Source organism: Strigops habroptila, chromosome 1, assembly GCF_004027225.2.
Source record: "Strigops habroptila isolate Jane chromosome 1, bStrHab1.2.pri, whole genome shotgun sequence".
Taxonomy (NCBI): Eukaryota; Metazoa; Chordata; class Aves; order Psittaciformes; family Psittacidae; genus Strigops; species Strigops habroptila.
The window spans coordinates 32,643,600-32,704,547 of NC_044277.2; the positions used below are offsets into that span (position 1 = coordinate 32,643,600).

The 60,948-nt window shown below is 40.6% G+C and overlaps 2 protein-coding genes across 6 annotated transcripts; one reads left to right on the forward strand and one right to left on the reverse strand.

The window, feature by feature from the left end:
- The first annotated feature begins 28,994 nt into the window (after positions 1-28,994).
- On the forward strand, positions 28,995-36,215 carry SBSPON (somatomedin B and thrombospondin type 1 domain containing). Its single transcript, XM_030491784.1, has 5 exons — positions 28,995-29,211; positions 33,341-33,535; positions 34,289-34,376; positions 35,209-35,385; positions 36,079-36,215. The coding sequence occupies exons 1-5, from the start codon at positions 28,995-28,997 to the stop codon at positions 36,194-36,196; spliced, it is 795 nt and encodes a 264-aa protein (XP_030347644.1). The 3' UTR covers positions 36,197-36,215.
- On the reverse strand, positions 35,814-59,795 carry TERF1 (telomeric repeat binding factor 1). Of its 5 annotated transcripts, XM_030491735.1 has the most exons (10): positions 59,556-59,795; positions 55,915-56,010; positions 53,548-53,678; positions 52,793-52,879; positions 51,323-51,472; positions 47,995-48,101; positions 46,775-46,840; positions 46,647-46,690; positions 45,518-45,582; positions 35,814-38,872 (listed from the first exon to the last, which is right to left on the reverse strand). In XM_030491735.1, the coding sequence occupies exons 1-10, from the start codon at positions 59,767-59,769 to the stop codon at positions 38,714-38,716; spliced, it is 1,119 nt and encodes a 372-aa protein (XP_030347595.1). In that variant the 5' UTR covers positions 59,770-59,795; the 3' UTR covers positions 35,814-38,713. The 5 variants fall into 5 exon arrangements, with proteins under 5 accessions (XP_030347595.1, XP_030347612.1, XP_030347604.1 ...); XM_030491752.1 differs by lacking the exon at positions 51,323-51,472; XM_030491744.1 differs by lacking the exon at positions 46,775-46,840.
- Between the last annotated feature and the right edge of the window lie 1,153 nt (positions 59,796-60,948).

Sequence of the window (60,948 nt, forward strand, 5' to 3'; positions counted from 1 at the left end):
AAAATTACAGATCTCAGTCCAAACCCTACTTGACTTAAATGATTTCTGTAACCACACGGAACACAAAAAATAAGAGTTTCATTGCTAGTATTTACATTTGATTCAGATCAACCCTCTAGAATTCTTAGGAAAATCTGGTAGTCTGATAATGTGCCCATCTTTCAACATGCTGGCAGAAAATTACAATAATAATAAAAAAAGGTTATTCTGCTCCTTTCTTGGGGAAAGAAAACAAGGCAAAAAAAAAAAAAAAAAGTTACTCATTCCCTTCTAATCAACTTCTTCTTAGGGCAAACTGAGTAAATAGGACCATACAAAGATGCCATATATCCAAGGACTGAGCAGTTTAAATGTGCAGAAAACAAGCACACAGGTTGGTCATTGGCGCACCCATGGCTATCTGTGATCTGCTGAACTCAGTTATTGCCATTAAGCGGTGGTGACAATAGTTTTTGCACAAGCCTGAGATTTCTTTAGGTATCCCATTTGTTGCAGTTCCTGCAGGGATTATCTCTGAATCTTACTTATGCTGTGATACTTTCTCACAGTGGCTGGGCATAGTCTCCTACTTTCGTGCTGTGAGGTCCATTTAACTCGAAGTTTATTCATTGCACAGATTATGTGATACTGTTGCAGCTCCCTCACATTTTTGGCAATTGGCTGGACTGATGCAGTGAATTCAGCTGCATTTTAAGGGTGAAATCACACTTCATCAATACCCATTTTTATGTTTGCTCATTTTATATACCATATGCAAAATCAGTGTGGTCCAACTGCCAGCACACAAGTCAGATCTGCAGAACTAGACACTTCCTGGTCCACTGCCTCTTCTGAAGAGCAAGCAGAGAAAAGCTTTTCAATTGTCTGTCTCAAGCTGCTGCTTGTTGTGCCTGTGAGCAGTGTGAATACGCCAAGCCACTTGTGCTGCATGGATGAAGAAGGGGATGGGCTTTGAAATGCACGTCCTGCTGCACGTGAAAGTGGGTCTGGTTTCAGATCCAGGAGCTACTAATGCTGCACCAGAGTGACTCACAAAGGTGCTTTCGCACCCAGGAGGACATGCAGTACTTGATGAGAGGAACCATTCTGAGTTTAGGTCTTTTCAATCTAGAAATGCTCTGGTAACTCAGGCATTGACTCAGGAAAGTGTGTTTTCTTTTTCTGAAATGGTAATGCTCCCCAGTCAGTGATACAGTCAGTCCTCTAATATTTGACAAGTATCAGGTGATACTTGCTGGCATAATGGCAGCTGTCTGGCAAAGAAGCATTTAACAAACTTGAATCTCCATTTCAATCAATCAATCAGTTATTTTCTATTAACTGTGCTATTAACAGTTATGTATTGTACTGATATCACAATAGAGATGGCTTAATCTTTTACTGTTCATGTCACAAATTCTACCTAATTACTAGAGAGACAGATATTTTAACCCTTAGTTTATCAAAAGAAACCTTTTATCCAGTCCTAGATGCTAAAATTGTCTTGTTTTGTTCTGTTTTGTTTCTAAATATCATTTCCAATTGGCCTGTTTAATAGATTTGTAAGTTGGTATGTTCTTAATTTCCCAATTTTGATAGATTCTTTGTGGGTTTATTTGCTTGTATTTCCTAAAGCAAACACATATGTTATGGTGAATGTGATTTTAGTAGTAAAGGTAGGTAAGCTTCTTATCTTCTCCCCTTTGGGACAATTTGTTCTTTAGTTTGTTTTAGTAATTGACATTTCTTTCTCTCTTCATAATTTCCTTCCAAGGGGTCCTTCCTGCTAGTTTTCTGATTAAATGTGGACTTTCCAAGTCCAAGCTCCATAGTGGATTTCAGTGTTTATGGCCATTTTCAGCAATTTGCCTGCCACCTTTAATTCTTCCTCTTACTCAAAATCTCATCGCCATCTATCATCTTTCACTTTACAATCGTGGCTGTTCTCACTTGTTATCTGCTAGTGACTTTCCCTATTGCCTTCCTCAGAAGCACACAGGTAAATGCATTTCCTTTACTGGGTAGGAGTAGATCCAGTGCAACTTAACCAGAGATCCTATACTTCCCATTAAATGAGCTGACCTGCACTCCTGCCCACCCTGTCCATCCTAAGACAGAAGAACCAGGGGTCTCTCCCCTCCTTGCTTACAACCCTTTATCATCAGGACCATTTTTCTTTTTTCCCTCTTTGTCTTCACCAAAGACTGCCAGTGAAGTCTGCCTCTTCCTTCTCCTTGAGATTAAGCATAAGGAAATTTCAGAAAGCCAGTATGTACATTCTGTCCATACAATAGGAAGCTTACCACCTTTTTTCATCCTTTTCTTCCTGATCCTGCTATATCCTTCCATACCAGTTTCCTAGCCATGTGTCTGATGCTGGTCTTTGTCAGAAACAGCAGGGCAGACTAGATTAATCACGGCTGACCCCTAGCTGAGGCAATTCCGTGTTTCTTTTAAATATTTTTTTTTTTTTAATTCATGGGAGCCTACATTTTTTTTCAGTGAAGCTGCTCCTGTGCAGTGAATTTGGATTTATTGTTAATAGTTTTGCTATTCGTAGCTATAGATGGCTTAGGAGCAGCTCCAGAATGAAACAAGTTTGCAGAAAAGTTGAAAACCAAAGGCACAGAAAATATATTTGTGTTTGGGCCTAATCTGAGAGAAAACTCCCATTAAGCTCACCTGCACAAAGCATGGAAGATTATCCCAAATCAAGTTTTATAGGAAGTCTAACCCCACCCAGAAAAAGAAAGTGTTTCCAGCCTTTGTTTCATATAATTATTTCTATCTGTCTCTAGAACATGTGTGTTTTTATGACTACAGTATATTCGGTCTTAGTTTAAACAGTGATAAGTATATTTATAGATCTGTGTAAAACAAAATATTACTAGCATGTCAACATTTGGTTGATCTGCACATTCTTGGCTTCAGAATGGTTTAAAATAAAACGTACACACAAAGCAGGGTTGTTTTTTTGGCTCTGGTTTCCTCATTTTTGCCCACAACAGACCTGGCAGATGTGGGATAGCTGGAATGTGCATATCTAACAATTCTCTTCTGTGCCATCATTTGAAGCTGCAGGAGTGCAGCTATTTGGCTGTAGCATGGAACAGAGTGATGAATGTGATGAAATACAGATTTCGTTTATGACCAGGGGATAAATGCTGTTCAGGTCACGAAAACAGATTAGTGCATGGGGACAAAAAGTTCATGAAGAATGCCTTTTTGGAGGTGGAGGGAAGGGTACTACAGAACTGCAGCGATTAAACTGAAATGACTAGGTAGTTACCAAGAGTATATAAAAATAAATACAAAACAGGAACCACAAAAGGATGCAGTTTCTTAATTGCTCTGGCCTTGGGATGGCCTTGCTGGAGAATCACAATCTGATTAATCAAGATTACAGAGAAACTGGATTGCTTCACAAAAGATTTTACATTCATAGTTTTGTGGAGAAGTTTAACATTGTTTCAGGGGCCTCATACCCAAGATAAACCCAAAACAAATGAAAAGAAATCAGATAGTTGTAAAAATGAGTTATGAACCAAGACTTTCTCAGATGACTATTAGGCCTTGATCAGTTTATAGCAGATCAAAGAAAGTCCTTCTCAGTGTAGGCAGGACTGTTATAGCAGAAATTGTGCTCTTATCAGAACCAAACCCTTATCCTAAATTCAGATGTAGATGGAAGCTTGATAAATGAAACTGTTTTTAAAGTTGGCTGCTCACAAACATAAATGTGAACAAAGGTGTTTTAAAGATGGATTCATGATATATAATGCCCTGCATCTGTGTGCTGGATGAACTTAAAAAATAACGCTAAAAAGAAACAGGTTTATATAAGGTCCAGAAAACCAGAAAAAACTTCCTACTATTTTCGGAATAATGGGGTAGTCTGCATTTTTCATGAAAGTGAGTTCATGAGAGTTTTTCTGTGATAAGAATATCAGTACTGACTAGAGACATATCTGATAGATCAGATAGAAACACCCATTACCACTGAAGTCTTTATTTAAGAATAAACCTGTTTTCTGGTCCATGTCTTGTTTGTCTTTTTTTTAACAGCTAGATTATTTCTTCCAGCAGGCTATCTCCATACAGCATTTTCCATAGAACAGGGCTCAGTGGCTGGCAAGTCAATGAAATTACAACTATCCAAGTCAGAAGCAGGGAAAAGGAAATACTTTCTGAACAACCTTTACTGTATCCCACGTAGTTCAAAAAGGGTGTGTCTGGCTGGAAAATCTCTCATATGAGAGACCAACCTGATGGTGTGAGGTCCTTCTCACAGATGTCCAGGTGGGGAATAAGCTTGGCAGTTAATACAGGAAGGATATGACCCAGCTAAGCTGGGAGATAGAGATTTTCCTTCCATGCTGGAAAGTTTAAATATTGTTTTGCCTCTAGTCAAAAATGTAGTTGATCTGGGAGGGAAAGAGAGCAAGATGTGGGAGTGGAGCAGAGAGCAGAGGACAAAGAGAATTGGACTTTCAGCCTGTACGAAACTTTCTTGCAGCTTTGGGCTGTCTGGGAGTATTGTCTATTCCTATCCCAATCAGAGCAGTCTAACAGCTTTGTTAGGCTCACTCGTCCTCCTCTTTGAGGCAGCTCTTGTATTAGGGACACTAGCCAAGGCCACTATTCTGAAAGCTGTGCCCTTTGCACAGGGAATATTCTTTGTGATAGTGGACAGGTTCCACTATCATTATGGCCCATTTCCACACTTCCAGAGACCATGGTGTGCAGAAACGACCCAAATTATAAAAAAAGTTTTCCAAAGCATCATTGAGACATGGTGTCTTGCCTTTTTAATGTAACACAAAGCACAAGAAGGACATGACTCAGGGCTGAAGGAACTCTGTTAGTTCCTAATTTCTTCACTGATTTTGATGGAGTTAGTCCAGGTTTTAACTGAGCAGCGTTCAGCCTCTGGCAGGGTTCACAGGACTTGTCTGATCAGGTCCATTCGGGTTTGCTGTTTTCAGCAGCTGGGACCTTAAACCATTTCACTGCAGTCACCAGCTCCAGAATTCATAGGTAGGGAGTGAAGACATCACCAATTCTATAATGTCACACATTCCCATGGGGAAATATGTCTTTCTGGTTTTTTTTCCTCAATTCCTTAAGCTATCCTATGACCTACATTCTATACTTGAATAGTTTGACATGCATTTGTTGCACCACTTCTGAGCCTAAGATATTTTAATCATCTAATGATGATGGCTGTCCTCCTCCAAAAACACTTAAATACGATCTGATCCAATTGGTCAGTTTCATTGGAGTGCTGAGCCAGCATGTTGTTTGAGTGCCAAGAATCAATGAAGCCAAAAATCAGGGTCAAAAGTTGCTATTAGTTGGCACATACCTCTGGCAGGCTTTATAGAATATCCTGATTAAAGCACTTGTTAAGCCTTGACTGAATTCTTTTTCCTCTTATAAATACAGTTTTGTCAGATTTCATTTTTTACTCTCCACATGCTTTTGTGAAGAGGCCTGTGATCAGGATAATGGAGTAGCAACCTGAAGCAAAAAGCAGGATTTCTGCCATACCAGGGGGATTTGTGTCATTCTAGATTATTAACTACTCTGGTGACAGGTGCCATCTCCTGCATTATCCCCAGATCATTTGCAAGCTAGGCTGTGAGCCGCTCCGACCTTCGCTGCAAAGCTGAGTGAGGCAATTTTGGGAACTGCTGTTGCACTTAGTCTACAAAACCACCAGATGGTGCAAAGAAATAAATCACGATCAGACGAAAACAGCAGCCCACCCCTTCCAGCCTGGGCCGGGGCTCGGCCAGCTCTCAGTGGAGCTTCGTCTTAATTTCAGTAGAGATAGACGTGAGCTCCTACCGAGAGAAATCAGTGTGGTTTTGTGGGTTTTTACATCAGCCCAGGCACATTAGTAGCTAAGCTTTCGTTTTCACGGGTTTAGATGCAAAATTCAGATACATAAAGAAAAGCAACTGGCTCAGATTTTTGCAGATTGAAATGGAGTTCATTGCATGTTGCAGTGTGGAAGGCAAGGAAATGAACACACAATTCAATTGTGTTTGGTTATCTTTCAAAGTTCAAATCCATGGTGAATCCAGGATTAATTGATGGATGAACTTTCTGTATCCAAATAGTGTAAATCCTGCTGGTTATTCAGGTCTTGTGCAGTTTCTATTTCCTTGGGCTGGATCTGGAAAAAATGTGATAAATTTATTTTTTTCTAGGTTGTACTTGGCCCAGACTCAAAAGTTTGAAGAGAGGTTTCGATCCTTAGGTGTGAGTCTAACTTCTCATCTAGGCATTTGGTTTTTAGGTGCTATTTGGACCCATAGCTGAGCCAAAGATGATACAGTAAAGCTGAGCATGTGCCATTCTGTCACAAAAGGAGGTAATCCAATGGTATGCACCTAAAGAGCCTTCCCAGTAAAACAGAACACCATTAAAAGTATCACTGATATTGCCTGTCTCTTCAGAACAAGTCTTAAATACCTTATTATTTTCCTCATGTGTTTTACATTTGGGTTTTTTACCTGTGTGACAAACTAGGACTGCAGTTCATTATGCATTCTTGGCTTAGGAATGTTTTCCTTGCACACAGGGACTCTGAAGTACAGTATTATGAATGCTTATTATCACAGGAGAGGGCTGTAACTGGAATCCACTCACAGCCTGTGATCAAATTTAAACTATATAAACTTGTTGACCATCATTTTAATTCTCACACTTTTTGGAATTTTTAAGGTCCTACCGCAGTGCACAACTCTGTAAGTATGTAAGGAAGACATATCCCTGTACAAATTATGGTCATTATCTTATATCATTTGTCTAACATTTGGCCTGTTTTAGTGGATTCTGGCATAGTTACAGCTAATGCAATGGCAGCAGCATTAGTAGTAATCATATGTTTCTGCTTCACAGAATGCAGAAACTAGAGGTGCAGCCTGGCAAACCTGCCCAGCATCACATTTGTCTACCCCACCAAAACAGATATTTCTGGAATGGAACAGCAACACAAACTGCAGTGAGGATTAGGCTAGCTATGGAAATCTTGTGTTATAATAATACAGGCTTTTATGGACTAAGGTCCAATTCAGAAGAAAGACCATCACTCTGGAATGAACATTGGCTGCAGTAGTCTTAGAAACTCACAAGTTGAGAAGTCTGAAAAGTACTTGGGTGTTTATCTGATTAGTGATATCTAAAGGACACAATTCAAATGTCATAATTCTATAGCAAATTACAGATACAAAAGTGCTTGTGTAACTATAAGAGTAAGAAAATAAATCAGCTGCTTGTGCAGACTCCACATTTAGAAAAAAGAGATTAAATTTGTGGAATAAATTATTCCACTCAAAATAATCCCTTTAGCTCTAGACTTTAGGAAGTTTCTGTTGATTTAGATCTTTGAATAGGTTCAGCCCTGGGTAGAAATTTCAACAACCCTGGATGTAAAAATTTGTCTTTGCATTATTTTCTGGAAAGAATTAATTAATTTTAAATGCCAAGAAGAAATCAGAAAATATTTTTATCTATCAACATTTCAGTTCTCTCAATACATTTATTAAATATGTTTTATTGTAGCACGGAAAAAGAATAAGTAAGTGATTTGAAGCAAGAACCAGCTTTGAATGTTATTGAATCTGATTCTGAAAACTGGAACTATACTAACGCTTACAAATGAGAGTATGAAACATGTCTGATGGTAGATGAAGTCAATTTTGGCATAACTGCATGATACAAAATACAAATAGGTGATGTTCTCTGAAATATGACCCAACGAATGACAGGAGAGGAAGAGCAGATAACCAAATTGCATATGATTCTACTGTGGAGCAGTTAGTCTCACAAATAGTGAGACTGAGTTTCTGTCATGATGTGAGGAAAGTTCATTTCTGAGCAGAAGACAATTATGAGTTGACACTGAATTCAAACTAGTACTTAGACTTCCTGTCTAAGTATTACCTGTGCATGCAAGCAGTATCAGTCAGTGAAAAGATGTCAGGAATATATTATTTGTCAAAGGAAAATGAAGAAAGGATGGACTCAAGTTTTGCTACTATGTTTCAGAAAAATTTTCCCAAGGGCTCTACATTCTGCCATGGACCAGTCAGTTAAAGACTTGAAGGCCTAGTGTCTGGCTTATGTCCCACCTGACAGAAATCTCAGAAAGGAATACACAGGTTTTGCACCAGAACTATGTTCAAAGGGGTGAGATGAAAGGCATTTGAAAAAATAGTTTTAAATGTGTTATTTACTGGAGTCTGTAAGAAGAATCAGAAAGAATCATACTAGGCTGTGATCCAAAGGTCCTTACTAAATTAACAACAAGCAGGTGTTTTATCATGAACATCCTTGTTTCTACTTCTCTGAAAGTCAAGTTTCCCAAGGAGTGTCTTGGATCAAGATCAGTTTAATAAAAAAATCAAGTCACTGCAGCGATATAGCCACACTGGATTTTAGATTTGGCTCAAGCTCAGCAAATTCTCAAACCTTAAAGTGCTTGGGGGGGCTAACATTTCATACTGTCTGTCTCTGATTTTTATGGAAGCAGAAGAGCTTAGTCACACAATAGAGTTCCTTTGCTGATGTTCCAGTGAGGACCTGCCTAAATTTCTCTCAGTCCTACTTGCCAGGTGACTCCAAAGTGTGATGGATGAGTTATATTCATTGGTGCCTGCCACAAAACTCTAGCTGTCAGAAGTATCACATTTTTTCCTAAACACAGACTGTATGTCTGAACAGAGGGAGCGCTCCGATAGACTGGAATTAGGCTCTTGAATGGTATCTTGAATGGATATTATGCTCACTGTACGAAACGCTGAGTCCAAGCAAAGGATTAACCACTCTGAATTGCCAATGCCATTATTTATTTTTCACCATCAAAGTGCAAAATACTCCCCCTGTAAAAGAAAGGTTGAGGGAGCTCCATTATCTTACAGTAATCACTCAGGGACCAGAGCCCTTTGGCTGAAATTCATGCTTCCAGTGCTCAAGGGCTGTTGATGATCTCATGGCATCTGTACTTTTTATGTTTATTGCTTTCTTCTGCATTGTTTAATAAGTGGCAGAGATACATTCCAAGACTTTTCTATACCCCACGAGCAGCACTTACATACTACAGGTCAGGTTCTCAGCTGGTATATTACCTTACAGTCTTCTATAGTACCATGTTGATTCATATTTGTCCTGAGGATACAGCCTGCTTACCAGAAATACTTTGCAGAAGAGGCTTGTTTCCCTAAGATTTTCAGTTTTAAATTACTCATCCAGAAGAATGCTTTGACTTGAACTGTATTTTCTTATAAAAAGGTATACTCTCATAAAAAAATATATGCAATCTATTAAAAGTCATCTCTGTAGCTCCACCCAGCTGGGATATACATCCTCAGAGGAACTGGGGAACCACTGTCAGTATCTACCAAAACCACAAACGAAGTAACTGAAAAAAAGAAACTGGTGAAAGTGTACAAAGAATTGTCAACTGCCCTGTAGAGCAATATCAAAGCTGCAAACAATTCCAGGTCTTAGGGCCCAGCTCACTTCCTATTGGTGAATGCAGCAAAACTCCTTACAAAGGCATCAGGATTATGTTCATATATTTCCAGCTTTTAAAAAAGCTATTCCCTCTCCCCCATGTATATAACATACTTCCAGATACTTCATATGGTATAATATGATTTAATGAATTTGTGACTGCCTGTGGTTATAAAGGAAAAATTCTGAACAGATTTCTCAGTAGAGAAATAGTATTACTAACAAAGAAATTTCCCTGGACTAATCAATCGTTGTTTCTTGCCCCAGCAATACTGTGGCTCCCTGTAAATTTTTTGGCCTGTTAGAACCACTATGAAATTAATAAAAATGTATGTGGCTCTGTGTGTTCAAAAGCAGGGAGAATATTTGTGCATGGTATTAAAGAGCTACAATCTGTGGAATCTGGCTGAAGAAAAATGGTCTTGTGAAGGTCCAGCTGATCCAACCCTCAGCATAAGGCAAGAAGAAGAGCTGCAGGAGACAGCTGGTCTCACACAGGGTTAATGTTAATAGGATCAAGAGAAAGTGGTGCCATTGGTAGCACCAAGAAAGAGCAATGGCACTGAAGTAAAAGATGGGTCAAGATGGGTAATTCTTCAAAGACCAGAGACTTCAATCTGAAAAATAAAAGACACTTGTGGGTGTTCTCCATGTGGAAATGGAAGGAGCATTTGGGTGCTCAGGACAGCAATCTGACTCCACTCCCCAGTGGCTCCCTACCAGACAGCACAGCAGCTGAGACTGGTGAGTTGTGGAGACTAAGTGAGCATAGTTTTGTTTCTGCAAGTAGTTTTAGCTAAAAAGAGGCTCTTCCCCTTGTAATGATCTTACTTATTGAGTATACAATGGCTACTAATGTTAAGAACTGTTGGCATCCATTATCATATTCAAGGGTAATTATGTAACTTGGCATTGTGCATGCATGTCTTTTTCATGTCAAACTCCTCCCATTGCAGTTACTTTCAGACCTTTTGCCTATGGAAGTGCAAAAATTAAAACCTGATGTGAGTATTTATTTTTGTTAAATGCTGATCACAATCATTTCACCAAAAGACAATGGGCAATGTTTGACACATATGCATGGTGTAATCTGACTGGAAAATTATTAAACATAGATTATATTCATGGAAGAATGATGGCATCCTAGAGGAAAGATGCCAAAGCTTGGTTTGTGTCTCTTACTGTGGCAATAGCTACCTGTAGCTACCAGTGTCTACAAAGTATTTTGCAAACAAATATGAGTTCTTTCTCACTGTCCTCTCACCAAGTGTAAATATCATGGCTGTGTTATTGTGTCACTGAAGCCCAGCTAACAGACAGGGGTATTCTAGTGTTGGCTTAGGGATACCATTTAGCACAGCCACATAATTCTTGGTCATTAGGCAGTGTGAGCTCATGCCTGTCCTCAAAATGATTGTGCAGACAGTCTTTCTGTTGCATTTCTGCAAGATTGAGAAAAAGGTTGAATAATGACCATCATTTACTACATGAACAAACTTCGGATCTTAGGGGGCTAATCTTATCCCTCCTAGTATGAACCAAATCCTTTTTAAGGCAACATCTGTTTACAAAGAATGCTATCCTCATAGCTAGTTCAGCTTATGTGATTTTGTCAAATAACATGTTTCCTTTCCATCCTTCATCTGCATTCTTCATGTAATGTGAACCAAATGGCTGTATGTTTGGACAGCAAAGGACTCCTATTTAATACAAATGAGATACAATGGAATGAAGGCACCCTAGTTCAGCAGCATTTAACCTCCTCTCAACACACCACTGTGCTCTCCTACTTTTTCCTGTAGCTCTGATCTTTCATTGCTTGCAGTGTTCCACTCACAGAGGCATAACTCTGTTGGTGAAGTAGACCAACTCTTACCATACCCAAAGTAATTTCTTAATTGTAAGAAAATTTGAATACAAGACATAAGAATATATTTGCTTGAATGCATTCAAAAGGTTTATTTGAGCAATAAAAACATAATTAAAAATCCAAACACATTTCAATACTTTTTGTATCAAATTTTTGGGTTTTTTTTTTCTCTTCCCTCTCAATTTAGACTGCTTTGTCTCTGCCATATCTCAGTAGTTCTCATTTTAGCCTAAGAGTTAGTTGTCTACTCTTCCTGCACATTAAATCAACTTTGTATTTCGTGATAACTTTCAAGCACTATTTTATTGGGTAATAGTGAAACCTTTATTTTGCTGACTCATATTCTACCTGAAAACAATTGGGAGGTCCTTTTCAGATAAACATTTTGGTAGTTCTTGTTGTATTGAAGTACTTTAATTAGCACTGCATGAACCCCTCAACATACTTCAACAAGTAAATGAGAAAGAAACCATTAAACATATCTGTGCAATTAACTACCCTAGCAAATTGCAAACAAAAATTATTTCATGAGTAGCTGAAAAAATGAAGCCTAGTTTCCTATGGATTTGTGTTACATGCCTTCATTCACTCAATCTCCTCACTGCAGTTTAATCATCTCCTTTGCTATCTGCTTTCTGTTTGACCGGACAAAAGGTAGCAGGGTTCATTGATCAAATGGATGCTGCACCATAGGATAGAAACACAGAAACACAGCTATGTTAAAATTGCCTTTCCTTGATAGGTGAACTACTTTGGTCTTTCCATACACATGATTTTCCTAAAGCTTACAGGGAATAAATGTGTTGAAGGTTTTTCTCTCTCTCTGTCAAACATATCTGAGATCTCTATTATTTTTTAAAAAATATATAGAAGATCTCCACCACTTTGTCAAAATAATGGGGGAAAAAAAAGCCAAAACCAAACCAAAACCAAAAGAGAGACAGAGCGGCTGGGTGTGTAAGTGCGTGCTGCTTCCTTGCAAAGCCTGGCAAAAAATACCCACTGTTTTAGGAGACTACATGAACATTTCTCCAAAATTCTAATAGGATCATGGAATGGTTTGAGTGGGAAGGGACTTTAAAGCTCATCCAGTTCCAACTCTCTGCCACGTGCAGGGACACCTTCCACTAGATCAGGTTGCTCAAAGCCCCATGCAGCCTGGCCTTGAACACTGCCAGGGATGGGACAGCCACAGCTTCTCTGGGCAACCTGTGCCAGTGTCTTACCAAAATATACCTTGAAGTTGTCAGAAATGTTCTCATCAGTTGTTTGTGTAACTGCGTAATGCTGGACACATTTCAACATTTAACAACTTTGACTGAAACATTTGGGAGACTTCTGCCCAATTTTTATTTCCAAATAAAAACTGGCACAAATATATTCCTATTCTTCAACATAAAAAAGGTAACTAAAATTAAATGCAGTCTCAATGCAAGATGTTGAAGAATTTATGACAAAGAAATTCTTTTCTAATGTCTTTGGGCATTGTCTTATGATTATGTCAGCTTCAGCCTGGCCAAAGTCCTACAGGACTCCCCCATAAAAGTTAGTCCAGAACTGCAGCTGGAAAAGCCTCTGTGATTCCATGTTGTTTTCAAACATTAAATTAAGAAGTTGGTTCTTCCAGTTTTCTAGTAAACTTTCCAAACTGATTTTCCAGATATTAGGGGGAGCCTTCTGCTGCTGGCAGGGCAATATATAAATGGACATATTTTGAGGAGAAAGAAGACATTGGTCTCCTGTGCTGCTCTGGGAAGAAGTAGGGCTATGGAAAACTTGCCAGAAACCTGCTGAGAAGAAAGTGGGCTATTGCTAAGTCCACTCTTAGCTGGACTGAACACTTCTTTCCAAAAGTCTGCTGCACTGCTAGAATAAAACGCAGTAAGAATGTTTTGCCCATTTCTAATCCTTACAGGAACCATTCACTGTTGCTGGAAAGTATTTACCTCTGGGCTAAGAGCATTCGTGCATATCAACTGGGTCCAGGACACTTTGGCACAAAAAAGTATGCCAGAATAAGGTTGAAGCAAAGATGTTAATTGCTATCCAGCAGAGAAAAAGTGACATTATTGGCACAAGAAAGAATATTTCGAGAGGTGGTCTGGAATCTCATTTGCAGCCTACTTGAATTCCATTTCTTTGTGAGAAGGGATCATGTTGGATTTTTTATTTCGTATGAAGGACATATGTTAAATACAACATGAACTCTCAGCTTCAAATTCCTTTATACTAACGGAAGTCTAGAGTTAACCCCACAGCCTTCTGAATCTGGTTTATAGAGCTTAATCAAAATTGCTGCATAGCTCTTCTCATGTATTTAAGAGGACTGCCATATAAATGAAGTGAAGGAAAAAGTGGGTCACATCTTTGGCAACCCTTTTTCCTTCCCTCCATTTTTGGTCTCAGAGTTAGCGCTTTCAACATTTCCTTGTATGGACAGAACAATTAATAAAAACCCAAACCTTACACTGGAGGCAACCATACAACTAAAATGGCTTCACTTTACCAGTGAGGAAAATACGTAAAAATGGGCAAGAGCCTGTAAAAGCCCCAATATCATACCACATATGGTGTGAACTGATAAAATTAGTGTAGGTGATCTGTAGATAATATCTGGGAAATGTTAGCAGTAAAACTGTATGTGCTGAAGGCCTCCAAAGTTTAAATAAATATTCCAAGTAAATGTTATGAAAACTTCTACTCCTTTCATGAGCACCTGTTCCAAGAAGGCTAAATGAGATAGAGTTTATTTACATGAATCTCATTTTGATCTTTAATAAAAATAAAGTACAGGCTGTGTTGGACAGGATGATATCTCACACCCAGCAGGATAGGGCACAAATCCCATTCATCTCAGAGATATGCCCAGCCTGTGGAAACAGGCGATATTGTCCCCCTAAGAAAGCAAGCAAAAAGGTCCCCTGGGCAGCAGGGAGAGAGTTCCCCTGATCCTGGCCCAGCAGGACACTGCTCTTTGCTTTGCAGACCTAATGCTGCGTTGGGTTAAACACAGCCTGGTTTGGAAGCAAAAGAAGAGGTTTAATGAGATGAGGGGAAGGTGGACTTGGGCCACTGAAGCAAGTCCATAATATTTCTGGGTCTGGTGGACCTAACATAGAGGGGATAGGGACAAGAGGATGTTTCAGGTACTGCAAATGGGAAAATATTTCTTGAGAAACTACAGGAACAAGGTTTCTTTCTTCATCTCTCATGTCCCCAAGGACTTTCTCCCTCACACGAAATTCCCAGCCACCCTCCTGTACCTCCCCACTTGTGCAGCATTTATGGCCAAAGGAAAGGACAGAGGAAGGAAAAAGGTAGGGTCGAGGACCATTTCGTGTAAGATCCTGGACATTGAGCTTGTCTCAAACACCACTTACATTCCATAGAGTCAGAGACAGGAAACTGAGCTTGTCTCAGGCACCATTTGCATTTGACCATTGGAGGCCTTGAGCTTAGATGAAGCAAATAACAATGATGTTAGCTCTCGATACTGCATGGATAGGATTGTTCTGACCCCTTTGTTTGAAGCTGATAAGCCTCCACAGGAATGTGAAAAATCCTTAACTTAGCAGATGAAGTCGAATAGCAGACACCACAATATGAGGGGCAACGACCACCCAGAGGACCCTCAGGGAACCCCAGCTTTGGAACTGTGCAAGAGCTCACTAAACTATGCCCATCATTACCATAGTAACACCTCTCTACGCCTTGTATGCAAATTATGGATAACACCCCAAAGAATATGATCATTAAAGTGCAGAGCTCAGATCAGAGGGTGATCTCCCACCACTTGCCAATACCCTGGGTGAAGAGGACCAATGAAACATCGCTGGATCCATGGGTGGTGATACTTCTCTCTCTCTTTCTCTCCCTTTCTCTCTCTCTTCTTCTCTCTTCTCCTTTTTATTGAATATTGACTAGATCTAAGTAAAACCACATGGCACTGGACTCACTTATCCAGTTAATCATAGTTTAGTTATATCTAACCGCATGCCTTGTATTTTGTATTAATAAATCATAAAACTGGTTGGTTGGTGTTGTTTCACCTTAATTCAATACAAGAGTATCAGGAACTTGGTCATTGGTCCCAAGGGGTGGAAGTCATCCTAAACGACTCCTTTTGGGATGTGATATTTCCTGTCATCAAGGGAGGGACAGAAATGCAGCTGGGCTAGAGATCCAGCAGAAGAGCCCCAGAGGGTTGTACTTGATGCTGTGGACCTCTGCAGTGATCAAAACCAGCCGGAGGAGGGAAAGGCAGAGGAGGAGGCTTTTGCCAGCCTGGGGTGGACTGGCTGGGGTTGGGGTGGCAGTCCCTCCACAAGCATGGAGCCATGGCCACCCTCGCTGCTGAAGAGTCCCTCCAGGACATAAGCTTGGAGCCAGGAGAAGGCCCCAGTGGGATGAACACAAAGGAGGCCTGAAATCAGCTTTCTTATCATTGCTTCCCTCCACCCCTATTGCTCCAGACTTCATTTATGATTCACTGGAAGTCCCACTGTTTTATTTACAAATTAACAAATTCCTTGTAGGTTCTAGACCAAAGTTTCCATAACCCCTGACTTTGAATTAAATAAATAATATGGAACCATGAACATGTTATACATTTGTAGCAATTTTTACTTTGAAGAAATATAAAAAGAAATATTTGCATTTGATTAAGAAGTTTTAGCTTGGTTGCATAACTGTGCCATTAACTTTTCTTTGTGTTCATTTAGTATAAATCAAATGGCAAAGAATGTCTCGTGACAACCATGTAAAGTACTCCAACAACAGAGTTTCTCCATTTACTGGCTAAGCGAATTGCTCCTGTGCTGCAAAACTTGTGGGGAATACTGAAAGACAAGAAATACAGAAACTTTTACTCTTTGCCAGGCTGTGGGTCTATCTATAAACAGGTGAAATTGATGGGGGAAATAACAGTGGGGAATGTTCAAGATACCAGGTTTTCACTTCTGGCTTGTGCTCGTGCCTGTTTTGTCCAGTTTTAAACTGAATGCTAAAGAGGATGTGAACGGTCCATTGTATCTGTTAACATCATAATACGATAAAAAAAATCTGAGGATTTTTTTTCCCCAATATTAACGATTCAATGGCTATATTTTCCACAGGTAGGGTAGTATATTCTTTTATTTATCTACATCATTACATTTAACACTCCCAGATGATTCACTGAATATGGAAGTTTTACTATGAGATGAAGAATCTTCGATAGAAATAACAGATTCATTCCACTTTTGGAAAGCTGGTAGTTTCAAAAACTCCTTTATAGTACTTCAAAATTACCAACCTCGATGACCCAGAGTTAAAAAAAAAAAGTTAAAATAAACTGAAAATATCAACAACTTGGGTATTACTTAAACACCATACTTCCCTTGGCGCGAAAGCAATTTCATTCATCTGCACCACTTCCTTTCATTTTTATTAGCTGTCCAAATCTTGGAGACAGCTCTGCAAATCCCAGCCCTACCTTTTTCAGTTTGATAGGTCACACTGAAAACTGATAAAAGATGCTTATGTTTTTTTCCTGCTACATTTGCAGTGCTGCCAACTGCAAATTTAAAGAAAACAAGAATATAATCCCCAAAGCATTGAAATGGAATAGAAGTCATGAAGAAGAAAAAGAAGAGTGAGTTATTCATATCTGACTTGGGACTTTTCAGCTCTGAAACAATAATTGTCTCACATTCTTCCTACTTCTCAAGTAAAAAAGACAGAAGCTTTGCTTTTAATGCAGAGGGAGATTCTTATGAAATAGAAAAGTTTTAGCATTCTCTCAGCCAGAATCTTCAGGCTTTAAGAAAAAACATAACTAGTGAGGCTTGTGATGAAATTGTGAGAGCTGGCAACACCTCAATCAAGCTTGTTCTTCATTTCCATTGAAGTTGAAAGGAAAAATGCCAAAACCATACTTCTGGTGCAAAAAGTGATAAACCAGCAGGAAAGAGTCTTGCCCAGTCAGCTTTATTTTATTCCTGAAATGAAAGACAAGCATCTTGTAAATGGTCTGCTCAAAGTTCTAATGAAGTCAAACCGCAAAATCTGCTCTCACTGGCTCTGGCATTAAAATAGTGTGCTCACTTAAGGGGTTGTTCAAGGGAAGAGAAGGAAATCTACAACCAAATTGATATTTGGGTATTCTTGGACATGATAAGTCTGTAGCTCTTTATAAGCTGGCTGGTGGAGACAGATCTTTTTCTTAATGCCTCCTTACCAAGATGAACTTCTGCTACTGGCTTTGTTGTGAAATATTCAAAAGTTATACTGAAAACTGTGTTTCTGTTTATGTTTAAGAGAAGATGAATTTACCCAACTAAATTAAATGTTTGATAGAAGTTGAATTTAGGAGGCTAAAGTTTTGTAATTTATTCAAGAAAGTGAGTTTATTGGGTAACCGGTACAGACCTAATAGGATAAGTTAAAATAGTGTAGGTTTAAGGGTAAATACAGACAGTGGTGATACCACAGCCTCTTTGGACAACCAATTCCAGCGCTTGACCACTCTCACTGTGAAGAATGTGTCTGTTCTTTCCGAAAGATTCAGTTGAGGAAAAGAGGGGATTACACCAAGCATTAAAGCTGAAGAAGAGGTGCAGCATGCGTGCTAGGTATGGGTATAGAATACCCAGAATACCCAGCATGCTGGAGGGTCAGGTGGCATCAAGGCATGGAGAAGATGGCTCCCAGAGCTGTGAGGTCATTTAGGTCACATGCTGGGTGGTAGCAGTGGGAATGCTAGTGCTGAGCCAGCCTGGAGGATGATGTCTGGATCTGTAAGTAACAGAGTTACACTGGTAGTTTTTGCTTCTATTTTTTCGAAGCTGAAGATCTTCTGCTTGAGGCCACTTCATCTTGAGGTCAAGACAGTATTCAAGGACTTCTGTAGCTTACGCTAAGATGAGGGATATGTAAAGAGAGTTTGCATAGCCAGTTGCAACCTTTATAAAACCCCTTGTAAACTTGGGTTGATTGATTATCACGAAAGGTCATTTACAGTATCTTCCCCAGCCTGGGAGAGATTACTGGGAATTAATGGTGCTGCTGAGCCACCCAAAGTGTGATGTGGCTGGCCAAATTGCTCTGGGGAGCTGTGTTGCTTGCTTATGTTCGGATTTCCAAGACAGCATCTGTTGTCGCAGAGATCGATTCCTGACACTGTGTTGCAGCAGCAGCGTTACAGGCCTGAGGCTCTCTCCTTGTTGGCTGCTTGTTTTTTTCTGCCAATAATACTGCAATCATATTAACAAACATGTTCTCTGTACTACATAGTTGCCTTAGGGCACAACCAAAAGTTGGGACTGCCTCGTGCCATGTTTTCTCTGTGTGCAGTGCTGAGCCATATGTGACTCATTCAGGGGATTGGTTTTAGTCCTGCTGCTTTAACTGAACTGTGCAGGGCAGTACTCATCTTTCTTAGACTTTTAAATCTGATGATGTATAAAGAAGTAGAACGCTATTTTTGTCTTTTTTTTTTTGATCCAATTTCTAACTGAGAGGGGCTGTTGATTTCAGTGGAGTCATACAAGTAATTAATCTGCTTTTTTGTACAGTAAGTCCTATTATATAGACAAATGAAAACCCATTTGAGGGAATTTTTCACCACTTGTTTTACCAAGACAGTTCCAGAGAGGACAGGAATTGATTTGTAAGGTCAAGAAACCAAGCAACACAACAAAGTAACATTCTTTTTTTTTTACTTTAAATGTTTGCAGGAAAGCTGCTAGAGGCTCTTTTATGCATGTCAGACCAAAAATCTCCATTTTAAGAAACTGTCTTTTCCTCCAGAAAAACTGTAGAAAAATCTGCTTAAAGCCTCATCGTTTGCAGTGCTATCAGCTGTTGCCTGTGTCATCACTTCCAAACTGGTTTTTTTTTTTCCTCATAAATAACCAAGTCCATTTTGTTTGAAGTATTTTACATTACTGCACACATTTAAACATGCACACAGAAGAATGCACTGGGACAATTTTTTCCTTTGAGGCCAAGACAAGGAGATGGTGGAGACCGAGTCTGAAGACTCTTGCTGTCAGTGATAGAGATTCAAAGGTTACTGGATAAAGCTCTGAGCCTGCGATAAGCTCTGATGTGTGAACATCTTAGATCACCTGAGAATGTGTCAAGATCTATAATGTTACCTGGAAACTTTAAAACCTCTGTGGATTAGGAAAACCATTCCCATGGCTTACTTTGCCCCTTGGGCAAACATTGTCCTCTCAAAATTTGATAATTAAGGGACATCACAAGTCTAGAGGGTCTAGGTTATTTCCTTCTGACGGTGTAGTTTGGTCCTCATAGGGTATTAGACAATAATTTTTATTTCATTTCTAGCTTCACCATCATCATCAGTCTTTGCAAAATAAGAAAATTAGATGGATCAGTTTTGTTGTATTTATTTACCTGTTGGTGCCCCCATGATTCTAGAAGATAGACTTAATTTAGGCAGAAGACATATTTTTTTCCAGCACCTGCACTCCAGTGATGAAATGTGGATTTCTGTTAAGCCTGAACAGAAATAAATACGGTGGAGGGGAGGAGGGAAGAGGGGAAGATGTAGTTCTGCTAATAGTTTTGATTTCTTTTTTTTTTTCCCCCCAGTAGTTAGCATGGGAGAAAAAGAAATGGGAATTAGCAATCCTGGTACAATAATGATTGCAAACAGCCCAGCACTGAACTTCAGGTCAAGTAGGATTACAGAAATGAAAGAAAAAAACAAGTAGGCTAAGAAACAAAATATACCAACTAGAATTACACCTACACTGGAAAAAGCCTTTGTGAAGGAGCTTGTCTGTAAGACTGATGCACTAACTATCTCAGGCAAACTGCTGATTTTTTTTTTTTTTAATTCCAAATTCTCTGATCACTTACCCTGGGAGAAAATGTTTGTTGGAACTTGCCGTATTCCTACCAGACTTTTAATTATCCCACTGGGATGCTATTTACAGCCAGCATTTTAGGGTGAGTCTTGGAGGTGCAGTTGCCATTAACATTAATGGTGTGTGCATGCTGTGAAAATAACTATAATCCCTTTGCAGATTAAACACTTGGTGCTGTCAAACCTTTTCCTAATGCTGTAAATCTGAAGGGGTTCAAAATGGGTGTAGGGGTTGTTTTGGGGTTTTTTTCTCCATATGAGCGATTACAGTATTTTTGATTGCTTTGGATGAACAAAAAGATCTCTCCAAGACTGACGTCTGCCAGAAAACATAGTCATGAATGGGTGGCCTGGTTAGTGTAGGTGTTCAAGATCTTTGAAAGTCACACCAAAGAGTCTCTACAGTACGTTCTTGTTGGAGCTAATGTAGTAGAATGTATAAAAACTTATAAATTTTAATTCTTCAATTTAAGTTAAACCCACTGTCCGATTGCTGGCAGTCCATTCTGCACTGATATTCGTTCAAGTGCAGAAGGAGGACAGTTCTGTGAGTTTCGTGAGTGGTGGATAAAACCAGAATGTGATCCCATGAAAAAACTAATTTCTGTCCTTTCTGAAATATAAGCTTTTCCATGCACTAAGTGCGGTACTAAGTTTTGCTCTTGCTGGATATGTTCTATCTCTAGCTGAACACAAAACTAATGTAAAGAATTTCAACATCAAACTTGTAGCCATGCTGTGCTGGTCTACAATAAAATTAATGTTCATATAGTTGCACAAGTAATTGGTAAACACGTTTCAGATAGACAGGCCTAACTGTGGGTATCCTCTGCTCTGGAGACCTCTGCTTCGTAACTAAGCCAATATGGGAATCCAGAGAGAGACAGAAATACAGCTGAACTACTCACATCTTCAAGCTAGATAGCAAACCAAGGCATTTAAGAGAAAGATGTCCCCAGTTGTTGCTCTCAACCCTTTGCTTGCAGCTACCATCTGCAAAGAAGACTCCTCTTTAATATTATTTGACAATGCCTTTTGAGAAAGGGAGAGGAAAACCAAGGTAATACACATCAAGAAGAACACCAAGAAGAAACCCAGATTTAGTCAGGGCCATTTTATGAAGTGCAGAGCACTCAAAAGATTTCCGAGTACATGAACTAGGCAAAACACAGAAGAGCAGATCTCCACGCAAAATAGCATATTTCCATATAAGTTACGTGGAGTGATGCCAGCTGAGTCTGGGGATTGACCTCTCCTTTAAAATTCATATTATTTATCTTTAAAACAATACACAGGTTTTGTAAGCGGAACTGCAAAGCACTCAAGAATATTTACATTGCAGCAGGAGGGCCTTTTGATTCTGTGATCATGGCTCCTGCCTTCACTTCTAGGCAATGTTTCTATAAATGAGGAAGTATCCATCACTGGTAGACCAAAAAAGGAAGCACATAATAGTCCTCCCAGTAGGGTAAGTGCTAAGAAAACATCAATGCACTCACAGGCCCTTCACATGCACTCCTCAAAGAGAGAGGCCACGTACTTCCACAAGGAAAGCCTCCAAAGCTGAGATGAGGGTATACAAGGTGATAAGTCATTCAGGGTCCCTGCGGAGAATTTCTCCCAATGCAGCTGGCTGCCTCAGCTCACATGTCACAAACCCATCATGTGCTGCAAGCACAGGGAGTGCAAAGGGCCCTTGGGCAGCGCCTGGCCATGCTGCGGGAGGAAGCAGAGAAGTGGAGAAAGTGATAGGAAGGAGAAGTAAATCATGTTTGGTGGGTGATGCAGTCCTGAGGGCACCTAAAGAGAATCTCCTGAGAGAAGCCTTGAAGGTTATTGCGGCAATGGAGGGATCTTTCTAGACTAGATCCTCCTTGATGTAAGTCTGCAAGGTTACCTGGTTTCTCAGGTTTATATGATGAGGCTCATTTTCTACCATGTGCACATATGGTTCCCTGGTAGTTTAGTCAAAGGATATTGCTATCAAGACAGCTGTGAACACAAGAAGGAAGTGGTAACAACTGGACTAACTGCATATTTCTGAGCTTCCATCCTCTGCAGAAGTGCCTACACATTCCCTGAGAACCTTTAAGGCCTGACCTGGTACTTGCAGGTGGAAGAGTATACTCAAATCCCATGGTATTCACATCTTGCCTCTCAGCTGAGACTGTTACGTATGGAAACCTTTTCCTATTCCCTTCAGACTGAATTAGGGCTCACAAAATCTTGCTGCATCTTTACCTGCATGGTGCACACACGCATGTGTACAGACTTGGGTAGAACTCGGGGTAGCATACAGTCTGCCTACAACGCAGGGACTCTAAGATCTCTTAGAGCTGAATAAATGAGTTACAAAGCGGTGCCTTATTCAAAATCACATTTGCCTAAGCCCATCATCATCTGACTGAAAAGCTTTGTTTGCTGTTCTGCTCTGAAATAGCAAGATATGCATGGAATTTGGATGGACAAAATAATTCAGAATGTTCTAGATGCTGCAGATGCAGCAGTGTGCAGTTCAGAATACTTCTCTGCAGCCTGAGAGGCAAAATCTGCCCTGTACACTGATACAATTACACTCACTTACGTGAAGTGACAAGGCTGGAACTAATCGGACTAAGCATGCAAACTTTCACTGCACGTAGCCAGAGACAAGCTCTGGCTCCAAATGTTTTTCCCTGAATACTTTTTCATGGTACCTGGTCTCATTTATAGCCCAAACAATGCAATTTTTGTCTACAGACACTAAAAATAGTTCATGTACTAATTAAAAAAACCCAAGCTGTGACAAAAACCAATAAAGACAAGGAAATGGAAAAGCATTTTTACATAGCCAGCAGCTTCCCTGGCACCATTTCTAGCTATGAAGAGGGTTATTAGCAAGCCCAGAATTATATAAACAGTTTCTTCTGCCAGCCAGTGTACACCAGGATCATCATTTACTTTCAAATTGTCCAAGTCAGCAAAATCCACCCATTCAGTAGACCAGTGGAAAGATTGGCAGAAGTTCTTAAAAGTGGGATTATGATCAGAAAAATGACTCTCTTTCTCAACAGTTCAGTGCCCTAATTTTGTAAACTCATTGTTATTCCTGCTTTCTTCATTGACAAAAACAGAGTGTTTATTCCTACTTGCAGAGCACACCCATCGGCTGCAGGAGGGGGAGCTGCATTCTTTTCTGAAAAATGCACCATCATCAAAATCATCCACTAAATCCAAGATGCTGATCGTTGCTATTGGACGTGGTAACTGAGAAAGAAATAAACAGATTGAGTTTTGAACTATACTGGTTATAGTTTAAAGCAAGAGGGCAAATTTGTTCTGCAGTTAATGAGAAATAAACCACTTTTTGCATGAATTTAAATAACGAATTTGAGGATAAGCTGTTCATCTCTTCAGCTTGATATCCTGTTGAGAAAGGAGCTGACAGGGCCTAAATCAGGGCTGATGTTTGTTCTAGATCTGGCAGAAACCTGTGGATGCTCTGAGGCGGTGCAAAGAGAGACTGGTGGCTGCAATGTGCAGCTGAGGGTGAGGAAGCTGCGCCTCAGGGAGCCCTTGGGCACACCAGGAGGCCCCGGTTCAGTAAATCCTCTTTGATTGCATAACTTGGAATGAGCGAACAGTCCTACAGTGGGGTTATTATGTGCCTCAGGTTATGCAAGTGCTGAAGTGTTTTGCTGGATGGGGGCCCTAATCTCTCAGTGTCATTTTCTCCTATCTTTAAAATGGTAATAATGATGCCTCCATCAGGAAGGGAAGTAATTGATTTAGTCACGATTACAGAAAAGAGGGGACATGTAACTACCAGACAAAATAACCCAAAAGCAGGAGAAACAGGGAAATATGTGGAATAATATCCTGGGATGCTTATTTTATAAGAGGCACTTCTGTTTTGGAGAATGTTTATGTTAAACTGCCACCTTCTCTTACTCTGGCTGATCATGTGCAATTAAAAAGGAAAACTACCCAGTAAGCCCTGCAGGAAGATAGCTAACAGATAGGCTGTCTGAATAACAGGATGACTTTCCAGGACCAGGAGTTAGAAAACTTTATGCACCACTGGTTATGCTACAAACGCTCTTCTTCAAACACAGCCAGGAACTCGGCATGCTCCCTTGTGAGTGATCCTTAGGGATCATTGCTCTCAACATCACTAAGACAAATGGCAATTGGAGTGTCATCATAATGACACCTTTAGATTATAAGAGCATTTATAATTAAAATAAAATAAGATCTAACATGAGAAAATGTACTTATGACTGCGACATGATTATGCCATAAGCCATAAGCTGTTTAGACAGACAGAAGATGTAGCTGTGTCCTGCTAGAGTAAGGGGAACATTGTACCACGTGCACCAACTGAGCCAGTATCATCATTAATTGCTGCTGGTGGAGGCAGTCCTGCTCCTCTCTGCCCACCCTCCCCTTCCACATGCTGGCTCAGGTGCTTCATTTCAGTTCACTCCCTAAGCCTCTAAAAAGAGAAACTCAAGGTAAAAATAAGAGGAAAATGAAGTTTTCCAGCCCTGATCCACTTAAGTTGGGCATACAGATTTGCCTTTTTCTGCATGGAAGCTCAACAACAGCTGTGTTCACCTCAGTAGCTGGACATTTCTTTGGTCACTTACAGTGAGGGTGAAGGCCTTTAAAATTAATCTACAAATGTCCTGATAGATAAATGTGCTATACTCCCACTAACCTCTAGAATTCAACCAATTTCATGCATGGTTACCAACCTCAACTAAAATCAATGGTTGCAATTGAGACATAACAAGACAATGTGTCTCCCATGGCAGGGCTGCACCCAACAGGACTGCCAGGGCAAAGCGGGTGGAAGGAGAGGGCTTTGTGCATGGTGAATAACCTCTTAAATATAGCCAGGTACTCAGTATGCTCTCTCAAGAGCGATTCAAGGTAAAGTAGCTCAAACTAGTCACTGAAACAGCACTGTGCTTTCCGTATAACAGCACAGGCTATGAAACTATAGAAACCTTCTTTTATGTAACATCTACTGTGATCTTATACAGGCTGATTGTTAGTGAAGACAAATTACTCCTCATTTTTCTTACGTACAAAACGTTGCTATTGCTTTAAGCTGTCAGCTACACTAGCAAACACCGTGATTCAGTTATTCCCCTTAGTAGGGATTATATCTTATCAGGAGAAAGTCTACTTTTTCAGAACAAGGGGAACAAGGGCCTCTTATGACAAACTCAAGTTGTAGCTGACTGTGGTGCTCTCAAGAAGCATGATCCTGCATAGCAGGATGGAGACAGCCTGTAGCCTTTGTACTCAGATCAGTCACCGTGTTGTTTCAACATAAAACGTGAGCAGGTTGCTTTCTGGAGGGTATTTCTGTAAAATAAATAGAGCTGTGTGCAAACATGGGTCTAAAAGAAAAAGAAATGCCCTGCAGGATCTTTGAAGTCTTGGCATTTTGTTGCCATTGGATTAACCTCCCAGCAGCAAAGAAAAATGAGATCTATTTGTGCAAGTTAGAACCTTCCAGAGAGTTTGCTCATGAGGAGGTGTGGGCATGTGGAATGCTGTGGGCTGACAGATAATGCATTTGAAAAGGACTTTGAAGTTGAGCTGAACAGTCCTTATATCAGGTTCTCAAAGTCACTGCAGCTGTAAATTGAACTTGAAAAATAAGAGAGGTATTTTGCTATCAAACATATATTTTGTTCCCAGACTGAAGCTTTTCCAAGTTGCAGGTGTTTTCAGCCATTGTGACTTATATTATGGGTAGACGTGTACCATAGGAATGGACAGAGTAAGAGCTCGGCTTTGCTGTACGCGCTTTATAGAGAGAGAGCATAAATAACCGTGGTAAATAATAGAGCTGGTAAGCATGGCAAATAATAGAGAGTAGTCCTCATTCTAATTTACTGTTGGAGCTCATTTGGCTCGGTTTTGTCTTTGTGGTATTGCAAACCAAGGAGAACTCCATGTAAGGCGTTGGAAACACTTTGGTTGGAAATTGGAAAACAATGGAACTATAGTCATTGGAACCATTTACGTGTTGGAGAAATTAGTTGAAAAACATGTTTCACAGTCTTGTTTTCTTTTCCTTTCTTAGCATATAATACTGCGGTTAAGTTTGAGTTTGGGAATTGGAGTTTTGAGTCCTCAAAGCTAAAATAGGGCAGAAATGTCAGAAAAGTACAAAAATGGCTGGCAACTGAAGCTAGACCACGCGTTTCAAAATCTGAGAGCCAGCAGCAACACCTGCTTTTGAGAAGACTACAACAGTCCTGAGATTTCCCCTCACCTCTGGGATTTTGGCACAGAGGGCACATGTGAAACAGAGGACGGTTGACCTCTGTTCCATGTAGTGCTCCTCCATGGATTACGAGGAAGACAGAACAAGGGCTCTGCCCATTCCCTAAGCTTACCTATACAGGTAAGGCCTTTTATATCAGCCTTGCCCAAAACTGCTTTTCCTCATAAAGATATCTGCATGACAAAAAGATAGCCAATAGCAGGGCATGAGCAACACCTACTTTCTATGGACCATCTCATGCCAAACTAGGAAGAAATCTCTGTTTGTTTGGCTGGAATTGCCTGTAAGGGTTTCAATGCCTGAGAACACATCACTGTGATTCTTTGTCCTTCTTACTGATGAGTTTCCTAGTGCTACTCCTAATAGCTAGGAACTACACTAAAAGGGAAAAACCAAAGTATTTGCTGGAATGAACTGGGTGAGCTTGTCTTCTCCTTTAATTAAGATTCTTTTTTTCTGGTTGCTCTGAGGAATCTGCTTTACTGCATCTAGTAGAAATCTTAAGATTTTTCCATTTGTATTCTGTTTTCTTTTACTAGACCATTGCAGACAGAGTTTCTTGATTTTCTGTAAACATATCCACTAAAAGAAAGCCACTCTTTATTCTGTTCCAAACTCGCCCATGCTTTACTGGCTTATTCCTTCAGCATAAGTTCTCCACACACTATTTATCTACTTACAAAGGTAGTTTCTACATCGATTTGCTAATATTTTGCCTTTCAGGTGAACCACAGGAATCCGGTAAAGGGAAGGAAAACATAAAGAGGCATTCCTGTTCTCACACCACCTTTTACCGAGGCAGCCTGCAAGCCTTGTTCTGCTCTCACCCACTGCAGGAACTCCCCCAGCATTCGCCGTTCAAGGGTTCAAGTTTTAGGCTGGCTACACGCCAGTGAGTTCATTAGTGGCACACTGGATAACAGTGCAGGCCCAATCCACCGGGATTTAAACAGCGCTTTAACAGCAGCACTGTGATGGCTAGGAGAAATTGAACTCTGGCTGGCCCGAGCTGTCTCGGGGGGTCCAAGTACCCGCATGTAGCAGGTAATATAACAGACTGTTACCTCCCATCTGTAGGCAGCTCTGGGAGACCAGATGGCTCTTGCCTTAGTAGCTAAGTATCTGCAGATTGAAGTGTGCAAAGCTGATGTATTTTTGCAGTCACCTCACTACTTACTTTCGGGATTTGATTTCTTGGGCTAAAATGATCATGTCCCATTAATCCTGAAAACCTCTTAGGACTGGAGATAACTGAAAACTAGAATCCAGATCTTTGTGCTTAGGAAGTTACTTGGGGATCCATCCCGCTTTCTTTGTGCACCTGCAAGTACAGCTTCTTTTGTTTGTTCTGGAAACAGAGCTTAAAAAAAAAAAATAGGAAGAAAAGGAAAAACATAACACGAGCAAATGCTCTTGGCTGTGTGGGATGTGCCCTGAAATGAGAAACCGCTTGTACCAATAAACCACGTCCGGTGGCCCCAGGCCATCCCTGTGTGCTGGGCTGTGTGGAGGTGGATGGGGATGCTCTGGGAGAGCTGTGTGGTCACTGCTATGTGAGGCACTGATGCACAGGGTACAGCTGTGCAGGTCACAGCTCCATGGGTCACTTGTGTAGGGCACCACTGGGTGGGATGTGGCCGTGATCAGTCCTGTGAGGGCCACTGCTGTGCAGGGCATGGCTGTGTGACAGTGCCATGCAGGACATTGCTCTGTGGCTCACCACTGCATGGGACACTGCTGTGCAGGGCATTGCTGTGCAGGAGGAACATCACCATGCAGGACATTGCTCTGGGGCTCACCAGGCTGTGAGATACCGTGTGGGACATTGCTGTGAGGGTCATCACCATGGGGGACATGAAGGTGAGGGACATCACTGTGCAAGGCACTGCTGAGCGGACATCGCAGGTCACCATCATGTGGGTCCCTGCAGTGTGGAACACTACTGTGGGCTATAGCTGTGTGGGACATGGCTGTGTGGGTCATTGCTGTGTGGGACATCCTTGCATGGCTGTGTGGGACATGGCAGCATGGGACACGGCAGTGCAGGACATCCCCGTATAGGACACCACCACAAGGGTCATCGCTGTGCAGGACATGGCTGTGTGAGATGTGCTGTGTGGGTCACTGCTGTACAGGACATCCCTGCGCAGCACATCGCTGTGTGGGACACCAGCGGATGGGTCACTGCCACACGGATACTGTGGGGAACATCCACCTCCCGGCCGGACACCCCCGGTGATACGCACCCTCCCCACCTCCCACTCCCCCCCCACATACCCCGAAGCTTCGCCGCTGCCCGGGGCCGCCCGGGGCCAGGAACGGGAGCGGTCGGGCAGGGCCGCGCCGGCCCCCCCGCTTCCCCCGCTCGCTGCCCGCCCATCCCGCACCGCGCCGCCGGGTGCCGGTGGCGGCCGCAGCGCGTAGCGGTATCACGATCCTCACGTCGGGGCGGCACGGTGATGGGCAGCGCGGCGCTGTCGGGAGCGCTGTGGCTGTGGCTGCTGTGGGCAGGGAGCGGGGCCGGGGGCAGCTGCTCGGGAAGGTGCTGCGAGGGCCGGGACGCCGCCTGTGTCGGCGAGGGATGGAGGGAGGGAGGGGGCTACGGGACCTGCTACTGCGACGGGGGATGCCGGCGAGCCGGGGACTGCTGCCACGACCACGACCAGGCGTGCCCGGGTAGGTGCGTCCGACCCCCGCCCCGGCCTGTTCCCCAGCCCTGCCCCGGGGGTAGGGCTGGGCCGTAACCCGGTGCAAGCTCACCGAGAGGGGCATGGGGCATGCGGGTGGTGTTGACCGGGACCACCCGGGTACCTGTCCCATTCTCCAGGCATAGTTAGCTGGGTGCCTGCTGCGGGTTTCCCTGCGGTTTGAAGGTGGGGCTCAGCTGTGAGGGGGCTCTGCAAGCCCGAATCCCCTCCTTCCCTCAGCATCACCAGCTCTGGGGTGAGGGCATGAGCAGGGGCCAGGCTGTGGCTGTGCAGAGGTAGCAGCAGGCACAGAATAGGAGGAGAGAGTTCTCCCGCACTGGACATCTGCGAGGTTTCTGGATCAGCTGTAGTACAGTGCCAGGGGTTTGCCAGCCTGAAGTTATTTTCCCTCTTTTCACTCATGCTCTTCCCAAATACACACCTATTACAGTGGGGATGCAGGATTACAGGCACATCAGGAAGACTTGTTTAGCACTGTCTGTGTCTCTGAGCTGATTCCTCCTGTCTTGCCAAAGAAATATCAATGAAATCGTTGGGGGAAGCCCCAGGGTGAGGTTTTTGTCCTCACTTCTTGGGGCAGGAACCAGCAAGGATCTACCATGAAGGCAAGGTCTTCAAAATGAGAGTGGGGTAACAAGTGCGAGGGTCCTCTGCCAGTCTGCCTGGCTCTCAGAGGAGCAGTGGCAAGGAGGGGAATGTAGCCCAGGTCAACCAAACTGGACCTGGAAGCCTTCTAGGCGTTGACACCCCCTCTTTCCACGGTATTTCTACCTTTTATGGTCTTCCCTCCCTCCCTCCCTGTGCCTGTGCCCTCGCTTCACAGGTGCAGCACTAGCACTGGGGCAGCCTGACATCTCAGGTGGCTCGATGCACACCAGCCTATAGCCAAAAAGTCACGAGTGTCCCTGCACAGTCCTGCTAACCAGGGAGTATTTACAGGCTCAGCGCTGTGCTGACAGAGCCACATAGCTTTGGGACCCAGGCTGGCTTGTGTCTGCCTGGTTTGGGAAGGGGGAGTACGGCTGAGGGCCTGTGTGGACCCATCCCAGGTGACGTAAAGTTGCACAGAAAGACTCAGCAGAGCAGAACTCTGACCCCAGGTCTCCAGAGGAAACACGTTCCGTTCTCTCACTGTTAAAGAATCTCTGCAGAATAACAGAAGGGAAAAAGACATGCACCACGAGGTCTGACAGGAGGTAGCAACTTTAAAATGAGCATTATTTTAATATAGTGATCTTTCACTCAGAGAAGTCAGTAGGGGGAGAACTGACAAGATGCTTGCTTGTCATATAGTCACAGCATATTGCATCTTTTCAGTAAGTCAAGTAATTTTTGGTGTTCATGTAACAGAAGAAAGCTAGCAAAGGTATGTAGTGCTAGCATTAAAATGCAGCTGTAAAAATTTCTATGCTCTTCAAAAAGAAGCTGAAACTTGGGCTTGAAAAGTTCTAGTTTAGACACTTTTCTTACCATGACTTCTGGTACCTGATAATGCCTTATTGTTTTCGAGATGGTATTTTTTGTGTCAGGCTCAGTGGTGTTGCCTCAAAAGGTATGATGTGTTTGAGCTGCCTTTCTCTTGTACCCTGCGTAGACAGCGGGTGCCCTAGATCGAGGCAGGAAGATGTAGTCTCAGCGAAGCGTTTCTGTCTCTGTCTCTGTCTCTCTCTCTGTCTCTCCCTCTCCTGCACCAGAGCTGGGCTTTGACAGTCTCTGGTGGCCCGGCTCAGAGCGCTATACCCACAGGAGACTGCTTCTGCTCTCTCTGTTGCCCATTTCTGGATGGTTTGACACCCTGCAGAGCCTCACTGCCTACTTGTGTGATCACCAGTGCTAGTGCAAGCAAAGGGCGTAGGATGATTTATGTGGGTTTTGCATGGGAAGGCAGGATTTTGGCAGCCTGATCCCAGAACTCCTGCACCCAAACCCTACCAAACTGATCACAAGAAGTCATTCTTTTGAAGGCAAATGTTCATATATACTCTCTATTGCAAGCAGCCAGTCAGTTACGTTTTGTATAAACAGAAATTCCAAATAGTTCCAGTGGGAGTTTATATCAACTTAGAGAAGTGTGACTGGAAATGTTAAAGTATTTTTGTTCCCGTTGGATGTTGAGGTCCCACCATCGAGTGTTTCTAAATTCTGTCCATCTGTTCAATGACACCAGGGGTGTTTATTGGCATAGTGCACTCTGAAATACTGCTTTGAATACAGAGTTCAGAAATTTAGAACAGAAATGTGAAGGTGACCAATGGTTCTCGTGCTGTAGCTTGTTTGTCAGGCTGTTCACTGCCCATGATTTCAGCACCTGCTGAAATGGAATTTCATTCTTTAGCAAATATTTAACAGGATGAAGTATTTGGGGAAAGTGTAAAGTGCCTCAAGTGTACGTAATCAAGAAATGTGTTAGGAGCAATAGAAAACCAATGTTCCCAAATAATATAAACCAATAAAAGGAGGGATGTCCTACAGCGGCCAGTGCCATGGTTAGATTCTGTCATGCCTAAAAATCGTAGTGGCTCTGGTACTTTATTAATGGATGGCTCAGCAGAAGTCCATAGGCTGCTGAACCTAAGGATTTTAAAACAAATTTCCTTATAGTTCTAACAATGGAGAAAGAATATTTTTGTACACAGAGAGCATTTTAGATAGGAACTACTGTACAATGGCAAAGCCTGGAAAAGGAATGATCTTGTCATTGGGATGGAAGCAGTTACACTGAGAAAATCCGCAGAGCCTTATACATGACAATGTATGTTGTGTAGTGATTCACTGAAGATGCTGTAATCCTCTTTTTTTTGCAGAGTTGGGGAAAAACTAAATAGTGTTACTCAGAAAAAAAATAAAAAATCTATGATTCACAGTGCTACAAATGGAAAAAAAAAGTTCTGACCATCAAGCTATGTTTCATAGGAATGCAACGTAATTTTTCTGTGTGCTTTTGAACTTCCAAGAGTCCCATTAGCTTCCACATTTTGGTAGGTACCTCAGCACAAATCCTATCCTTCAGGTTCCTTTGACTTGCATCTTTCTCATTGTTTCGATGAACCATCTCCACCATCACTGCATTAACTAAGCTGGGCCAATAAGTAACATAGACAGAGACCATGAAGTTGTAGCTATGGGTCCCTGATACTTTTTGTATTTCAAGAGATAGATAGCTCCATTCATTCCTTTTACATCAGCTGTGGGACCCATTCTCTGTCAGGCTGGGGAATTTGACATCTTTCCAATGAGGCACAAAACAGTCCCTTTAATATTTGCTGGGTACTGACTGCAAGAGTGATGTTATCATCCCACTGGCTAAATTCCGTTCTAGCAACCCAATATTCTTATTTTTCCACATGACTAAGGCAATTCATAATTCTTGTTCTAAACCCTGATGGCCATGAAATTGCCATGTTTTGCTGCAGATGACCAATACTTAACTGTCAGCCTCATTTAATTCCAGTAAGACGTGAAGTCATGACTTTGTTGTGCAGCTACTCAGTCCCTTTGGGAGTTTTCTGCATTGAAAATGTGATGTTAGCCCTGATGTTATCTGCATATCAAAGTGTTAATATGGGTTTAAAATTATGTGGAAATCCTTACTTCTGCAAGTCATTCATACAGCCAGCTTGGAAGAGAAGCAATAGATAATGAAACCAGGTTAGATGACACTGTCCTGTGGGTACTCTGGGTAGAACTAAGATGTGTGATCTGGCATTGATGTCTATCCTTGTGCTATTAAATCAACTGGGGCCAAGAACTGTTTTCTGGTCCTGCGGCCAGGTAGTAAAGACCGTGAGGCCCATACAACATTTAGCACTTGTCTTGGCTGTCCCATGGTGGGGTGGGTCTAAGACATTTTTACTATCACTAATTTTATGGTTTTCTAGTTCAAGATGCTTGAAACAGATGTCTGAGGGTTGTGCTGCAATATGTTAGAGCAGTGCCTGCACAGTCAGAACCTTGGGGTACTCAGATGCATCTGAGGGCAGTGCCTGGTGCTGCAGTGTCAAGTATCTGTGTGTGGCAAAGGCACCCATATACTGTTTTGAGAGCAATTAGGATAAAACAGAAGTCTTTACTAGTAATGCTTCAATACTGCTTTGCAGCTCTTCCTTGTGTTGTGGGGGAGTGGAGTCATTGGAGTGGCTGTGCAGAACAATGTCAACCTGACCTGCGCATACGTAGGCGCTATGTACAACGGGAACCTAGAAATGGTGGGGAACCTTGTCCTGCCCTTGAGGAGAAGGCTGGCTGCCTGGAATACCTGACTTACCAGGGAGAGGACTGCGGCCATGAGCACGGTATTCTTCTTTGATTTTATCTGTACATCAGAGCCTTCATAAATTTTACTGATCATAGAATCACAGAATGGTTTAGGTTGGAAGGGACCTTAAAGGCCATCTAGTTCCAATCTCCTGCCATGGGCAGGGACACCTTCCACTAGACCAGGTTGCTCAAAGCCCCGTCCAACCTGGCCTTGAACGCTGCCAGGGATGAGGCATCCACAGCTTCTCTGGGCACCCTATGCCAGTGCCTCAGCGCCCTCATGAACAGAAAAAAAAAGCATTCATCTGCAGCTAACTGCTTAGCAATACAATTTAAAATCTTACTTTCTGCTGTCATATTGCACTTTATTCTGTTCTCGTATTTTTTTCCTACTCGGGCTTTTCTTAATTTCTATTAAGTAAACAACAAAGCTGCATGCATTCCTTCAGTTTCTTGATTTAAGCCCCTCAGAAAGTATCAAATGATCTCTGTGCAAAGTTAGAACATAAATTCAGTACAGAGCAGGAAACAGCTCCCTGTAGGATCCCATCACGTTCCATTTTTACAGAAACTAGGTGGCATGCATTTCTATATACAGTTCTTTTGAATACGGAGAGCTTAGCTGGAGGGAATAGGGTTGAGGTCTGATGTTGCCAACATTTTGCCACTTTTTCAATAGCCAGTCAGCATCACCATCCACAAGCTCCTGATTCATTCACCCACTGTTCCAGTAATTGAAACGTGACTCAGTTGTCTTGCTGCCTTACTGTAACTGTTTTCTTCCTCAGTCCCTGCTTTCATAACTACCTCTGAATACGGTAAAGAAAGAAAACGACGAGCAGTATCTTCTCTCTGGCCTTCAGACAAAGAAGCTGGGTAATCTATTTATTATATGCATGTGGGTCATCTTGTTCAATAGAAAATAGCTGGCTACAGAGAAAAATGTAACTAAATTTGCAGTAATTAAATAGTAAGCTATAGCTAGTAATGGTTTCCTCTCCTGCAATTCATTTGCATGTTCTAGATGTTGCTTTTGATTACATGCTTAATTGTCCTGAATTAGACATTGGGGTCATGGCAAATCAGGATAGCTACTTTTGAAAGCAAACAGTAAATAACACTAAACCAAAGCTGAATGTATCCGTAAGTGTAAGTAAGTCTCAGAAATTCAACGTAGTTCTTTCAACAAATGAAACAGGCGGAATCTTATCATCAGCATCAAGAGACCTTTTTTAAAATAGACACAGAAGTTAAAAATTGTGTTTGGTTACCAGTAGAAATGTTGATGAAGTTTAAATTAGGCTGTTACTGGGTCTGTAATGCTTTTAATGCTTTGCCCTATGCTGCTTTCCGTAGAACAATAAAGCCATCGGTATTCTTTAAGCTTCTTTTCCATTTTCTTTTAGCAGCATAAAAGAAAAAATATGGGTTACTGAGATCTGTTTTCAACTTAACTTGAGAATATAAAACACAACCAGAAAGCGAGATTATGCAAAAAAGCAGTGGACTGGGGCATGGAATGAGAAATAGTTTGTGCAATGTTTTTCAGAATTCACTAATTAGGTGAGGGTCAGAAACAGACTTGTTAGCAACGACAATGTCTAACTTGCACTTCAAATGCCACCCATATGCTATGTAAGCACATTTAAAAGTGTATACCTAGCTTGTGCTTTATCTATCGTAACTTAGTACTTTTCCTTTTGAGCAGATACTGTGTGGAATTCAAAACAGAATCACTTTCACAGCACTGTGCTTTGGAGAATCGGCCGTATGCTCGATGGATGCAGTACCTCCGAGAAGGGTATACTGTGTGTGTAGCTTGCCAGCCTCCAGCTATGAATGCTGACACACACCGTTGTTCTGGAGATGGCCATAATGCAGATGGGTAATGAAAGTCTTTTTTCTGCTGCCTCTTGTGTAGCAAAGACTTCTCCAGGTGTCATTAAAAGCTGCATTTTATATTATTATACCTAAAAAATGAAACTTGTAGAGCTCAGATTTACCCTTTCAGTTCTCACAGAAATTATTACCTAGATAAAATTGGGAATTTCGGTATTTTGAGATTTCAATTCTTTGAAATGTCAGAATTTCAATATTCAAGAGTTCAGTGCTATGAATGTTTTATTTACTGTTGTGAAAGGGTGATGCAGCTCCTGTAGTGCAAGAGGTCTTTTTACAGCAATGGGCACTTTTACTTAAACCCAGCATTCCCTGCCATAATCCAGATCTTGTTTCAGGTTTAACTATGGTGGGTCAGTACTCCTTTCAAACCTGTACATCTGGCTTCTAGAACAGTAATTTTGAAAGCAGACATTTAATATTCAGAACAGATTTTTAATTGCTCTATACATTTATTAATATGCACAATACTTAACACCTGTACAACCAGCTACTCAATCCACCATCGTGTATACTAAACTTAGGAATACAGTGCCTGCTCCAGAAAGCATTTTAAGTGCTAGAAGAGCTAATTAAATATTAAGCAAATCTAATCTTCTGACATATTATACAACACAAGCTAGTAACTCGAAATACAGAGTTTTCAGCGTTTTAATCCTCACTTATTGTCACATTTCAGAGGTAAAATCTTACACTGGGAAGCAGTTGGCAACTCTCAGTGCCAAGGAACCTGGAAGAAGATTCGGCAGCTGGAGCACTGCTCATGTCCCCTTGTGCATAGCTTTATTTTTACATGAAAGTCTAAAAGACCTTTAAAATGGCAACAACAAAAAGATTAAGAAAATTAACCAATGCCAAGAAGCCCACATCTTTCTGCTGCACTTCCTGGAGCCTAAACAAACTTTAAATGAATCAGAACTTTTGAAGAAGCATTTTGGGAAACTCTCTCTGCCTTAATACAAAATGCTAAGACTGATCTTTGTATTAGAACATTAGAAGCATGTTTCCATGTTTCTCTTTTGTAATTAAAGAGCTAATGTTTCTAAAGGTAGTAGCTGCTTTTCCTAAAGTTCTCGTTCTTTACTGGCCACAGTCCTGTCTGCAGGCATTGCGCCTACTCAGTAGCGAGGCAGCCAAACATTTTCAAGACTGAGAATAGTTACTGTCATCATTAAATAGCAAGGGTGAATAAAAATTAAAGTCGGAGAGCTAAAACAGGATTTCAGTTTAGATCCTTTGTTCCTTCCCAATATTACCTAGACAGTTGTTTATACAAGTATTCTTCCTCTATGTTGCAGCTTTCATATTCAGCCGCCTTCACAGAAGACGTATGACTAGCCAGCATTGTTAAGTAGTCTTGCTCAAAACTTCATGTCACTGATACATAGTGTGAACTTTATGACAAATGAACCTAAACAAAACTTTGTGACTAAAGCCTTGGCTAACATAAAAAAAAAAATACTTATTACTAGTTAAAACTGCTCATGCACAATGATTAGCATAAAGCATTAATATTAAAGCAGTGGCAAGACTGCTGTGCAGGTAGCTCAAACCCACGTTTTGTTACCTATTACTTACCTTGAATTACTGTTACAGCATTAAAGTGCACCATACTGCACTTTCTCAGTTGTCAGATACCTGCTGGGATTTTTTCAGTTGTTGGCCTACAGCTGCTCTAGCACTCCCTGCTGAAGGACAAAGCCTGTATTTTATCAAGATCCTGAAATTCATGTTTGCTAAAAAAGATGACTTAAGGTTGAGAAAATTTACAGTTAACACATGCAGCAGCTCTGTGGAACCTTATAGACCACTGCTTGTCAGTGTTTCTAGCAGCTGCAGGAAGAAACCTTAAGCGCCTGGTGGCAAGAATGAGGAAGATGATCTGGCTGAGGTCTTGTCCACAATACGAGTGTGAAACAAAGCTTTGTAACTGTACTTTACCAAGTATATTATCTTAATGGAAGCAGGCCTCCAAAACAGAAAGCAGAGAGATTATCTTAATACTTCCTGAACATTTCAGCCTTTCCTTGTAGCCAGGAAAAATATCTGGGAGGTTTATTTTGTTATGACCAGTTTGGACAGATGCTTTTCCTTGTAAGGTTCTTGTAAAATAAAAACCTTATCCAAGGATAAACGTACAGAAAACCTCTGAATTGAAGAGACTTCCTTTTTGAAAGAATGCTGTGATATGTTAGTTCAAGTCCCAAGATTCACACCAGTATAACAGTGAAAAGTATGGGTTTTCTGAGGTTGTGGAACCTTCTCCACACAATCTGAATCAAGAGACAGCCTAGTACTATCACCCATCTGCTACAGTCTTTCATGAACAGGATATTTACATTGACAACTGACACCTTGATAGTTGGTTACCCCCATGAGAGCTTATCTTTGCTATCACTGCATACAGAGACAGTGGAGAGCACAGATGAAACATGTCTCAAGCTATGCTACCAGTGTCAGTATAAACTCGTTACTGAGCTCCACTTTGGCTGGTTTTGAGCTTTCCCTTTCCTGCTGGTCTAGAAAAAGCCACTTTTTAAGACAAGGTAGGTGACACAAGATAATCAAGAGATGTTAGCTGTTAAGTGCTAGTATTGTGCTGTTACTTTCCATACGTTTTCCATCCCTTCTGTGAGATAACAGATGGTATTATGCTAATATACATAAATTCAAAGTAATCTTCCACCTAGAACTTAAAGCTTCATTCTTCATCCCCTCTGAAACCGAACCACCCCCCGCCCTCACCTTTACTATTTATAAATATGAAATTACATGGAGTATCACATTTTTTACATGCCATAAAGGGAACTGGTTTATAAAATTAGCAATACCAATACATACATATTTTTTTGTATAACTTGCTGACAGAAATGACAAGTCTGATCAAAATTTCAAAGTGAAGCAAATCAGATTAGAATGGATTATATGGCAGGAAGTAAAATGCTAAAAAGCTCAATCTGACTAGAGATACAACCCTTTAAAAACACAGAACACTTAACTACTAATCTAAACATGTTGCCAGGCATTTAATACTTTTATTTACATTATTGAACTTTCTTAAATTGCTGCAAGCATTTTCACATTTCAGAAATTAATTAATCTATTGTGTGTAGGTAAAAGGCCAGACTTTACGTCATCACTACATAAGCAAATGAGCTTACACGAACGTTCAGTATCTATCACTTTTCTGTTCCATGTTTTAGGACAGCAACACTGCTGGACACTCTGAGACTAAAATAAGTTAGTATTCTGAAAAGCTAGACCAGGTCCTTCTGTAGGGAAAGGTTAAGAAGAGTTGATTCGTCTAGTCCAAATTAGCCTTGTTGGATCTTGCACAGTGTTCTCCATCTGTCTTTTAACATGACACTAGTTCGGTTGTTGAAGTCACCATAGACCAAAATTTTAGCCCAGTTACCAACTCCAAACTCTTTTACTCCTGATTTCAGTTTCAAGTCTTCTTTGTAAGTCCATCGCTAGGGGAAGAACAGAGAAAAATATTGGCTATACAAACAGAGAAATATATTAATATAAAAGCTAAGCTTATAGAAAATATGAAAGCAAGTTCTTATACAGCTCTCTAGTTATTACACACTACAGATGTCTGAGGGGTCAGTAGGGTCATTTTGATTTCTTTTGAGCTCTGTAACTTGATGCTAAATACAAAAGCAAAGGTTACCAAGTCAAGTGTAACAACACAGTAGCAGACATCACCTGGAATGAGAACCACATGCTTCTACATTCACGTGTTGCAGGAGGAAAAGACAAGAAAAAAAGACATCAGGCAAAGTTTTGCTTTGTTCAAAACATGCTTTCCAAAATTGTACTTTATTACCCTAGTCGAGCCAAGACAAATCTTGATTGATCCTAGCACGCATCACAAAAGAGAAAGCATTTTGTAACACATTAACCTAGGGACTAAGAACTGAGACACCATTCACCAACAAAGGAACTTCAGTGTGCATAGAAAAAACATCCCAATATTTAAAATGCTGATCGAAGCAAAAATGATATATACTGCATTTGAAAGTGAGATCAGCCACATCTTCAGGTTAACAGCTATGCATTTGGTTTCGGCCATTTGTTGAGCCAGCCACTTAAGTCTCACTGTCATGACCTACAAGCTTTTTAATCTTTAGGGGATGACGTTTCTCTCACAGAAGGAGAGAAAATTACTTGCTCTTATACATCCATAAGCAAACCCTTCCAATGAAGTTCTCCAGCATACCAGTTCTTCCTTAGTTGCTTCTTGATATAAATACCTCAATACAAACAATCGTAAGACTGCACACAGAGTGAGGGAAAACTGATTTAAAAAAAAAAAAAAAAAAAATCAAATACTGGATTTTTAAAAACTTCTCTGTAAAGTGTAAGGGAGAACTGAGTATCAACTCTCTTTTATTGTAGCTTTATAGAAATACATATATATTTATGTAACAAAAGTTTACAGATCCTACATATCCATCATGCCTATTTTTAACCACTGTATTACAGAGTCATTTTTTTCACTCTGGAATAGCAATAAGCTATTTTAATATGAAATGATTTGAAAACAACTTATTCTGTTAGAATCTGATCCTCTGATAATGTCTTCAAATCCTTGCTTGCTTAATACACAACTAATCATACAGATTTACAATCAGCACACCTCCTTAGGCAAACTGAATTGCATATCATCTATGCAAACACAGGAGCTATGTTGTGTAACTGTTCCATTTACTATATCTGTGCTCACTTCTGCTTCTTGCACTGAAGGTGTCCTGCTGCTCCTGATGGTCTCATGGACCATAACAAATTATGAAAGGGGACAAATGGTCAGGGGAACATGTAATTTTTTTACCAGAGAATTTAGACTTCTACTAGAGAAGAATAAGTGACTCGGCTGGCTGTGCTGATGGGTACCACATGGGCGGCATTGTGGGCAACACCTTGCCCATAGAAGGCTCTGTGATAGACCATGTCAGCATCCTCTGTGTGTGTCCTCCTTCCTCTCCCCACCATGTCTGTGTACCTCTAGGATTTGTGCTCAGCACCACTACTGGGTAAACGTGCAAATGGGAAAGCAGCAGCCATATCCCCCAGCCTGAGCAGGGACCCTGCGTCAGGCCGCAGCAGCTGGGCTGGAGGGTCCTGGGATGGGGCTACTGGAGGAAGCAGCCACTGCTAATGTCCCTTAATAGTTTTGTAGCCAGCAGGATCTGGTTGAGCTGTGAGTATTTCCCAAGATTAAATGTGTATAATTCTTATGTAATGGGGGACCAATCCTTTGCTAACATGCCTACAACGATAAATTTGTAACTAAACCTGAAGAGCCTTATAGGGCTCCCAAAGGGTACCTGTGCTAATAAATCCTCAGGTATTTATAGAACATTAGAAGAGTGATAGGAGGTGTAAATGCCTGAAGCTGAAGACCTAGAATGTGTAGTTTGGGAAGTAGATGAAGGGAGAGGTTTGCCAGAGTATGTACAAGACGTCCACCTGTAAGTAACAGCTCCACCTATCACATGGATAAATGGTGTTTGCTATAAAGCAGGAGGGAAACAGAGAATCAGGCTAAGGCTGACCTTTACAATTAGAACTTTCAAAATTGTGAAGAACTGGGTAGGGAGTGCAGTTTCAAAGGAATAGTCTCAATGTACAGACATTTAAACTTGATAAAGCTAGAACTGAGTAGTACAGAGGAAATCTGTGAATTAGAGGGGAACAAACACCACTTAGCTCTGCAAATAATGTACCCTGTGGAAATGTGAAGCTTGTGAACTGCTGTCATTAGACAAATACATACAATCTTGCTTGTGCAAAGGAGGTGGCTGGGCAGAACAATCAAGAGCCAGCCAGTATGATTGTCAGTGGCACAAGAGGTCCATGTGTCCAAGGATGCTCAGATAACTCCCTTATCCATGGAGATAAAAAGGAGATATATATATATATTTTTTCCCAGTACTGTCTCCTATACTAATGACCTAGACTCTTTCTCAGGATCCTTAAAAGATTTGGCTCTTAAAAGCAAGAATTCAGGCACCAGAGATGGTCCATGCGACAATTTTGAGTGCCATTCTGCATGACATCTCCCTTTCCTTGAAATTAAGCTGCTAAAAATGGCAGCAGCACTCAGAAGTGAAAGCCAACGGGGTGTCTTGGGGCAGAATGAGGGTAAAGATGTTAGATAACATTGAGCCCTATCAAAATTGTATTCTGTTATTCTGCAACAAGTGAAAATTTGGCATCTACACAAAGTGTAAGCTGAGGTATGTGAAGATCAAACTTCACATCTGAAAGTTGGACTTATTCCAGCTTAATGGAACTATCAGTGCCTCTTCAAGAAACTGTGATCATTGATAAACCTTACTAAGCAGTGAAGGAATCATGAGTGGTAGTAGTTCAGCTGTATTTCTAAACCTAAACCATTTATAAAGTAGTCTACCTTTTATCAAAAATACTTCCTTTTTCCAATACTTCCTGTTCCACAGATCTTTTGCAACATTAGCAGTGAATGGTGGTTTTTTTTTCCTCTTATTAAAAGGCCAGAGATTCCATTGGAACCATCTAGTTCATCACATGTCAGAGCATGCCAGAAAACTTTCCTAAACAAAAATCTTTATCCAAGTAACACAGTTATGCTTGACATACAGCAGCAGATAATTCAGCAACAGTGACAATCATAACCTTTGTTACTTGTTACATTTGCTTTTAAAAGGGTTGGATTTTGCTCATTTTGCTCTTAAATTATTTATATTGAGCTTTTTTAAAAACAAATTTCTTCTGCTTTAACATACAAATAAAGAGCCTGCCTTACAGGTAAACCAGGAAATAAACTCATTTTCTTTCCACCGAGGAACTGCATCGAGCAGTAACTTCCTCCCCCCAGCCCTGCCACCACCTGTGCCCTCTGGGGTGGCTGTTATGTAGACTCTAGCATCACACTGTTAAAAGCTACCAAGACTGGGTGGGAGACTGGACTTAATACAGCACTACACTTGAGCTAACAATCACAGTGCCTAGTCCAGAACAACATGACATTTGGCTAGTTCAGAACACTGGCAGAGCTTGAGTTTGCCAGATAGACTTTGTAGACATACCCCAACATATCCAAAATCTTATTATTCCTTAGAGTCAGTTATGCTCTAGCAACCTGTCTTCCTTTGATTGTGCATTCTGGGACTCTGGTCCAATTTCTTTTTTCCTCCAAATTTAAACACATGCATTTCCCCCCCCCCCATACAAGTGTGACTAAATTCTGAAACCCCAAATTTTCAGACACACTCTTTAAGCAAATTGTCAGATTTCAGACAACTCACAGGACTTGCCATACACATACAGCATATAAAGTTGAGTACAAACAGTTCTCCAAATTCTGTCACTCTTGCACCCCCTAATTTAGGAACAGGAAAATAAAGTACCATTCCTTTCAATAGCACTGTAGATTGTTGTATGCAGCTAACTGAAAACACAGCAGTGAAAGGCTGAAAACGGGCACTGAACCATTGCAATGAAATGCCATTTACAAAACAGGAGCTAACAATGCCAACACTGAAAGAGGGACTACGTGAAAAGGAAGTTCTAGAAGTCAACAGCTCTGCCACTTACTGCATTCTTTTATGCATGTAGGCACTTCTATAACCAAGATTATTAAGAGGAGGAGCAGATTTACTGTCTAAAAGGCCAATTATCATTGTCTTCTATACAATATTTATGAGGCCTCACTGGCAGGGAGTATGGCAGAAATACCACACAGACAGCAAATGCCTACTTTTCTAAGTATTTAAAGAAACAGTTCTGAATCAACTTCTTTCAAGTTTCTATAAAATTTTAATGAGTTCTTTGCTACTATTAGATGGTAGTTTTCTATAAATTTAGTGTTTACAGTTCAACTCTAACTGAAATGTAACAACAGAGTTAAACACACGACATCTTTTTGTTTTCTAGTGAGATGTGTGGATTGAGAACAGTCTGAATGGCAGGTCTCAGAGGGCTGCGGTCAATGGCAGTCTAGTTGGAGACCTGTAACTAGCAGTGTCTCCCAGGGGTCAATACTGGGTCCAGTATTGCTTAACTTACTGGTCAATAACTTAGATGAAGGGGTACTGTGCCTCCTCAGCTGGTTTGCTGACAACAACAAAACTGGGAGGAATGCTGTGCTGTCATTCAGAAGGATCTAGACAGGCTGGAGAGATGGGCAGAGACAAACTTTTTGAAATTCAAAGGCAAGTGCAAGGTCCAGCACCTGGGGAGGAATAACCCCATGTACCAGTACAGGCTGAGGGCTGACCTGCTGGAAAGTAGCTCTGCTGAAAAGGACTCAGCGGTGCTGGTGGACAACATGTTGTCCATGAGCCAGCAATGTGCCCTTGTGGCCAAGAAGGCCAATCCTGAGCTGCATTAGGAAGAGCATTGCCAACAGGGATGTTACCCTCCCTCTTTAACACAGCCCTGGTGAGGCTGCATCTGGAGTAATGTGTCCAGTTCTGGGCTCTCCAGTTCAAGACAGACAAGGAACTACTGGAGAGGTTCCAGCAGAAGGCTACAAAGATGATTAGGGGACTGCAGCATGTCTCCTATGAGGAAAAGTTGAGAGAATATAAAACTAAAAGGAGAAAGGAAAAAACAATAAACAAGTGATGCACAATACAATTGTTCACCACCCAGCCGATCAATATCCAGCCCAACCCACGCAGTGATCTGCCCTTCTTGGTAGCTCCCCCCAGTTTATATACTGGGCATGACATGCTGTGGGATGGAATACCCCTTTGGCTAGTTTGGGTCAGGTGTCCTGTCTCTGCTTCCTCCTGGCGCCCCGTGCCCCTCCTCACTGACAGAGCATGAGACTGAAAAGTCCTTGATCAGGGTAAGCGCTACCGAGCAACAACTAAAACATCAGTGTGTTATCAGCATTGTTCTGGGACTAAAGTCAAAAACACAGCACTGCACCAGCTACTAAGGAGAAAAATAACTGTTACAGCTGAACCCAGGACAATAAGAAAGTGAAAAACTGTTTATATATAGCAGGGGGCTTCACCTCCAAGGACAGATGAGTTCTCATTAGGACTTCAACCAATTTGAGGACAGCACGTAACTGAAGATTTAACAAGTATTTCAGTAAAAATGCTTAAAGAACTAGGAATAAGTACAAGCCTCCTCAAGGACAGTCTGAAAAACGTAAGCAGGTTTGTCCTTCCCTGTCCTATGAAAAATTAAATGTAAAAATGAACAACAGAAATGAAACAGATGGAGGTATGTTGATAACTTGCACTGTTATCCAAACAGAGACTCCATATTGCTTCCTAAGAGATATTCTCAAGAGGAATTCAACAATGGGAATCTATTCAATAATTTCATTCAGAAGTGCTTATCATTTTATTATGAGAACTGAAGAAATGAAGAAAATTTGCCATATGCAAAAACCAGTTTGTAACAGTGCACCCCAACATCAAATCAACTTCAAATTGCCTTCTATTAAGGCATACCCTTCTGTACTTCCCACCAATAGGGAATTCTAGCATTAGTGAGCATAGTAGTATTAAAGTCATTCAATGAAGTAGGCTTTCCCATGAAGATAATTCAAACTGCTATTTGAAATGTAGCATTATAAGAAGATCCTATTATTTGGTTTATAAAAACCAGAACAGCTTCCCAAGAAAATACATGTTTTCACCTTATATGAACAAAGTACTGAATTATAAAATTGCTAAATTTTTAACCTTCTAAAGTGGCAAAGCAAAAAGTCCTTGATGTTTGCCCAAAACTCTCAGAGGCAAATGACATCCTAAATTGTTTAATCCAAACAGTAGAAATAAGCATTAGCATAATAATAATTTAAAAAAAATTTTTTTTTTTTTTTGCATATTTTAAAATACTCAGACTAAGCCTTAGTACCTCAACAAATTAGAGGCTCATAAGCATTAGCAACAATATTTGAGACTGCACAAAAAAGGCCTTTACTTTTTTAAAGACAGGAATTGGAACTTAAACAGTTTCAGGATCTGTAGCACAGCTTGAATAATGTGGATAATCTTAAACCTAGACATTTTAGAGAAAGTCAAATGAAGTGGTGGTGGTGGGGGAATAATCTATGCAGCACAGATTAACTTTATATCTATTCAGATTCGAGAAAGGGTACAAACCTGTCTTTTTCGGATTGAAGCCAACGCATTTCCATGTTTTTCCATATTTTGCAGGCTGTTTAGACCTAGAACACAGTTAATATACATCCAGACTAATGAGGAGTCAACAATAAGGCAGCAGTTTTTCATTCTACCATTTACGTGAGACAAGAATGTACACTGTATGTGCATATATGATATGCTTTGACAGACTGGGAAAATTTCAGTGTCTGTTTATACATGAATATACTTTTATATATGTATACATATGAACATTACCTTAGCCCAAGGACTCAAAAAATAGTCTGCTCAAAAATGTCACTATACTTTCTGTGCAGAAGAGCTCACAGAAGAATTGTATTTTAAACAATTAGGTAAAAACTGGTACATAATAATGAAACATTGTTATTTCATTTTGGTGAAAGCATTTTTACTACACATCCTGCTCTCATTTTACATAGAAAGAATGGAAACTAACCAGCAGAACTATGATACTTTGTATACAGGTTCCATCATTTCCGCAGAACAAGTGTCAGGTTCTTATTGTGGCAAACATCCAAAGCATTTTAAGAGTTTGTCCTTCCAAGTACAACACAGCCACATGCAGAAGCTATAATGTCATCTCTTTGTGGTAAGAGGGTGCTAACGGTTTTCAGAACCTACTTATAAACAGTATATAATCCATGTTGTAACTAACTCTGTGCATTTTACTCTACAATTTGGTTTTCCAATCAGCCAACCTCTTTAGATCCCTATCCCTCCCCACATTACCTAGGCGAGAAATCAGAGAGAGACAAGTTTCAGTATTCCTCTGGCAGCTCTCTTTTGCACAGAATAGCATAAATCCCAGTAAAGCAAACAAGCAAAGCCCGAGGCAAACCAGAAAATAGTGATTGATTTTGCAAAATGAGTTGCCAGAGAGCCTTAAGCCACTTCGTAGCTTCTAAACGCTGCTACCAAATCTACATTTGCAGAAACCTCATATGAGAATTGAGAAGGTTTCTTTCCCCACCACAATAATTTTTATATTAACCTAATCACACTGGTTAGCAATTATCAAACCAACAACTCATTTATTGCAGGGTGGGAAGGGAGGAGAAAGTGTTTGTCATGACTGTTTTGAAAGTGTAAGAAATAGGCTAATACTCACTCTGAAGAACAGTTCTCCCTCTGAGTTTCCCTCCTGAACGAGGCCTGTAAGGAACACAGAAATGAAGTAAAAATATGCAGAACTTCATGAAATGTCTTTGACCAAGAGAAACAACAACAAAATTTTACCTTACTGTGGGGTTTCTTACATCTCCAGGTGACTGATCTGTAATACTGTGTTGCTCTTTCATTAATCTAAAAAAGAAAAAAAAAAACCCAAACCAAAAACCCCAAAATAAACAAACCCCCAAACAACAAAAAAAAAAAAAACCCAAAATAATTTCCTAGGCAGCAACTTGCCATTTACATGATTTAAAAATATTTAAATGAAAGAAAATTCCAAGATTTCTGTACAGAAACAATGGCATACAAACACTAACTGCTTCTTAACCTTGCCTCCCTACATCTGGAGGGAAAATACCCAAGACATTACACATTTAAGTTGAAGATTTGAGGCATTCTGCACACGTATTTTTTCACATCTTCTTCACAATCCAGGAATTATTTCCATAGTTTGTTGTTTTGTTTTGGGGTTTTTTTTTTTTATCAAGTCTTTCATCAGACCTCTCAGATGTAATTGCGTCAGGAGCTGTTCTTCTAAAAAAAGTCTTAAGATTTGTCTTCCTGCATACTGTCCGCATCAGTCATTTTCCTTAACTAAGCAAGGCCAAGTATTCCAAATATAAAACTGCAGAAATACTAGCTCTATCCCAACTAGAGACTACAATTTATTCTCCATGAAAAAGTAGCGTTGATAAACTCGGAATATTAGTATTTTTCAAGATGAAGTCAAAGGAGGGGTAAGGAACTGGGCTTCGAGTGCCTCATCATTTCTTAGAAAAGTGTGTAATTGTTTTGAGGGTTCACATTGCTAGAATCATGAAACAATACATCCAATTCTTATCATCACAGTAGTATCACTAAGAGAAACTTGTGTTTAGCTGTAAGGAGAAAGTAATAGACTGATTCCCTTTCCTTAGTCTCTTTCTCCTGCAGATGAGCTATAGCCTGAAGTATGGAAGACAGGACTAAAAGAAACTCAATCAGGCATAAAGGGAAAAAAAAGTGAAACATTCCTATGCTTTTATTATTATACAAGACTGACAGCTGTTTAAACTGAAAAAAGTGCATCTTCAGCAAGTAAACTTAATACCAAGCTATTTTGAGTTAAATGCCAGAAGTTAACCATAGAAAAGCCAAAACTTAAAAACAGAGAATGAGCTCATAGTTAATTTTCTATTGGACAGTGGTTTGGAATCAAATGTCCTTCCTTCTACCTAGTTTTAGTTCTACAGGTTTCAAGTTACTGTCCAAGCATGTCCTTCAGCAGCATAATGCTTAATACAAACCTTTGTTTTGCTTCCAAATTCTCTTTGTCATTTTCATCGGCATTCACAGTTGTGCTTTGCAATGCTGTTGCTCCCAGTCCTTGAGACTCTACCTGTTTTGTGGCTGCCTGTGAGAGATGGAATCAAAAGTTTAAAATCAAAGCCAGCCAGTACCTAGACAGTAGTTTACACTAAAATTGATATGTGTGCTCTGTATTAGAACTAGCAGTACATACTTCACAGACCCTTCAGACATATGACCACTAGAATTAGTTTCAAAACAACTGCAGTATGTTAATCATAAAATGGTTTGGGTTGGAAGGGACCTTAAAGATCTAGTTCCAACCTCCCTGCCACAAGCAGGGACACCTTCCAGTAGACCAGACTGCCCAAACCCCATCCAACCTGGCCTTGAACACAGGATCTTCATCTGTTAACAACTCCAGAGAAATTTTAGTCATAGCCCCAAGTGATATTTGTACAGACACACAGAAATACAACAAATACTTGCTTAACAAGTGAACATGTAGATGTGTGGAACACATTGCAGAGATTTACTAAGACTGCAAACACTATCAAAGTACTCCAAAGTTTGTTTTTAATAACTAGATTAGAAACTGAAAACTGACAGGCCTCATGAGTTCAGGTAGTTCTGTAGCGCATGGCAGGATTAACCCTTCCTGTGTTAGCAAAAGAATTTTGTAACATCCTGCCTAAACTTTTAGCCACAAACTAAGATTATTTCTTCTCAACTCCCAAGATGAGGAATAGTTCATTACTCTTTATAGATTGTCCAGAGAATTGTAAGATTTCTGCTTTTCCCCAGATTCCTCCCAGCTACTTGCTAAAATAAATGACACGTCCCTTCCCCACCCCCTGTAAAATTAGTCCACGTGATGTTGTTCTTGCCACTTTGCTATCAACTTTCTTCCCTAGCATCTTAAGGTATATTTACTACCTAAGCCATAAAATAAATCCTGGTTGTGCACCATCACTACTAAGCAGAGCCAACCATCTTCCATTCAACACTGTCTATATAACCCCAAGTGATCTGTTGCAACATCCAAATACCAAAATGTTACAAATTTGACAGATTCATTACAGGCAAATATTTCATCTTTTTCTGCTTAGCCAGTTGCTCCTGTTTTCATCTATTTCTTCTTTCAGAGCCTGCTTTTGCTTCCTGTTATTTTCCTGTCATCCATCCTATTTTCAGTCTTCTTGAAATCTTAACCTGTCCTTCACAGTAGCTTGCAGAGTCTCTCAACATTTATAAGAGTCAGACAATATAAAAACATTCCCTATTTCACTCATTCATCCATGTAGGTACTGGAAGGTATTTTGGTCACAGAATACTTCCAATCACAAAAGAAAATGTTTCACTGTCAGAAATTTCACAGCTATCCAAACTGCCACAACTTTCAGCTGCAAGTTTTCAAAACACTGGCTCTTTCACAGTGGCTGATGGTAGCAGAAACACACGTGAAAGCAAGGACATGTTTCCACACAGATAAATGGGTAGAAAGGATTTAGTTAACAACAACAAAACAAAAAAAAAAATTCACTATATTGTGTTTTAAAAGTTAACAGTAGCCTTCAAATTGTAGTTGTTCCCCAAAATAATTCTTTTGAAAGAGAAATGAAACTTAGAAAGAAAAATCACAAAGTATTCAAAAAGTGCTTAGTATAGGTCCTTCTTCCTTGTAAAGGCATTATCTGCAGACTGTTCTTAGGGCAGCTAACCTATACAAGCTTTCTAAAGCACAAGAGCTTCATTAACAGTAGGAGTTGCAAACTTGTAGATTTCAACCTTGACAATAACCTAGCAAAAGCAGCCTACAAAACAGTCTAGAGACATAGACTGCCTTATGGTGGATGAAAAACTGAACATGACCCTGCAATGTGCACCTGCAGCCCAGAAGGCCACCATATCATGGGCTACATTAAAAAAACGTGGCCAGCAGGTTGACAGAGGTGATTCTCCTCCTCTACTCCACTGTGGTGAGACCCCACTTGGAGTACAGCTCTGGGGGCCCCCAACAAAAGAAGGACATGGACCTGCTCGAGCAGGTCCAGAGGAGGGCCATAAAGATGCTCAGAGAGCTGAAGCACCTCTCCTATAGAGACCGGCTGAGAGGGCTGGAGTTGTTCAGCCTGGAGAAGGCTCTGTGGAGACCTTATTGCAGCACTTAAATGGGCCTATAAGAAAGATGAGGACAAACTTTTCAGCTAGGCCTGTTGCCCAGAGAGGTGGTATCTGCCCCCTCCTAAGAAACATTCACAGCCAGGCTGGAGGGGCTCTGAGCAATCTCTGAGCAGAAGTGTGAATGCTTCACAAAGTTGTCTCCTTCCTGTCCCAGAGTAACTCAGTCCAGTGTAAGGATTTCAGAAGTAATATATGCAACATTGGTAAATAGTGCAAAAAATGTGCAGGCAATGGGGTGCAACACAGAGGGCCTAGTTAAGCTAATATGGAGTTCCAGGCCTTCTCTGACACCTCCAAATCTCCATTTCCTCTTAAACTCAAAGAAATAGCCCTGAAAAATAAATTGGGAAACTGACAGCTGAAACCGTTAAAAGGTATTCCTTATATTATACTTTGAATGCATTTAATAAGTTCTCTAGTCTCTCTTTCTGGCAAGAAAATGAAAACCCTAGAGGAACTTCAGGTTTGTTTATTTAAAATTTGCTTTTTATTACCTTTAGATGTCTGTGCTTTTGTAATTGAGTAATTCAATATTCTTTTATAGGAGGTAAACATAAGAGAAATTCTTTACAATCCTTCTGAAGATGAGCTGAAGGAGGAATGTTGTTCTTGCCAATTTTAAACCAGTTTTGAGCAAGATGGTTCATAACGAGCTTTTTTATTTACAGGAAAGCAGCAATAACAGTTTTCTATCTCCTAACTACTCTGACATTCCTAAAGCTTTCAGCCAAATTAACAGGTCTTGAATTTTCATGCTAAAACTGAAAGATCATATAAACAAAACAAACATTAAATATATAGTTATATTATCTTTTAAGTACTCTCAGATCAGAAGTGCTTCTCTTAAGTATACTCTAATGATGAACCTCATTTTACTTATGCTTTTTTCCAAACTATTTTCTAATCAAAACAGTTGTGGAAAAAACATTCATGAAAGATAGTTTAGAGGAGTTTTACTCCTACTTTCTCCTAAACATACATGCAACCTTTTTTTTAATTGAGACAATACAAAGAAGGATAAAACTTCCTTTTCTTCTAATACAGTAACTGAATATTGTCTAAAGAACTCACTGAAAGTATAAATCTATTTAATCTTACCAGGTATCTCTTCTGAAATAAGATTTGAAAATATATTTGACATACCTGTAATAAGAAGTTAGTTTCATTTTCTTTCATGAAAAGTTCAATGTAAGACTTGATTTTACTTATCAAAACATTGTAACTGAAGCTTTGGAGAAGGGGAACATATGGATCCTTGCTTTTAATTACAGTTGCCAGCTTCATCCTTAAAGGCTAAGAAAAACACAGCTTTATAAAATACAAATATATCCTGTAGTAAACTTAGCATCTATGCTAAACAGGACATACACAAAGCTAAACATGATGATTACACAGTTTTCTGAATACGCCTATACAACTTCACGCTACAGTTTGAAAGGGTTCTGAAGTCAACTAGGCACAATACCAGGAGTTTACTCAGTGAGTGGTTAAATGTAACTTTCCAGAGATCCTTATTTTCATTCCCTTTATGTATAACACCGAAAGCAAGATTGTCAATGGAGCAAAACCACCAAGAAAAAGCCACTCATTACTGGGTTCTCTTTTCTCATTTGCTGCATCAAAAAGACTGCCACTGAAAGGGGTTCACAGTGTTCAGGAAAAGGACTATTTAGTACCACAGCATTAAGGACACCTTGATACTGATAACCACAACTTCACATCTTGTCTACCAACCACTCTAAATCTTAGAGACCAATACATCCAACAAGTAACTTCTGTGTACAGGTTGCATTCTTATTTATGAATGAATACTTTACCACAAACTATACTTTCCAAATATCCAAATGAAGAGTGTATCTGAAGATTTTGTTACAGACATGGTACTATCTATATAGAACACATATTCCAGTATACCAGAGGAAGATAGAGGCAGCATTTTTGCCTTTTCTTCTTTTCGCCTGCAGTCCTTTGCTCTTTCCTCCACCCCAGCAAATTCAGGTGTGTGCACTAGCTCTTCTTTTAGAGATATGCACTTGAACTTAAATCTTTCTGAATGATGCAGTCAACATCAAACCAGGAGGTGGCCTGACCCACTTATGTTATCTTTTCCAGATAGAGGAATAATAATATCCACTCTATACTACAGATGCTAACGAGCTTTCCTTCTCTGTGGTGCGTCAGTATGTAGAACGCTAATCACAAGAGACAAATAGAGTGCACTGTAATGGTTCAGAAAAAGCCATCAGACTGATTACTTGGGAGTTTCTATGTCTCTATCAGCATGTTTATACTGTCTTTACTCTGACAAAACAGCAATATCAGATTCGCAGAATCTGTAGTGACACTTTACATGAAGTGGGAAAGGAGATGAAGTTCAGACTGATGCTGTCCACAGTGAAGAACAACTGCCGCTAAAAGCATTTTACTCCCCCACACCACCCACTATTTCTATCAGTCCCCTAGCTACAAATTTCTTTCTGTATTTACAAGCGTCACAGATGTGTAGGTGATTGCATAAACAGCAATCGGAACAGAGCTTTGCGTGTAGCATTTGCTAGTTTTGGAAACCCATTCCCTTCTCTTAAAGTGAAAGAGCTTAATGCAAGTTACTACCTTATCTGATTCCGAGTCTGTAAACAGCCTTTCAAGAACTTCAGAAGCCTCCTTGAAATATCCATTTTCCATATAGACTGCTACAATCTACAACAAATATAATTACAAGACATGCTGAAATATATTTCACCCAAGATTCAAAAAACAAACAAACAAAAAAAGACACACTTAAATAGGCTTCCAAAATCCAGAGGATTATCTATTTAAGGGTTATCAACAATTATCTAGTTTTAACAGTTAGTTCTAAAGTAGCATTAAATCTCACTTATAAAGGCCCAAAGCCTCTTTGTCAGGCTTTTAAAAGGATGCTCATTCATTTAAAATATCCCATACTTACCTACCAAGTATTGCTTTCATCTTTCCCAGAAAGACTTTCACAGTCCCAGTAGCTGTCAACATGTTTTTACATGTTTGACATCAAAAGTTTTCCAACACAAATAATTACTTTTAAGCAAAGGAAAAAGCTATTAATAATACATTTAAAAGCTCAAGATACAAATGTTTTTAAATAGACCAATATATTTAAGATTGGCAGCTTTTGAAACAATTTTGAACTGGGACAAACAAGAACCGACTTATATAGGAAAAGAGGAAAAGGTCCCCTGTACAGATCTATTTACTGAGTACTTGAAAGTACATCGAACTTAGGAAATTTAGTTCAGCCTGCTAATTGCCCAAGCTTTTTGTAAAAGGAGCCCTGTTTTAGCTGAATGAATAGATACCATCCTAAAGCATTTTAAGTCAGTCACACAAACCTGAATTTGAATCAACTGATGAATATCTTTATGAAGCTTTTCCAGTTCAACTTCTTCCCTTTCAAGTAAAGTCCAGAAAGACAGAGCAGATTCCAAAGGTGAAATTCTTTTATCATTTTCAAAATGGCATTCTTTGGGAGGGGAAGGGAAGAAACAGAAAAAAAGTATTTTAAAGATTTAAAGGGTAAAGCTAAATATATTATTTACACACAATAAAGTAATACACACTATACATTACTTCAATTCTTTTTTCCTCAAAGAATTTTTAGTCTGCCTCTTCAAGTGTGTTTTAGAGACCCAAGTTAACTGCTGTCTTTTCAGAGAGACTGGTTCTTCCTGCCCTTGCTAATAACATTACTGTTGCATTTTTAAGGGAAATTATGTGTCTGTTATTTATTGTTCACTTAAACTTGCAATAGTGCTGAGTTTAGCATCGTGTATTTGGGGTGGCATTAGCAATACTCTTACATTAAGTTTGGCATCAGATATCCAAACATTTGGTATTGATACTGGTAATTTTGTAATATAGCCACTATCCTAAGGTTTGTTTGTTTTTTGTGCTCACCCTCCCCCACCCATGTCTACATATTTCCCTGTCTTTACTCTTCGTTATATTAGAAGGGGTTAAACTGAGAGGGAAATTTGAACAGCTTAACACAGAAAAAGCAGAAGCAACCTCCTGTGTCATAGTAGTGCTGTGCCAACGCCAAGGTTTGTGCAAACTCCCAGCAAGCAGTTCAGTGACCAGTTCTGGCAGAAATCTAGCCCAGCCAAATAACCCTCAACATTCTAGGAACAGTTTCCCAGACTGGTCACTGCCCGCCTGCACAAGTGAGTATGCCAACATAGCAGATGCAGGAGGAGCTGGCAGATGCACAAGACTGCTTTTTTCCCCATGGCACTGCCAGCTTAGCTCAAGATGTTCACTGAACTACAGCCCTACTTATTCCTTAATTTTAGATGACATCATAGCAGACTCTCTCTCAGTGTCTCATTTCTTACAGTATTTTTCAGACAGAAAGTAAACAATTTAAGCAATACTGGAAATATAAAAAATATTTGATACCCACTACAGTAGAAGACAAACACTGAAAATTTAAATAGTATGATATGTATATACACACGTATTAAAAAAAAGCAACCCCAAAACAACAAAGCAGCACACTTCTGGTTTCTCTACTCATTGTTTCAATCAAGTAATGACACTTCATATTAAGGTTATTATAATATTGCAAAAACAAAGTGTTTAAAGAGCTGGCACCTGAAACAGCCCACTCTGTTTTAGTGCTCAATAAAGAGTAATTATTTTAATAATTGGAAACAAATGAGGAGAGCTACCACACAATATATTAGCTTTCCATGTATATTGTGTGACTACATCTGAGGTAATACCCACTAAGCACATGCAATTTTCCTTGCCATACAGGTCATTCTCTACACTGCTAGATAAAAAACAGATACTGAAGTCATATTGCCAAGTGTTATATACAACAATATAGTTTTAAAGCATTATCAGAAAAGTTTCATAATTTGTATATTATGAGAACCAGATTTTAATATTTAAAATACTTCAAGTTGAACTAAATCAAGAAAAGTGTTATTACTTGACAAGTAACATCAGAAATTTCATTTTATGAAAACAATCCTTTGTGGCACACTTTTTTTCTTCCATACTCATGCTGGCAAGATTGGTTTTGAAGTCCTTAAATTCCAATGAGCTTTACCAAGCAGTGAAAACTTTCAGCAAAAAAGTTAAGCCTTCCAGAAACTTGAGCATGGAAGCAAAGTCAGCTTGGCTAAACCAGCTAGTTGTGAATACAGCCAAACAGAAGGCATGACAGTGAGTAAGAGTCCCAAGGACCTGCTGCCAGCTGTAACCCTTACAGCCTTCTGTAAGAAACAAGGGAAGCCATCCTTTTCATCCATATTCTTATTCCTACTGCCTGTCCTACTTTAACCTCTAGAGTTACATGTGCAGAAAGGAATGCACATTCTGCGCTTTAAACTTGCAAACATCATTCACTAAGAGCTAGTCAATCTTTTCCAAAATATTACTTTTGTTGATACTAACCTGAGCAAAAACCCCATCCTTATAATTTAAGAAGCATACAGTCATTCAAACTCAAAGCAGCTAAATCACTCAGCACAGAACACCACTGGTCCTACATACATGTGGAATAAAGAGAGTCAAAAAGGTAGAGTTCAGACATTTTATTAGATATATATATACGTATGTACAGTTAGACTATATGAAACATAGCCTTTATTGTAGATAAAGGTATTAGCATACATAATATACCTCTGTGCAAGTTCATGCAAATCTATTTAAAAACGTGGGGAAAAAGAAAAAAAAAAAAGAGTATTTACCAAGTTTTTTTCCTTTTGCAATTCTTATCAAAAGCTGACAGAGATACACCGCTTTTTTCTGATGTGTAGGTATTTTGGAGAGGCCATTAATAAGAGCTAGAAAAGAAAAGTTAAGTCAGTCTTGCTCCAGCACTGCCACAGTGTGGCTAGAAATATACCAGGCACTATGTTATCAGGCTTTAATATTCTACTAAATTTCTAATTCATTAGGAAACTGATGAAAGCACTTAGTTAATATCCTTCAATGTTAGAAGAACTTAAATCATAATTAAGAATTTGACCTGAAAAACCTTCCCCTCTTGCAGTTCACAGGAGTAGCCTAGAAGTGGTAAGATGCGTCACAGGCATGTATCATCAAATTAGAAGACCACCATATCTTACATAAATAAGTGAAGTTTTATTTTGCTGGGTAACTTACTATGAAAGACAACTGTCTGCTCCAGGGAACATTCATATGGAATGCTCACAAAACATGAGCCACATGCAGATAGGCAACACTTACATGTTGCCATAGCAACTGCCAGACCAAAAGCAGCAAAAACTACAAGGAGAGCTTAGTCAGAAATCTAAATCTACAAAGGAAAGCCTCCTTGCAAGGTTGGAAGGTCACAAGCATTATTACGTATTTTAGAATAGGAGTCATCACGAGATTATTTCCATCATGCTGGTTACTGTGAACTTCATATTTTTTGTGTTAAATATAGTAATTTATCTTCACAGCATAATACAGAAACATTCAAAATGAAAACTGAAGAATGTATCAAGTGACTTATCCAAGCTGCAGACTGAACACCCTAGTTCAGGAAGTGTTTATGTACACATTTCTGTGTCAACCTAGCAAAAACCAGGATTCTGGGCATGGAACCCCCAAGTTTTGCAATGACAACTACAGCACATAACACACTGTTTTACTTGCAAGTAGTACTCAGCCTGCTTGCTTATTAGCATATGATCATCTATGAACAATGGATAAGCATGAAATTATGAAGTAATTAAATAGCCCCAAATGATTACCTAAGCTAACATCAAACAGGATAATGCCATTTGGGCTTGGAAGAACACATTTACAACTGCTTCAATGATGATAGGTGATACAAAAGCTTTTAATTCCTCTAGCCAAAATAGGAAGTAAAAGCACACTGCTTAGAACAGAAGTGCCAGTCGTTATAATCACAAATTCATGCACCTTCCATAGCTGACAACAGAGTTCAATTTCAAAGAGTTTGGCTGAGTTCAATGATGCAGACAAGCACTCTCAGCATGCCCTAAAGATGGAGCCAGAGCTTGGAAATTTTGGAAGCAGGCAGAATACTGCAGCTGAAGAATTCCACAAACCCAAAGCTGGCAAGTAGCTTGAGATCTTTCATTTTTCTCTGTTCTTTTAAGGTGCACCTACATTAACGCTTTAGTTCAGAGCAGGAGTATATTTTTAAAGCAAACTTTCTGTGCTCAATTTGTACAATGAAGACATCTTGAGTATACACATTGAATTCCTTTAGAGCTATTCCAAAGGAAAAAAGAAACCTTGAAAAATTTACTGTGTGGACGCCAGGTCCTTAGCAGCAATTACCCACAAGTAATGCAGATAAACAGAAAGAGACATAGCCTTAGGACTTGTCTAGACGCTTCTACTTCCTCACCCCAAGGCAGTTTCTCTATTAATTAGTTAGTAGTGCCCTTGATCATATGACAAGCTTTCATCCCTGTGGCCACCCAAATCTATTTCTCATCTTAGCCTTTCATTAGATATTCTACAAATCCAGTTCCTTGCCATGTAGATACCTACACAAGCTCGTTCAGGTATATAGAGCATAATATCCTCTCATGGCAGGATAAACTAGACAAAGCATGTGACCTCGCCATGCCATCTTTAAATCCTTAATTCCAGATAACTAGCTATGTCTATGCGGCAGTGTACTGAGCTATACGGCAATATTATTTATTTCCTAACAAAATAGCCTGTCTTGTTCCCTTAGCCTTCCTGCCCCTCTGCACTTGCTCCGGTTTGAAATGACCTTCTTGTTGAGCCAATCGTTATTTCAGTAGGGTCTCCCTGTGACATAAGCAAGAACAGTAGCTCTGTATTTCTATGAAAAAACTACACTGACTTTTATAATGCAATCTTATGCCTGTGCTTAGTTTTTCCCATAGACTTTCACACTTCTGACACGGTAATCCTATAGCACGAGTATGCCCAACTCTTTCCCCTGTAGCTAAACAAAGCAGGAACAACTTCCAAATTCATTATTAGTTTCCAGCTCCACAGGACCTTGCATTCTGCACAATTTAATTATTTCCACCAACATGGTCCTCAAAAGTCTTCCTGTTCTTCTCAGGAAATATTCCAATCTGCTCCTGTGTTGATAGTGACTGCTTCCCACCTACATCTTCATGAAATTTCAGTACGACTCACCCACTGAGCCACAGTCGCAAGGCCGAATGGAAAAGCCCCATTAATCATTTAATCAAGCAGCACTCCATGCAATGTACTTTATTATATTATCTTTAGATATCTTACCTCTTACATGCCATTGTATCCCACTCTTTGCAAAAGTTTAAATAAGTCACACATTCATATTTACCTGAGCCAAGAACACACACAACACAAGGAAAAAAAAAAAAACCAAAACAAAATGAAAACAAACAAAAGTTCTAACCTGGTATCTTCGGGAAAGAATATTTCTAACAAAAAGCATCATATATCCATCAAATTTACCCGAGGCCTAGATATTTGCTTCCAGCTGTTAACTACTCTTAAGTATTTCTCATTTTAAATATACGTTTTCTCATTCAAAATCCAGTCACTAGACTTTATTCCACCTTTGCTAGATGAGATTTACTTGAAATACCTCTTTCTAGTCTTCTACCATAAGCCTGAATACAAACTCAAGGAACTCTGTGTATTTAAGCAATTCTGCTCTGGTTTTTAGCACTTTTGCATCTCTTCATTAAACCCTCTTTAACTTTTCTGTAGCTTTGAACTCTCAGCACATGAGGCCTCAGCTTAAAAAAGCACTGATGGTACACAGGTAACCACATTATATATTTAAGCCTCACAGAACCAAGATGACAGATTTCAACACCAATGCTTGTATTCACCTCATCATCTAAAAGCCCTCAACCCAGCCGCTCAGTAACCACAGTTCTCTTGGAACAGTTCAGTTTGTTTCCCTCCCTGGTGCCATTCAACCAAAACATCAAAATTCCCCAAACCTGTGATTACCTTACACGACCCCAGCACAGCTGCCATACTGCACACAAAAACACCAGTGGATTACACAAGTGAACAGAAAATCAGCCTGCAATGTTTTATTACCACCATGTGCAAACGTCGCTGATACCATTATATCACCTCGACGGACTAGCCTGCATTCTAGGAATCTTCTCAAGTCCTCAAAAGAGCTGAAAACCTCCTCAACGCTAGCGACCACCAGCATTAGAAGGCTATACGCAGATATAAAACGTGCTTACACGAAATACTAAGTGCAGAAGCGCTATTAGCGCTTCAGGACACTCTTTAGTTTGCTAAAGGCAGCTGCCCCTCACAGTCCGCAGGGACACGGTGCTTCCAGAGCCGCCGCAGCTGTCTGAGAGCCGCGGGCGCCCGCTCCCTCAGAACCCCAACACCCGCCGCCCCTCACCATGTGCCACGTCGCTCCACCGCTGGAACTCCGCGGCGCACCCGTCCCCGAAGCGCCGGCACAGGCAGCAGCAGGCGAACTCCAGCATCCAGGCCGCGGCCACCGCCTCCACCTCACCCGCCGGGGGCCCGCTCCTGCTCGCCGCCGCCATCTTCAACCCGCGCGCCAACGGCAGCGCCCGCCAGCGCCCCGCCCCCTGCCGCGCGGCAGCCATTTAGCGCGGCCGCCTCCGCCCCGCGCCGCACACGTCACCCCCGCTGGCGGGCGAGGCCGCGCCGCTCAGGCCTCGAGGGGCGGTGAGGGGGCGGGGCGGTGAGGGGGCGGGGCGGGTCGGGTCCGAGGGCCCCGCTGCGGAGCGTGCCCGGCAGTGGTTCGTCCGGCTGCTGAAGGCCTGCTGCAGGGCATCACCTTTACCTCGAACTGAATAAACGATGTGGCGCGATACAAGCAGCTCGGGGCACCCTGCCCCCTGACGGGAATGTTCTGGAACATCTAGGTGATGCCCTGCCTGGGTACTGGTGATTTGAGAGCTTTCCTCTTGTGGTTGCTGTTACCTGAGAATGGGAGACTAACAGCGCGAACGCGGGTGTTGTGTGCATGTGTGGTAGGAAGGACTGCCGTGGTTTAACCGCAGCCAGAGCTAAGCAGCTGCTTGCTTGCTCCCCCCCCACTCGCAGTGGGATGGGGTGGAGAACAGGAAAAAACATAAAACCTGTGGGTTAAGAAGAACAGTTTAATAATTGAAATAAACTACAATATAATATTAACATTAATACTGAACAGGAAAATGATAAAAAGAGAAATAAAAAAAACCCAAACCCAAACCTACAAGTGATGCACAGTAAAATTGCTCATCACCCACCGGCCCATACCCAGCCTGACCAGAGCAGTGATCTGGGCCTTCCGGGTAACTCCCCGCAGTTTATATACTGGGCACGAAGTGCTGTGGTATGGAATACCCCTTTGGCTAGTTTGGGTCAGGTGTCCTGTCTCTGCTTCCTCCTGGCTTCTTGTGCCCCTCCTCACTGGCAGAGCATGAGACTGAAAAGTCCTTGATCAGGGTAAGCGCTACTGAGCAACAACTAAAACATCAGTGTGTTATCAGCATTGTTCTGGGACTAAAGTCAAAAACACAGCACTGCACCTGCTGCTAGGAAGAACATTAACTATCCCAGCTGAAACCCGGACAAGGGCTTCATGTAAGCAGGTCTTCATGTGGTTTCTGGAGAGAGAAAACTACTGGAGGAAGAACGGCAGACATGTCAGTGTTGCCGAGCCTGGAGACTGAAAGGTGGAAGCCTTAACTTCACAATGAAACCTGGGGTGCAATGTGAAGAGGGACTGAGTTAGTTGAGAGTGTGGAGTGCATCTATCTGAGAAGGCAATCCTTTGT

Coding starts and splice junctions, on each gene's coding strand:
- TERF1 (XM_030491735.1), bottom strand. CDS start 59,769: ATGGCTGCCGCGCGGCAGGGGGCGGGGCGCTGGCGGGCGCTGCCGTTG. Junction 56,011..59,555: donor GTGGAGCGACGTGGCACATG/GTGAGGGGCGGC, acceptor TTTCTTTTCTAG/CTCTTATTAATGGCCTCTCC. Junction 45,583..46,646: donor AGGGAGAACTGTTCTTCAGA/GTGAGTATTAGC, acceptor ACTGTGTTCTAG/GTCTAAACAGCCTGCAAAAT.
- SBSPON (XM_030491784.1), top strand. CDS start 28,995: ATGGGCAGCGCGGCGCTGTCGGGAGCGCTGTGGCTGTGGCTGCTGTGG. Junction 33,536..34,288: donor GGACTGCGGCCATGAGCACG/GTATTCTTCTTT, acceptor TTTCTTCCTCAG/TCCCTGCTTTCATAACTACC. Junction 34,377..35,208: donor CCTTCAGACAAAGAAGCTGG/GTAATCTATTTA, acceptor CCTTTTGAGCAG/ATACTGTGTGGAATTCAAAA.